We start from the raw sequence: 72,089 nt of genomic DNA on the forward strand, positions 1-72,089 counted from the left end.
CTGAGTTTGCATTACTGTGATTTGACCTCTCTGCTGGCTGAGATAAGCTCATTTTCAACGTCCAATTCAGAAAGTGATAAAAACAGATCCAGCCATAAAATGCATCATTCTTTTTTGTTTTAGACAACAATGCATGCACTGTTAAACATGTTAAAGCAAGTTGCAAGTGAAAATCTATGTCTCTGACTGAGTTTGCATTACTGTGATTTGACCTCTCTGCTGGCTGAGATAAGCTCATTTTCAACGTCCAATTCAGAAAGTGATAAAAACAGATCCAGCCATAAAATGCATCATTCTTTTTTGTTTTAGACAACAATTCATGCACTGTTAAACATGTTAAAGCAAGTTGCAAGTGAAAATCTATGTCTCTGACTGAGTTTGCATTACTGTGATTTGACCTCTCTGCTGGCTGAGATAAGCTCATTTTCAACGTTCAATTCAGAAAGTGATAAAAACAGATCCAGCCATAAAATGCATCATTCTTTTTTGTTTTAGACAACAATTCATGCACTGTTAAACATGTTAAAGCAAGTTGCAAGTGAAAATCTATGTCTCTGACTGATTTTGCATTACTGTGATTTGACCTCTCTGCTGGCTGAGATAAGCTCATTTTCAACGTCCAATTCAGAAAGTGATAAAACAGATCCAGCCATAAAATGCATCATTCTTTTTTGTTTTAGACAACATTTCATGCACTTGTAAACATGTTAAAGCAAGTTGCAGGTGAAAATCTATGTCTCTGACTGAGTTTGCATTACTGTGATTTGACCTCTCTGCTGGCTGAGATAAGCTCATTTTCAACGTCCAATTCAGAAAGTGATAAAAACAGATCCAGCCATAAAATGCATCATTCTTTTTTGTTTTAGACAACAATTCATGCACTGTTACACATGTTAAAGCAAGTGGCAAGTGAAAATCTATGTCTCTGACTGAGTTTGCATTACTGTGATTTGACCTCTCTTCTGGCTGAGATAAGCTCATTTTCAACGTCTAATTCAGAAAGTGATAAAAACAGATCCAGCCATAAAATGCATCATTCTTTTTTGTTTTAGACAACAATTCATGCACTGTTAAACATGTTAAAGCAAGTTGCAAGTGAAAATCTATGTCTCTGACTGAGTTTGCATTACTGTGATTTGACCTCTGCTGGCTCTGAAAAGCTCATTTTCAACGTTCAATTCAGAATGTGATAAAAACAGATCCAGCGACTAAAATGCATCATTCTTTTTGTTTTAGACAACATTTCATGCACTGTTAAACATGTTAAAGCAAGTTGCAAGTGAAAATCTATGTCTCTGACTGAGTTTGCATTACTGCTCATTTTGACCTCTGCTGGCTCTGAAAAGCTCATTTTCAACGTTCAATTCAGAATGAGATAAAACCAGATCCAGCCACTACAAAGCATTTTCTTTTTGTTTTAGACAACATTTCATGCACTGTTAAATATGTTTAAGAAAGTTGCAAGTGAAAATCTATGTCTCTGATTGAGTTTGCATTACTGCTTATTTTGACCTCTGCTGGCTCTGAAAAGCTCATTTTCAACATTCAATTCAGAATGTGATAAAACCAGATCCAGCTATTAAAATGCATCATTCTTTTTGTTTTAGACAACATTTTATGCACTGTTAAACATGTTAAAGCAAGTTGCAAGTGAAAATCTATGTCTATGACTGAGTTTGCATTACTGTGATTTGACCTCTCTGCTGGCTGAGATAAGCTCATTTTCAACGTCCAATTCAGAAAGTGATAAAAACAGATCCAGCCATAAAATGCATCATTCTTTTTTGTTTTAGACAACAATTCATGCACTGTTAAACATGTTAAAGCAAGTTGCAAGTGAAAATCTATGTCTCTGACTGAGTTTGCATTACTGTGATTTGACCTCTCTGCTGGCTGAGATAAGCTCATTTTCAACGTCCAATTCAGAAAGTGATAAAAACAGATCCAGCCATAAAATGCATCATTCTTTTTTGTTTTAGACAACATTTCATGCCCTGTTAAACATGTTAAAGCAAGTTGCAAGTGAAAATCTATGTCTCTGACTGAGTTTGCATTACTGTGATTTGACCTCTCTGCTGGCTGAGATAAGCTCATTTTCAACGTCCAATTCAGAAAGTGATAAAAACAGATCCAGCCATAAAATGCATTATTCTTTTTTTGTTTTAGACAACAATTCATGCACTGTTAAACATGTTAAAGCAAGTTGCAAGTGAAAATCTATGTCTCTGACTGAGTTTGCATTACTGTGATTTGACCTCTCTGCTGGCTGAGATAAGCTCATTTTCAACGTCCAATTCAGAAAGTGATAAAAACAGATCCAGCCATAAAATGCATCATTCTTTTTTGTTTTAGACAACATTTCATGCACTGTTAAACATGTTAAAGCAAGTTGCAAGTGAAAATCTATGTCTCTGACTGAGTTTGCATTACTGTGATTTGACCTCTCTGCTGGCTGAGATAAGCTCATTTTCAACGTCCAATTCAGAAAGTGATAAAAAGAGATCCAGCCATAAAATGCATCATTCTTTTTTGTTTTAGACAACAATTCATGCACTGTTAAACATGTTAAAGCAAGTTGCAAGTGAAAATCTATGTCTCTGACTGAGTTTGCATTACTGTGATTTGACCTCTCTGCTGGCTGAGATAAGCTCATTTTCAATGTCCAATTCAGAAAGTGATAAAAACAGATCCAGCCATAAAATGCATCATTCTTTTTTGTTTTAGACAACAATTCATGCACTGTTAAAAATGTTAAAGCAAGTTGCAAGTGAAAATCTATGTCTCTGACTGAGTTTGCATTACTGTGATTTGACCTCTCTGCTGGCTGAGATAAGCTCATTTTCAACGTCCAATTCAGAAAGTGATAAAAACAGATCCAGCCATAAAATGCATCATTCTTTTTTGTTTTAGACAACAATTCATGCACTGTTAAACATGTTAAAGCAAGTTGCAAGTGAAAATCTATGTCTCTGACTGAGTTTGCATTACTGTGATTTGACCTCTGCTGGCTCTGAAAAGCTCATTTTCAACGTTCAATTCAGAATGTGATAAAAACAGATCCAGCGACTAAAATGCATCATTCTTTTTGTTTTAGACAACATTTCATGCACTGTTAAACATGTTAAAGCAAGTTGCAAGTGAAAATCTATGTCTCTGACTGAGTTTGCATTACTGCTTATTTTGACCTCTGCTCGCTGAGAACAGCTCATTTTCAACGTTCAATTCAGAATGAGATAAAACCAGATCCAGCCACTAAAAAGCATTTTCTTTTTGTTTTAGACAACATTTCATGCACTGTTAAACATGTTAAAGCAAGTTGCAAGTGAAAATCTATGTCTCTGACTGAGTTTGCATTACTGTGATTTGACCTCTCTGCTGGCTGAGATAAGCTCATTTTCAACGTCCAATTCAGAAAGTGATAAAAACAGATCCAGCCAAAAATTTATCATTCTTTTTTGTTTTAGACAACAATTCATGCACTGTTAAACATGTTAAAGCAAGTTGCAGGTGAAAATCTATGTCTCTGACTGAGTTTGCATTACTGTGATTTGACCTCTCTGCTGGCTGAGATAAGCTCATTTTCAACGTCCAATTCAGAAAATGATAAAAACAGATCCAGCCATAAAATGCATCATTCTTTTTTGTTTTAGACAACAATTCATGCACTGTTAAACATGTTAAAGCAAGTTGCAGGTGAAAATCTATGTCTCTGACTGAGTTTGCATTACTGTGATTTGACCTCTCTGCTGGCTGTGATAAGCTCATTTTCAACGTCCAATTCAGAAAGTGATAAAAAGAGATCCAGCCATAAAATGCATCATTCTTTTTTGTTTTAGACAACAATTCATGCACTGTTAAACATGTTAAAGCAAGTTGCAAGTGAAAATCTATGTCTCTGACTGAGTTTGCATTACTGTGATTTGACCTCTCTGCTGGCTGAGATAAGCTCATTTTCAACGTCCAATTCAGAAAGTGATAAAAACAGATCCAGCCATAAAATGCATCATTCTTTTTTGTTTTAGACAACAATTCATGCACTGTTAAACATGTTAAAGCAAGTTGCAAGTGAAAATCTATGTCTCTGACTGAGTTTGCATTACTGTGATTTGACCTCTCTGCTGGCTGAGATAAGCTCATTTTCAACGTCCAATTCAGAAAGTGATAAAAACAGATCCAGCCATAAAATGCATCATTCTTTTTTGTTTTAGACAACAATGCATGCACTGTTAAACATGTTAAAGCAAGTTGCAAGTGAAAATCTATGTCTCTGACTGAGTTTGCATTACTGTGATTTGACCTCTCTGCTGGCTGAGATAAGCTCATTTTCAACGTCCAATTCAGAAAGTGATAAAAACAGATCCAGCCATAAAATGCATCATTCTTTTTTGTTTTAGACAACAATTCATGCACTGTTAAACATGTTAAAGCAAGTTGCAAGTGAAAATCTATGTCTCTGACTGAGTTTGCATTACTGTGATTTGACCTCTCTGCTGGCTGAGATAAGCTCATTTTCAACGTTCAATTCAGAAAGTGATAAAAACAGATCCAGCCATAAAATGCATCATTCTTTTTTGTTTTAGACAACAATTCATGCACTGTTAAACATGTTAAAGCAAGTTGCAAGTGAAAATCTATGTCTCTGACTGATTTTGCATTACTGTGATTTGACCTCTCTGCTGGCTGAGATAAGCTCATTTTCAACGTCCAATTCAGAAAGTGATAAAACAGATCCAGCCATAAAATGCATCATTCTTTTTTGTTTTAGACAACATTTCATGCACTTGTAAACATGTTAAAGCAAGTTGCAGGTGAAAATCTATGTCTCTGACTGAGTTTGCATTACTGTGATTTGACCTCTCTGCTGGCTGAGATAAGCTCATTTTCAACGTCCAATTCAGAAAGTGATAAAAACAGATCCAGCCATAAAATGCATCATTCTTTTTTGTTTTAGACAACAATTCATGCACTGTTACACATGTTAAAGCAAGTGGCAAGTGAAAATCTATGTCTCTGACTGAGTTTGCATTACTGTGATTTGACCTCTCTTCTGGCTGAGATAAGCTCATTTTCAACGTCTAATTCAGAAAGTGATAAAAACAGATCCAGCCATAAAATGCATCATTCTTTTTTGTTTTAGACAACAATTCATGCACTGTTAAACATGTTAAAGCAAGTTGCAAGTGAAAATCTATGTCTCTGACTGAGTTTGCATTACTGTGATTTGACCTCTGCTGGCTCTGAAAAGCTCATTTTCAACGTTCAATTCAGAATGTGATAAAAACAGATCCAGCGACTAAAATGCATCATTCTTTTTGTTTTAGACAACATTTCATGCACTGTTAAACATGTTAAAGCAAGTTGCAAGTGAAAATCTATGTCTCTGACTGAGTTTGCATTACTGCTCATTTTGACCTCTGCTGGCTCTGAAAAGCTCATTTTCAACGTTCAATTCAGAATGAGATAAAACCAGATCCAGCCACTACAAAGCATTTTCTTTTTGTTTTAGACAACATTTCATGCACTGTTAAATATGTTTAAGAAAGTTGCAAGTGAAAATCTATGTCTCTGATTGAGTTTGCATTACTGCTTATTTTGACCTCTGCTGGCTCTGAAAAGCTCATTTTCAACATTCAATTCAGAATGTGATAAAACCAGATCCAGCTATTAAAATGCATCATTCTTTTTGTTTTAGACAACATTTTATGCACTGTTAAACATGTTAAAGCAAGTTGCAAGTGAAAATCTATGTCTATGACTGAGTTTGCATTACTGTGATTTGACCTCTCTGCTGGCTGAGATAAGCTCATTTTCAACGTCCAATTCAGAAAGTGATAAAAACAGATCCAGCCATAAAATGCATCATTCTTTTTTGTTTTAGACAACAATTCATGCACTGTTAAACATGTTAAAGCAAGTTGCAAGTGAAAATCTATGTCTCTGACTGAGTTTGCATTACTGTGATTTGACCTCTCTGCTGGCTGAGATAAGCTCATTTTCAACGTCCAATTCAGAAAGTGATAAAAACAGATCCAGCCATAAAATGCATCATTCTTTTTTGTTTTAGACAACATTTCATGCCCTGTTAAACATGTTAAAGCAAGTTGCAAGTGAAAATCTATGTCTCTGACTGAGTTTGCATTACTGTGATTTGACCTCTCTGCTGGCTGAGATAAGCTCATTTTCAACGTCCAATTCAGAAAGTGATAAAAACAGATCCAGCCATAAAATGCATTATTCTTTTTTTGTTTTAGACAACAATTCATGCACTGTTAAACATGTTAAAGCAAGTTGCAAGTGAAAATCTATGTCTCTGACTGAGTTTGCATTACTGTGATTTGACCTCTCTGCTGGCTGAGATAAGCTCATTTTCAACGTCCAATTCAGAAAGTGATAAAAACAGATCCAGCCATAAAATGCATCATTCTTTTTTGTTTTAGACAACATTTCATGCACTGTTAAACATGTTAAAGCAAGTTGCAAGTGAAAATCTATGTCTCTGACTGAGTTTGCATTACTGTGATTTGACCTCTCTGCTGGCTGAGATAAGCTCATTTTCAACGTCCAATTCAGAAAGTGATAAAAAGAGATCCAGCCATAAAATGCATCATTCTTTTTTGTTTTAGACAACAATTCATGCACTGTTAAACATGTTAAAGCAAGTTGCAAGTGAAAATCTATGTCTCTGACTGAGTTTGCATTACTGTGATTTGACCTCTCTGCTGGCTGAGATAAGCTCATTTTCAACGTCCAATTCAGAAAGTGATAAAAACAGATCCAGCCATAAAATGCATCATTCTTTTTTGTTTTAGACAACAATTCATGCACTGTTAAAAATGTTAAAGCAAGTTGCAAGTGAAAATCTATGTCTCTGACTGAGTTTGCATTACTGTGATTTGACCTCTCTGCTGGCTAAGATTAGCTCATTTTCAACGTCCAATTCAGAAAGTGATAAAAACAGATCCAGCCATAAAATGCATCATTCTTTTTTGTTTTAGACAACAATTCATGCACTGTTAAACATGTTAAAGCAAGTTGCAAGTGAAAATCTATGTCTCTGACTGAGTTTGCATTACTGTGATTTGACCTCTCTGCTGGCTGAGATAAGCTCATTTTCAACGTCCAATTCAGAAAGTGATAAAAACAGATCCAGCCATAAAATGCATCATTCTTTTTTGTTTTAGACAACAATTCATGCACTGTTAAACATGTTAAAGCAAGTTGCAAGTGAAAATCTATGTCTCTGACTGAGTTTGCATTACTGTGATTTGACCTCTCTGCTGGCTGAGATAAGCTCATTTTCAACGTCCAATTCAGAAAGTGATAAAAACAGATCCAGCCATAAAATGCATCATTCTTTTTTGTTTTAGACAACATTTCATGCACTGTTAAACATGTTAAAGCAAGTTGCAAGTGAAAATCTATGTCTCTGACTGAGTTTGCATTACTGCTTATTTTGACCTCTGCTGGCTCTGAACAGCTCATTTTCAACGTTGAATTCAGAAAGTGATAAAACCAGATCCAGCCACTAAAATGCATCATTCTTTTTGTTTTAGACAACATTTCATGCACTGTTAAACATGTTAAAGCAAGTTGCAAGTGAAAATCTATGTCTCTGACTGAGTTTGCATTACTGCTTATTTTGACCTCTGCTGGCTCTGAACAGCTCATTTTCAACGTTGAATTCAGAATGTGATAAAACCAGATTCAGCTATTAAAATGCATCATTCTTTTTGTTTTAGACAACAATTCATGCACTGTTAAACATGTTAAAGCAAGTTGCAAGTGAAAATCTTAGTCTCTGACTGAGTTTGCATTACTGTGATTTGACCTCTCTGCTGGCTGAGATAAGCTTATTTTCAACGTCCAATTCAGAAAGTGATAAAAACAGATCCAGCCATAAAATGCATCATTCTTTTTTGTTTTAGACAACATTTCATGCACTGTTAAACATGTTAAAGCAAGTTGCAAGTGAAAATCTATGTCTCTGACTGAGTTTGCATTACTGTGATTTGACCTCTCTGCTGGCTGAGATAAGCTCATTTTCAACGTCCAATTCAGAAAGTGATAAAAACAGATCCAGCCATAAAATGCATCATTCTTTTTGTTTTAGACAACATTTCATGCACTGTTAAATATGTTAAAGCAAGTTGCAAGTGAAAATCTATGTCTCTGACTGAGTTTGCATTACTGCTTATTTTGACCTCTGCTGGCTCTGAAAAGCTCATTTTCAACGTTCAATTCAGAATGTGATAAAACCAGATCCAGCTACTAAAAAGCATTTTCTTTTTGTTTTAGACAACATTTCATGCACTGTTAAATATGTTTAAGAAAGTTGCAAGTGAAAATCTATGTCTCTGACTGAGTTTGCATTACTGCTTATTTTGACCTCTGCTGGCTCTGAAAAGCTCATTTTCAACGTTCAATTCAGAATGTGATAAAAACAGATCCAGCCACTAAAATGCATCATTCTTTTTGTTTTAGACAACATTTCATGCACTGTTAAACATGTTAAAGCAAGTTGCAAGTGAAAATCTATGTCTCTGACTGAGTTTGCTTTACTGCTTATTTTGACCTCTGCTGGCTGAGAACAGCTCATTTTCAACGTTCAATTCAGAATGTGATAAAACCAGATCCAGCCACTAAAAAGCATTTTCTTTTTGTTTTAGATAACATTTCATGCACTGTTAAACATGTTAAAGCAAGTTGCAAGTGAAAATCTATGTCTCTGACTGAGTTTGCATTACTGCTTATTTTGACCTCTGCTGGCTCTGAACAGCTCATTTTAAACGTTGAACTCAGAAAGTGATAAAACCAGATCCAGCCACTAAAATGCATCATTCTTATTGTTTTAGACAACATTTCATGCACTGTTAAACATGTTAAAGCAAGTTGCAAGTGAAAATCTATGTCTCTGACTGAGTTTGCATTACTGTGATTTGACCTCTCTGCTGGCTGAGATAAGCTCATTTTCAACGTCCAATTCAGAAAGTGATAACAACAGATCCAGCCATAAAATGCATCATTCTTTTTTGTTTTAGACAACAATTCATGCACTGTTAAACATTTTAAAGCAAGTTGCAAGTGAAAATCTATGTCTCTGACTGAGTTTGCATTACTGTGATTTGACCTCTCTGCTGGCTGAGATAAGCTCATTTTCAACGTCCAATTCAGAAAGTGATAAGAACAGATCCAGCCATAAAATGCATCTTTCTTTTTTGTTTTAGACAACATTTCATGCACTGTTAAACATGTTAAAGCAAGTTGCAAGTGAAAATCTATGTCTCTGACTGAGTTTGCATTACTGCTTATTTTGACCTCTGCTGGCTCTGAACAGCTCATTTTCAACGTTGAATTCAGAAAGTGATAAAACCAGATCCAGCCACTAAAATGCATCATTCTTTTTGTTTTAGACATTTCATGCACTGTTAAACATGTTAAAGCAAGTTGCAAGTGAAAATCTATGTCTCTGACTGAGTTTGCAATACTGCTTATTTTGACCTCTGCTGGCTCTGAACAGCTCATTTTCAACGTTGAATTCAGAATGTGATAAAACCAGATCCAGCTATTAAAATGCATCATTCTTTTTGTTTTAGACAACAATTCATGCACTGTTAAACATGTTAAAGCAAGTTGCAAGTGAAAATCTTAGTCTCTGACTGAGTTTGCATTACTGTGATTTGACCTCTCTGCTGGCTGAGATAAGCTTATTTTCAACGTCCAATTCAGAAAGTGATAAAAACAGATCCAGCCATAAAATGCATTATTATTTTTTGTTTTAGACAACATTTCATGCACTGTTAAACATGTTAAAGCAAGTTGCAAGTGAAAATCTATGTCTCTGACTGAGTTTGCATTACTGTGATTTGACCTCTCTGCTGGCTGAGATAAGCTCATTTTCAACGTCCAATTCAGAAAGTGATAAAAACAGATCCAGCCATAAAATGCATCATTCTTTTTTGTTTTAGACAACAATTCATGCACTGTTAAACATGTTAAAGCAAGTTGCAAGTGAAAATCTATGTCTATGACTGAGTTTGCATTACTGCTTATTTTGACCTCTGCTGGCTCTGAAAAGCTCATTTTCAACGTTCAATTCAGAATGTGATAAAACCAGATCCAGCTACTAAAAAGCATTTTCTTTTTGTTTTAGACAACATTTCATGCACTGTTAAATATGTTTAAGAAAGTTGCAAGTAAAAATCTATGTCTCTGACTGAGTTTGCATTACTGCTTATTTAAGACCTCTGCTGGCTCTGAAAAGCTCATTTTCAACGTTCAATTCAGAATGTGATAAAACCAGATCCAGCCACTAAAAAGCATTTTCTTTTTGTTTTAGACAACATTTTATGCACTGTTAAACATGTTAAAGCAAGTTGCAAGTGAAAATCTATGTCTCTGACTGAGTTTGCATTACTGTGATTTGACCTCTCTGCTGGCTGAGATAAGCTCATTTTCAACGTTCAATTCAGAAAGTGATAAAAACAGATCCAGCCATAAAATGCATCATTCTTTTTTGTTTTAGACAACAATTCATGCACTGTTAAACATGTTAAAGCAAGTTGCAAGTGAAAATCTATGTCTCTGACTGAGTTTGCATTACTGTGATTTGACCTCTCTGCTGGCTGTGATAAGCTCATTTTCAACGTCCAATTCAGAAAGTGATAAAAAGAGATCCAGCCATAAAATGCATCATTCTTTTTTGTTTTAGACAACAATTCATGCACTGTTAAACATGTTAAAGCAAGTTGCAAGTGAAAATCTATGTCTATGACTGAGTTTGCATTACTGCTTATTTTGACCTCTGCTGGCTGAGAACAGCTCATTTTCAACGTTCAATTCAGAATGTGATAAAACCAGATCCAGCCACTAAAAAGCATTTTCTTTTTGTTTTAGACAACATTTCATGCACTGTTAAATATGTTAAAGCAAATTGCAAGTGAAAATCTATGTCTCTGACTGAGTTTGCATTACTGCTTATTTTGACCTCTGCTGGCTCTGAACAGCTCATTTTCAACGTTGAATTCAGAAAGTGATAAAACCAGATCCAGCCACTAAAATGCATCATTCTTTTTGTTTTAGACAACATTTCATGCACTGTTAAACATGTTAAAGCACGTTGCAAGTGAAAATCTATGTCTCTGACTGAGTTTGCATTACTGCTTATTTTGACCTCTGCTGGCTCTGAACAGCTCATTTTCAACGTTGAATTCAGAATGTGATAAAACCAGATCCAGCTATTAAAATGCATCATTCTTTTTGTTTTAGACAACAATTCATGCACTGTTAAACATGTTAAAGCAAGTTGCAACTGAAAATCTTAGTCTCTGACTGAGTTTGCATTACTGTGATTTGACCTCTCTGCTGGCTGAGATAAGCTTATTTTCAACGTCCAATTCAGAAAGTGATAAAAACAGATCCAGCCATAAAATGCATCATTCTTTTTTGTTTTAGACAACATTTCATGCACTGTTACACATGTTAAAGCAAGTTGCAAGTGAAAATCTATGTCTCTGACTGAGTTTGCATTACTGTGATTTGACCTCTCTGCTGGCTGAGATAAGCTCATTTTCAACGTCCAATTCAGAAAGTGATAAAAAGAGATCCAGCCATAAAATGCATCATTCTTTTTGTTTTAGACAACATTTCATGCACTGTTAAATATGTTAAAGCAAGTTGCAAGTGAAAATCTATGTCTCTGACTGAGTTTGCATTACTGCTTATTTTGACCTCTGCTGGCTCTGAAAAGCTCATTTTCAACGTTCAATTCAGAATGTGATAAAACCAGATCCAGCTACTAAAAAGCATTTTCTTTTTGTTTTAGACAACATTTCATGCACTGTTAAATATGTTTAAGAAAGTTGCAAGTGAAAATCTATGTCTCTGACTGAGTTTGCATTACTGCTTATTTTGACCTCTGCTGGCTCTGAAAAGCTCATTTTCAACGTTCAATTCAGAATGTGATAAAACCAGTTCCAGCCACTAAAATGCATCATTCTTTTTGTTTTAGACAACATTTCATGCACTGTTAAACATGTTAAAGCAAGTTGCAAGTGAAAATCTATGTCTCTGACTGAGTTTGCTTTACTGCTTATTTTGACCTCTGCTGGCTGAGAACAGCTCATTTTCAACGTTCAATTCAGAATGTGATAAAACCAGATCCAGCCACTAAAAAGCATTTTCTTTTTGTTTTAGACAACATTTCATGCACTGTTAAACATGTTAAAGCAAGTTGCAAGTGAAAATCTATTTCTCTGACTGAGTTTGCATTACTGCTTATTTTGACCTCTGCTGGCTCTGAACAGCTCATTTTCAACGTTGAACTCAGAAAGTGATAAAACCAGATCCAGCCACTAAAATGCATCATTCTTTTTGTTTTAGACAACATTTCATGCACTGTTAAACATGTTAAAGCAAGTTGCAAGTGAAAATCTATGTCTCTGACTGAGTTTGCATTACTGTGATTTGACTTCTCTGCTGGCTGAGATAAGCTCATTTTTAACGTCTAATTCAGAAAGTGATAAAAACAGATCCAGCCATAAAATGCATCATTCTTTTTTGTTTTAGACAACAATTCATGCACTGTTAAACATGTTAAAGCAAGTTGCAAGTGAAAATCTATGTCTCTGACTGAGTTTGCATTACTGTGATTTGACCTCTCTGCTGGCTGAGATAAGCTCATTTTCAACATCCAATTCAGAAAGTGATAAAAACAGATCCAGCCATAAAATGCATCATTCTTTTTTGTTTTAGACAACAATTCATGCACTGTTAAACATGTTAAAGCAAGTTGCAAGTGAAAATCTATGTCTCTGACTGAGTTTGCATTACTGTGATTTGACCTCTCTGCTGGCTGAGATAAGCTCATTTTCAACGTCCAATTCAGAAAGTGATAAAAACAGATCCAGCCATAAAATGCATCTTTCTTTTTTGTTTTAGACAACATTTCATGCACTGTTAAACATGTTAAAGCAAGTTGCAAGTGAAAATCTATGTCTCTGACTGAGTTTGCATTACTGCTTATTTTGACCTCTGCTGGCTCTGAACAGCTCATTTTCAACGTTGAATTCAGAAAGTGATAAAACCAGATCCAGCCACTAAAATGCATCATTCTTTTTGTTTTAGACAACAATTCATGCACTGTTAAACATGTTAAAGCAAGTTGCAAGTGAAAATCTATGTCTATGACTGAGTTTGCATTACTGCTTATTTTGACCTCTGCTGGCTCTGAAAAGCTCATTTTCAACGTTCAATTCAGAATGTGATAAAACCAGATCCAGCTAATAAAAAGCATTTTCTTTTTGTTTTAGACAACATTTCATGCACTGTTAAATATGTTTAAGAAAGTTGCAAGTAAAAATCTATGTCTCTGACTGAGTTTGCATTACTGCTTATTTAAGACCTCTGCTGGCTCTGAAAAGCTCATTTTCAACGTTCAATTCAGAATGTTATAAAACCAGATCCAGCCACTAAAAAGCATTTTCTTTTTGTTTTAGACAACATTTTATGCACTGTTAAACATGTTAAAGCAAGTTGCAAGTGAAAATCTATGTCTCTGACTGAGTTTGCATTACTGTGATTTGACCTCTCTGCTGGCTGAGATAAGCTCATTTTCAACATTCAATTCAGAAAGTGATAAAAACAGATCCAGCCATAAAATGCATCATTCTTTTTTGTTTTAGACAACAATTCATGCACTGTTAAACATGTTAAAGCAAGTTGCAAGTGAAAATCTATGTCTCTGACTGAGTTTGCATTACTGTGATTTGACCTCTCTGCTGGCTGTGATAAGCTCATTTTCAACGTCCAATTCAGAAAGTGATAAAAAGAGATCCAGCCATAAAATGCATCATTCTTTTTTGTTTTAGACAACAATTCATGCACTGTTAAACATGTTAAAGCAAGTTGCAAGTGAAAATCTATGTCTCTGACTGAGTTTGCATTACTGTGATTTGACCTCTCTGCTGGCTGAGATAAGCTCATTTTCAACGTCAAATTCAGAAAGTGATAAAAACAGATCCAGCCATAAAATGCATCATTCTTTTTGTTTTAGACAACATTTCATGCACTGTTAAATATGTTAAAGCAAGTTGCAAGTGAAAATCTATGTCTATGACTGAGTTTGCATTACTGCTTATTTTGACCTCTGCTGGCTCTGAAAAGCTCATTTTCAACGTTCAATTCAGAATGTAATAAAACCAGATCCAGCTACTAAAAAGCATTTTCTTTTTGTTTTAGACAACATTTCATGCACTGTTAAATATGTTTAAGAAAGTTGCAAGTGAAAATCTATGTCTCTGACTGAGTTTGCATTACTGCTTATTTTGACCTCTGCTGGCTCTGAAAAGCTCATTTTCAACGTTCAATTCAGAATGTGATAAAAACAGATCCAGCCACTAAAATGCATCATTCTTTTTGTTTAGACAACATTTTTATGCACTGTTAAACATGTTAAAGCAAGTTGCAAGTGAAAATCTATGTCTCTGACTGAGTTTGCATTACTGCTTATTTTGACCTCTGCTGGCTGAGAACAGCTCATTTTCAACGTTGAATTCAGAAAGTGATAAAACCAGATCCAGCCACTAAAATGCATCATTCTTTTTGTTTTAGACAACATTTCATGCACTGTTAAACATGTTAAAGCAAGTTGCAAGTGAAAATCTATGTCTATGACTGAGTTTGCATTACTGTGATTTTGACCTCTGCTGGCTCTGAAAAGCTCATTTTCAACGTTCAATTCAGAATGTGATAAAACCAGATCCAGCTACTAAAAAGCATTTTCTTTTTGTTTTAGACAACATTTCATGCACTGTTAAATATGTTTAAGAAAGTTGCAAGCGAAAATCTATGTCTACGACTGAGTTTGCATTACTGCTTATTTTGACCTCTGCTGGCTCTGAAAAGCTCATTTTCAACGTTCAATTCAGAATGTGATAAAAACAGATCCAGCCACTAAAATGCATCATTCTTTTTGTTTTAGACAACATTTCATGCACTGTTAAACATGTTAAAGCAAGTTGCAAGTGAAAATATATGTCTCTGACTGAGTTTGCATTACTGTGATTTGACCTTTCTGCTGGCTGAGATAAGCTCATTTTCAACGTTCAATTCAGAAAGTGATAAAAACAGATCCAGCCATAAAATGCATCATTCTTTTTTGTTTTAGACAACAATTCATGCACTCTTAAACATGTTAAAGCAAGTTGCAAGTGAAAATCTATGTCTCTGACTGAGTTTGCATTACTGTGATTTGACCTCTCTGCTGGCTGAGATGAGCTCATTTTCAACGTTCAATTCAGAAAGTGATAAAAACAGATCCAGCCATAAAATGTATCATTCTTTTTTGTTTTAGACAACAATTCATGCACTGTTAAACATGTTAAAGCAAGTTGCAAGTGAAAATCTATGTCTCTGACTGAGTTTGCATTACTGTGATATGACCTCTCTGCTGGCTGAGATGAGCTCATTTTCAACGTCCAATTCAGAAAGTGATAAAAAGAGATCCAGCCACTAAAATGCATCATTCTTTTTGTTTTAGACAACATTTCAGGCACTGTTAAATATGTTAAAGCAAGTTGCAAGTGAAAATCTATGTCTATGACTGAGTTTGCATTACTGTGATTTTGACCTCTGCTGGCTCTGAAAAGCTCATTTTCAACGTTCAATTCAGAATGTGATAAAACCAGATCCAGCTACTAAAAAGCATTTTCTTTTTGTTTTAGACAACATTTCATGCACTGTTAAATATGTTTAAGAAAGTTGCAAGCGAAAATCTATGTCTCTGACTGAGTTTGCATTACTGCTTATTTTGACCTCTGCTGGCTCTGAAAAGCTCATTTTCAACGTTCAATTCAGAATGTGATAAAAACAGATCCAGCCACTAAAATGCATCATTCTTTTTGTTTTAGACAACATTTCATGCACTGTTAAACATGTTAAAGCAAGTTGCAAGTGAAAATCTATGTCTCTGACTGAGTTTGCATTACTGTGATTTGACCTCTCTGCTGGCTGAGATAAGCTCATTTTCAACAATCAATTCAGAAAGTGATAAAAACAGATCCAGCCATAAAATGCATCATTCTTTTTTGTTTTAGACAACAATTCATGCAGTGTTAAACATGTTAAAGCAAGTTGCAAGTGAAAATCTATGTCTCTGACTGAGTTTGCATTACTGTGATTTGACCTCTCTGCTGGCTGAGATAAGCTCATTTTCAACGTCCAATTCAGAAAGTGATAAAAACAGATCCAGCCATAAAATGCATCATTCTTTTTTGTTTTAGACAACAATTCATGCAGTGTTAAACATGTTAAAGCAAGTTGCAAGTGAAAATCTATGTCTCTGACTGAGTTTGCATTACTGTGATTTGACCTCTCTGCTGGCTGAGATAAGCTCATTTTCAACGTCCAATTCAGAAAGTGATAAAAACAGATCCAGCCATAAAATGCATCATTCTTTTTTGTTTTAGACAACAATTCATGCACTGTTAAACATGTTAAAGCAAGTTGCAAGTGAAAATCTATGTCTCTGACTGAGTTTGCATTACTGTGATTTGACGTCTCTGCTGGCTGAGATAAGCTCATTTTTAACGTTCAATTCAGAATGTGATAAAACCAGATCCAGCCACTAAAATGTATCATTTTTTTTGTTTTAGACAACATTTCATGCACTGTTAAACATGTTAAAGCAAGTTGCAAGTAAAAATCTATGTCTCTGACTGAGTTTGCATTACTGCTTATTTAAGACCTCTGCTGGCTCTGAAAAGCTCATTTTCAACGTTCAATTCAGAATGTGATAAAACCAGATCCAGCCACTAAAAAGCATTTTCTTTTTGTTTTAGACAACATTTCATGCACTGTTAAACATGTTAAAGCAAGTTGCAAGTGAAAATCTATGTCTCTGACTGAGTTTGCATTACTGTGATTTGACCTCTCTGCTGGCTGAGAACAGCTCATTTTCAACGTTGAATTCAGAAAGTGCTAAAAACAGATCCAGCCATAAAATGCATCATTCTTTTTTGTTTTAGACAACAATTCATGCACTGTTAAACATGTTAAAGCAAGTTGCAAGTGAAAATCTATGTCTCTGACTGAGTTTGCATTACTGTGATTTGACCTCTCTGCTGGCTGAAATGAGCTCATTTTCAACGTCCAATTCAGAAAGTGATAAAAAGAGATCCAGCCACTAAAATGCATCATTCTTTTTGTTTTAGACAACATTTCAGGCACTGTTAAATATGTTAAAGCAAGTTGCAAGTGAAAATCTATGTCTATGACTGAGTTTGCATTACTGCTTATTTTGACCTCTGCTGGCTCTGAAAAGCTCATTTTCAACGTTCAATTCAGAATGTGATAAAACCAGATCCAGCTACTAAAAAGCATTTTCTTTTTGTTTTAGACAACATTTCATGCACTGTTAAATATGTTTAAGAAAGTTGCAAGCGAAAATCTATGTCTCTGACTGAGTTTGCATTACTGCTTATTTTGACCTCTGCTGGCTCTGAAAAGCTCATTTTCAACGTTCAATTCAGAATGTGATAAAAACAGATCCAGCCACTAAAATGCATCATTCTTTTTGTTTTAGACAACATTTCATGCACTGTTAAACATGTTAAAGCAAGTTGCAAGTGAAAATCTATGTCTCTGACTGAGTTTGCATTACTGTGATTTGACCTCTCTGCTGGCTGAGATAAGCTCATTTTCAACGTTCAATTCAGAAAGTGATAAAAACAGATCCAGCCATAAAATGCATCATTCTTTTTTGTTTTAGACAACAATTCATGCACTGTTAAACATGTTAAAGCAAGTTGCAAGTGAAAATCTATGTCTCTGACTGAGTTTGCATTACTGTGATTTGACCTCTCTGCTGGCTGAGATAAGCTCATTTTCAACGTCCAATTCAGAAAGTGATAAAAACAGATCCAGCCATAAAATGCATCATTCTTTTTTGTTTTAGACAACAATTCATGCACTGTTAAACATGTTAAAGCAAGTTGCAAGTGAAAATCTATGTCTCTGACTGAGTTTGCATTACTGTGATTTGACCTCTCTGCTGGCTGAGATAAGCTCATTTTCAACGTCCAATTCAGAAAGTGATAAAAACAGATCCAGCCACTAAAATGCATCATTCTTTTTGTTTTAGACAACATTTCATGCACTGTTAAATATGTTTAAGAAAGTTGCAAGTGAAAATCTGTCTCTGACTGAGTTTGCATTACTGCTTATTTTGACCTCTGCTGGCTCTGAAAAGCTCATTTTCAACGTTCAATTCAGAATGTGATAAAAACAGATCCTGCCACTAAAATGCATTATTCTTTTTGTTTTAGACAACATTTCATGCACTGTTAAACATGTTAAAGCAAGTTGCAAGTGAAAATCTATGTCTCTGACTGAGTTTGCATTACTGTGATTTGACCTCTCTGCTGGCTGAGATGAGCTCATTTTCAACGTCCAATTCAGAAAGTGATAAAAAGAGATCCAGCCACTAAAATGCATCATTCTTTTTGATTAAGACAACATTTCAGGCACTGTTAAATATGTTAAAGCAAGTTGCAAGTGAAAATCTATGTCTATGACTGAGTTTGCATTACTGCTTATTTTGACTTCTGCTGGCTCTGAAAAGCTCATTTTCAACGTTCAATTCAGAATGTGATAAAACCAGATCCAGCTACTAAAAAGCATTTTCTTTTTGTTTTAGACAACATTTCATGCACTGTTAAATATGTTTAAGAAAGTTGCAAGCGAAAATCTATGTCTCTGACTGAGTTTGCATTACTGCTTATTTTGACCTCTGCTGGCTCTGAAAAGCTCATTTTCAACGTTCAATTCAGAATGTGATAAAAACAGATCCAGCCACTAAAATGCATCATTCTTTTTGTTTTAGACAACAATTCATGCACTGTTAAACATGTTAAAGCAAGTTGCAAGTGAAAATCTATGTCTCTGACTGAGTTTGCATTACTGTGATTTGACCTCTCTGCTGGCTGAGATAAGCTCATTTTCAACGTCCAATTCAGAAAGTGCTAAAAACAGATCCAGCCACTAAAAAGCATTTTCTTTTTGTTTTAGACAACATTTCATGCACTGTTAAACATGTTAAAGCAAGTTGCAAGTGAAAATCTTTGTCTCTGACTGAGTTTGCATTACTGTGATTTGACCCTTCTGCTGGCTGAGATAAGCTCATTTTCAACGTCCAATTCAGAAAGTGATAAAAACAGATCCAGCCACTAAAATGCATCATTCTTTTTGTTTTAGACAACATTTCAGGCACTGTTAAATATGTTAAAGCAAGTTGCAAGTGAAAATCTATGTCGATGACTGAGTTTGCATTACTGCTTATTTTGACCTCTGCTGGCTCTGAAAAGCTCATTTTCAACGTTCAATTCAGAATGTGATAAAACCAGATCCAGCTACTAAAAAGCATTTTCTTTTTGTTTTAGACAACATTTCATGCACTGTTAAACATGTTAAAGCAAGTTGCAAGTGAAAATCTATGTCTCTGACTGAGTTTGCATTACTGTGATTTGACCTCTCTGCTGGCTGAGATAAGCTCATTTTCAACGTCCAATTCAGAAAGTGATAAAAACAGATCCAGCCATAAAATGCATCATTCTTTTTTGTTTTAGACAACAATTCATGCACTGTTAAACATGTTAAAGCAAGTTGCAAGTGAAAATCTATGTCTCTGACTGAGTTTGCATTACTGTGATTTGACCTCTCTGCTGGCTGAGATAAGCTCATTTTCAACGTCCAATTCAGAAAGTGATAAAAACAGATCCAGCCATAAAATGCATCATTCTTTTTTGTTTTAGACAACAATTCATGCACTGTTAAACATGTTAAAGCAAGTTGCAAGTGAAAATCTATGTCTCTGACTGAGTTTGCATTACTGCTTATTTAAGACCTCTGCTGGCTCTGAAAAGCTCATTTTCAACGTTCAATTCAGAATGTGATAAAAACCAGATCCAGCCACTAAAAAGCATTTTCTTTTTGTTTTAGACAACATTTCATGCACTGTTAAACATGTTAAAGCAAGTTGCAAGTGAATATCTATGTCTCTGACTGAGTTTGCATTACTGTGATTTGACCTCTCTGCTGGCTGAGATAAGCTCATTTTCAACGTCCAATTCAGAAAGTGATAAAAACAGATCCAGCCATAAATTGCATCATTCTTTTTTGTTTTAGACAACAATTCATGCACTGTTAAACATGTTAAAGCAAGTTGCAAGTGAAAATCTATGTCTCTGACTGAGTTTGCATTATTGTGATTTGACCTCTCTGCTGGCTGAGATAAGCTCATTTTCAACGTCCAATTCAGAAAGTGATAAAAACAGATCCAGCCACTAAAATGCATCAATCTTTTTGTTTTAGACAACATTTCATGCACTGTTAAATATGTTTAAGAAAGTTGCAAGTGAAAATCTGTCTCTGACTGAGTTTGCATTACTGCTTATTTTGACCTCTGCTGGCTCTGAAAAGCTCATTTTCAACGTTCAATTCAGAATGTGATAAAAACAGATCCAGCCACTAAAATGCATTATTCTTTTTGTTTTAGACAACATTTCATGCACTGTTAAACATGTTAAAGCAAGTTGCAAGTGAAAATCTATGTCTCTGACTGAGTTTGCATTACTGTGATTTGACCCTTCTGCTGGCTGAGATAAGCTCATTTTCAACGTCCAATTCAGAAAGTGATAAAAACAGATCCAGCCATAAAATGCATCATTCTTTTTTGTTTTAGACAACAATTCATGCACTGTTAAACATGTTAAAGCAAGTTGCAAGTGAAAATCTATGTCTATGACTGAGTTTGCATTACTGTGATTTTGACCTCTGCTGGCTCTGAAAAGCTCATTTTCAACGTTCAATTCAGAATGTGATAAAACCAGATCCAGCTACTAAAAAGCATTTTCTTTTTGTTTTAGACAACATTTCATGCACTGTTAAATATGTTTAAGAAAGTTGCAAGCGAAAATCTATGTCTCTGACTGAGTTTGCATTACTGCTTATTTTGACCTCTGCTGGCTCTGAAAAGCTCATTTTCAACGTTCAATTCAGAATGTGATAAAAACAGATCCAGCCACTAAAATGCATCATTCTTTTTGTTTTAGACAACATTTCATGCACTGTTAAACATGTTAAAGCAAGTTGCAAGTGAAAATCTATGTCTCTGACTGAGTTTGCATTACTGTGATTTGACCTCTCTGCTGGCTGAGATAAGCTCATTTTCAACAATCAATTCAGAAAGTGATAAAAACAGATCCAGCCATAAAATGCATCATTCTTTTTTGTTTTAGACAACAATTCATGCAGTGTTAAACATGTTAAAGCAAGTTGCAAGTGAAAATCTATGTCTCTGACTGAGTTTGCATTACTGTGATTTGACCTCTCTGCTGGCTGAGATAAGCTCATTTTCAACGTCCAATTCAGAAAGTGATAAAAACAGATCCAGCCATAAAATGCATCATTCTTTTTTGTTTTAGACAACAATTCATGCAGTGTTAAACATGTTAAAGCAAGTTGCAAGTGAAAATCTATGTCTCTGACTGAGTTTGCATTACTGTGATTTGACCTCTCTGCTGGCTGAGATAAGCTCATTTTCAACGTCCAATTCAGAAAGTGATAAAAACAGATCCAGCCATAAAATGCATCATTCTTTTTTGTTTTAGACAACAATTCATGCACTGTTAAACATGTTAAAGCAAGTTGCAAGTGAAAATCTATGTCTCTGACTGAGTTTGCATTACTGTGATTTGACGTCTCTGCTGGCTGAGATAAGCTCATTTTCAACGTTCAATTCAGAATGTGATAAAACCAGATCCAGCCACTAAAATGCATCATTCTTTTTGTTTTAGACAACATTTCATGCACTGTTAAACATGTTAAAGCAAGTTGCAAGTAAAAATCTATGTCTCTGACTGAGTTTGCATTACTGCTTATTTAAGACCTCTGCTGGCTCTGAAAAGCTCATTTTCAACGTTCAATTCAGAATGTGATAAAACCAGATCCAGCCACTAAAAAGCATTTTCTTTTTGTTTTAGACAACATTTCATGCACTGTTAAACATGTTAAAGCAAGTTGCAAGTGAAAATCTATGTCTCTGACTGAGTTTGCATTACTGTGATTTGACCTCTCTGCTGGCTGAGAACAGCTCATTTTCAACGTTGAATTCAGAAAGTGCTAAAAACAGATCCAGCCATAAAATGCATCATTCTTTTTTGTTTTAGACAACAATTCATGCACTGTTAAACATGTTAAAGCAAGTTGCAAGTGAAAATCTATGTCTCTGACTGAGTTTGCATTACTGTGATTTGACCTCTCTGCTGGCTGAGATGAGCTCATTTTCAACGTCCAATTCAGAAAGTGATAAAAAGAGATCCAGCCACTAAAATGCATCATTCTTTTTGTTTTAGACAACATTTCAGGCACTGTTAAATATGTTAAAGCAAGTTGCAAGTGAAAATCTATGTCTATGACTGAGTTTGCATTACTGCTTATTTTGACCTCTGCTGGCTCTGAAAAGCTCATTTTCAACGTTCAATTCAGAATGTGATAAAACCAGATCCAGCTACTAAAAAGCATTTTCTTTTTGTTTTAGACAACATTTCATGCACTGTTAAATATGTTTAAGAAAGTTGCAAGCGAAAATCTATGTCTCTGACTGAGTTTGCATTACTGCTTATTTTGACCTCTGCTGGCTCTGAAAAGCTCATTTTCAACGTTCAATTCAGAATGTGATAAAAACAGATCCAGCCACTAAAATGCATCATTCTTTTTGTTTTAGACAACATTTCATGCACTGTTAAACATGTTAAAGCAAGTTGCAAGTGAAAATCTATGTCTCTGACTGAGTTTGCATTACTGTGATTTGACCTCTCTGCTGGCTGAGATAAGCTCATTTTCAACAATCAATTCAGAAAGTGATAAAAACAGATCCAGCCATAAAATGCATCATTCTTTTTTGTTTTAGACAACAATTCATGCACTGTTAAACATGTTAAAGCAAGTTGCAAGTGAAAATCTATGTCTCTGACTGAGTTTGCATTACTGTGATTTGACCTCTCTGCTGGCTGAGATAAGCTCATTTTCAACGTCCAATTCAGAAAGTGATAAAAACAGATCCAGCCATAAAATGCATCATTCTTTTTTGTTTTAGACAACAATTCATGCACTGTTAAACATGTTAAAGCAAGTTGCAAGTGAAAATCTATGTCTCTGACTGAGTTTGCATTACTGTGATTTGACCTCTCTGCTGGCTGAGATAAGCTCATTTTCAACGTCCAATTCAGAAAGTGATAAAAACAGATCCAGCCATAAAATGCATCATTCTTTTTTGTTTTAGACAACAATTCATGCACTGTTAAACATGTTAAAGCAAGTTGCAAGTGAAAATCTATGTCTCTGACTGAGTTTGCATTACTGTGATTTGACGTCTCTGCTGGCTGAGATAAGCTCATTTTCAACGTTCAATTCAGAATGTGATAAAACCAGATCCAGCCACTAAAATGCATCATTCTTTTTGTTTTAGACAACATTTCATGCACTGTTAAACATGTTAAAGCAAGTTGCAAGTAAAAATCTATGTCTCTGACTGAGTTTGCATTACTGCTTATTTAAGACCTCTGCTGGCTCTGAAAAGCTCATTTTCAACGTTCAATTCAGAATGTGATAAAACCAGATCCAGCCACTAAAAAGCATTTTCTTTTTGTTTTAGACAACATTTCATGCACTGTTAAACATGTTAAAGCAAGTTGCAAGTGAAAATCTATGTCTCTGACTGAGTTTGCATTACTGTGATTTGACCTCTCTGCTGGCTGAGAACAGCTCATTTTCAACGTTGAATTCAGAAAGTGCTAAAAACAGATCCAGCCATAAAATGCATCATTCTTTTTTGTTTTAGACAACAATTCATGCACTGTTAAACATGTTAAAGCAAGTTGCAAGTGAAAATCTATGTCTCTGACTGAGTTTGCATTACTGTGATTTGACCTCTCTGCTGGCTGAGATGAGCTCATTTTCAACGTCCAATTCAGAAAGTGATAAAAAGAGATCCAGCCACTAAAATGCATCATTCTTTTTGTTTTAGACAACATTTCAGGCACTGTTAAATATGTTAAAGCAAGTTGCAAGTGAAAATCTATGTCTATGACTGAGTTTGCATTACTGCTTATTTTGACCTCTGCTGGCTCTGAAAAGCTCATTTTCAACGTTCAATTCAGAATGTGATAAAACCAGATCCAGCTACTAAAAAGCATTTTCTTTTTGTTTTAGACAACATTTCATGCACTGTTAAATATGTTTAAGAAAGTTGCAAGCGAAAATCTATGTCTCTGACTGAGTTTGCATTACTGCTTATTTTGACCTCTGCTGGCTCTGAAAAGCTCATTTTCAACGTTCAATTCAGAATGTGATAAAAACAGATCCAGCCACTAAAATGCATCATTCTTTTTGTTTTAGACAACATTTCATGCACTGTTAAACATGTTAAAGCAAGTTGCAAGTGAAAATCTATGTCTCTGACTGAGTTTGCATTACTGTGATTTGACCTCTCTGCTGGCTGAGATAAGCTCATTTTCAACAATCAATTCAGAAAGTGATAAAAACAGATCCAGCCATAAAATGCATCATTCTTTTTTGTTTTAGACAACAATTCATGCACTGTTAAACATGTTAAAGCAAGTTGCAAGTGAAAATCTATGTCTCTGACTGAGTTTGCATTACTGTGATTTGACCTCTCTGCTGGCTGAGATAAGCTCATTTTCAACGTCCAATTCAGAAAGTGATAAAAACAGATCCAGCCATAAAATGCATCATTCTTTTTTGTTTTAGACAACAATTCATGCACTGTTAAACATGTTAAAGCAAGTTGCAAGTGAAAATCTATGTCTCTGACTGAGTTTGCATTACTGTGATTTGACCTCTCTGCTGGCTGAGATAAGCTCATTTTCAACGTCCAATTCAGAAAGTGATAAAAACAGATCCAGCCACTAAAATGCATCATTCTTTTTGTTTTAGACAACATTTCATGCACTGTTAAATATGTTTAAGAAAGTTGCAAGTGAAAATCTGTCTCTGACTGAGTTTGCATTACTGCTTATTTTGACCTCTGCTGGCTCTGAAAAGCTCATTTTCAACGTTCAATTCAGAATGTGATAAAAACAGATCCTGCCACTAAAATGCATTATTCTTTTTGTTTTAGACAACATTTCATGCACTGTAAACATGTTAAAGCAAGTTGCAAGTGAAAATCTATGTCTCTGACTGAGTTTGCATTACTGTGATTTGACCTCTCTGCTGGCTGAGATAAGCTCATTTTCAACGTTCAATTCAGAAAGTGATAAAAACAGATCCAGCCATAAAATGCATCATTCTTTTTTGTTTTAGACAACAATTCATGCACTGTTAAACATGTTAAAGCAAGTTGCAAGTGAAAATCTATGTCTCTGACTGAGTTTGCATTACTGTGATTTGACCTCTCTGCAGGCTGAGATAAGCTCATTTTCAACGTTCAATTCAGAAAGTGATAAAAACAGATCCAGCCATAAAATGAATCATTCTTTTTTGTTTTAGACAACAATTCATGCACTGTTAAACATGTTAAAGCAAGTTGCAAGTGAAAATCTATGTCTCTGACTGAGTTTGCATTACTGTGATTTGACCTCTCTGCTGGCTGAGATGAGCTCATTTTCAACGTCCAATTCAGAAAGTGATAAAAAGAGATCCAGCCACTAAAATGCATCATTCTTTTTGATTAAGACAACATTTCAGGCACTGTTAAATATGTTAAAGCAAGTTGCAAGTGAAAATCTATGTCTATGACTGAGTTTGCATTACTGCTTATTTTGACCTCTGCTGGCTCTGAAAAGCTCATTTTCAACGTTCAATTCAGAATGTGATAAAACCAGATCCAGCTACTAAAAAGCATTTTCTTTTTGTTTTAGACAACATTTCATGCACTGTTAAATATGTTTAAGAAAGTTGCAAGCGAAAATCTATGTCTCTGACTGAGTTTGCATTACTGCTTATTTTGACCTCTGCTGGCTCTGAAAAGCTCATTTTCAACGTTCAATTCAGAATGTGATAAAAACAGATCCAGCCACTAAAATGCATCATTCTTTTTGTTTTAGACAACAATTCATGCACTGTTAAACATGTTAAAGCAAGTTGCAAGTGAAAATCTATGTCTCTGACTGAGTTTGCATTACTGTGATTTGACCTCTCTGCTGGCTGAGATAAGCTCATTTTCAACGTTCAATTCAGAAAGTGATAAAAACAGATCCAGCCATAAAATGCATCATTCTTTTTTGTTTTAGACAACAATTCATGCACTGTTAAACATGTTAAAGCAAGTTGCAAGTGAAAATCTATGTCTCTGACTGAGTTTGCATTACTGTGATTTGACCTCTCTGCTGGCTGAGATAAGCTCATTTTCAACGTTCAATTCAGAAAGTGATAAAAACAGATCCAGCCATAAAATGAATCATTCTTTTTTGTTTTAGACAACAATTCATGCACTGTTAAACATGTTAAAGCAAGTTGCAAGTGAAAATCTATGTCTCTGACTGAGTTTGCATTACTGTGATTTGACCTCTCTGCTGGCTGAGATGAGCTCATTTTCAACGTCCAATTCAGAAAGTGATAAAAAGAGATCCAGCCACTAAAATGCATCATTCTTTTTGATTAAGACAACATTTCAGGCACTGTTAAATATGTTAAAGCAAGTTGCAAGTGAAAATCTATGTCTATGACTGAGTTTGCATTACTGCTTATTTTGACCTCTGCTGGCTCTGAAAAGCTCATTTTCAACGTTCAATTCAGAATGTGATAAAACCAGATCCAGCTACTAAAAAGCATTTTCTTTTTGTTTTAGACAACATTTCATGCACTGTTAAATATGTTTAAGAAAGTTGCAAGCGAAAATCTATGTCTCTGACTGAGTTTGCATTACTGCTTATTTTGACCTCTGCTGGCTCTGAAAAGCTCATTTTCAACGTTCAATTCAGAATGTGATAAAAACAGATCCAGCCACTAAAATGCATCATTCTTTTTGTTTTAGACAACAATTCATGCACTGTTAAACATGTTAAAGCAAGTTGCAAGTGAAAATCTATGTCTCTGACTGAGTTTGCATTACTGTGATTTGACCTCTCTGCTGGCTGAGATAAGCTCATTTTCAACGTCCAATTCAGAAAGTGCTAAAAACAGATCCAGCCACTAAAATGCATCATTCTTTTTGTTTTAGACAACATTTCATGCACTGTTAAATATGTTTAAGAAAGTTGCAAGTGAAAATCTGTCTCTGACTGAGTTTGCATTACTGCTTATTTTGACCTCTGCTGGCTCTGAAAAGCTCATTTTCAACGTTCAATTCAGAATGTGATAAAAACAGATCCTGCCACTAAAATGCATTATTCTTTTTGTTTTAGACAACATTTCATGCACTGTTAAACATGTTAAAGCAAGTTGCAAGTGAAACTCTATGTCTCTGACTGAGTTTGCATTACTGTGATTTGACCCTTCTGCTGGCTGAGATAAGCTCATTTTCAACGTCCAATTCAGAAAGTGATAAAAACAGATCCAGCCACTAAAATGCATCATTCTTTTTGTTTTAGACAACATTTCAGGCACTGTTAAATATGTTAAAGCAAGTTGCAAGTGAAAATCTATGTCTATGACTGAGTTTGCATTACTGCTTATTTTGACCTCTGCTGGCTCTGAAAAGCTCATTTTCAACGTTCAATTCAGAATGTGATAAAACCAGATCCAGCTACTAAAAAGCATTTTCTTTTTGTTTTAGACAACATTTCATGCACTGTTAAATATGTTAAAGCAAGTTGCAAGTGAAAATCTATGTCTATGACTGAGTTTGCATTACTGCTTATTTTGACCTCTGCTGGCTCTGAAAAGCTCATTTTCAACGTTCAATTCAGAATGTGATAAAACCAGATCCAGCTACTAAAAAGCATTTTCTTTTTGTTTTAGACAACATTTCATGCACTGTTAAATATGTTTAAGAAAGTTGCAAGCGAAAATCTATGTCTCTGACTGAGTTTGCATTACTGCTTATTTTGACCTCTGCTGGCTCTGAAAAGCTCATTTTCAACGTTCAATTCAGAATGTGATAAAAACAGATCCAGCCACTAAAATGCATCATTCTTTTTGTTTTAGACAACATTTCATGCACTGTTAAACATGTTAAAGCAAGTTGCAAGTGAAAATCTATGTCTCTGACTGAGTTTGCATTACTGTGATTTGACCTCTCTGCTGGCTGAGATAAGCTCATTTTCAACAATCAATTCAGAAAGTGATAAAAACAGATCCAGCCATAAAATGCATCATTCTTTTTTGTTTTAGACAACAATTCATGCACTGTTAAACATGTTAAAGCAAGTTGCAAGTGAAAATCTATGTCTCTGACTGAGTTTGCATTACTGTGATTTGACCTCTCTGCTGGCTGAGATAAGCTCATTTTCAACGTCCAATTCAGAAAGTGATAAAAACAGATCCAGCCATAAAATGCATCATTCTTTTTTGTTTTAGACAACAATTCATGCACTGTTAAACATGTTAAAGCAAGTTGCAAGTGAAAATCTATGTCTCTGACTGAGTTTGCATTACTGTGATTTGACCTCTCTGCTGGCTGAGATAAGCTCATTTTCAACGTCCAATTCAGAAAGTGATAAAAACAGATCCAGCCATAAAATGCATCATTCTTTTTTGTTTTAGACAACAATTCATGCACTGTTAAACATGTTAAAGCAAGTTGCAAGTGAAAATCTATGTCTCTGACTGAGTTTGCATTACTGTGATTTGACGTCTCTGCTGGCTGAGATAAGCTCATTTTCAACGTTCAATTCAGAATGTGATAAAACCAGATCCAGCCACTAAAATGCATCATTCTTTTTGTTTTAGACAACATTTCATGCACTGTTAAACATGTTAAAGCAAGTTGCAAGTAAAAATCTATGTCTCTGACTGAGTTTGCATTACTGCTTATTTAAGACCTCTGCTGGCTCTGAAAAGCTCATTTTCAACGTTCAATTCAGAATGTGATAAAACCAGATCCAGCCACTAAAAAGCATTTTCTTTTTGTTTTAGACAACATTTCATGCACTGTTAAACATGTTAAAGCAAGTTGCAAGTGAAAATCTATGTCTCTGACTGAGTTTGCATTACTGTGATTTGACCTCTCTGCTGGCTGAGAACAGCTCATTTTCAACGTTGAATTCAGAAAGTGCTAAAAACAGATCCAGCCATAAAATGCATCATTCTTTTTTGTTTTAGACAACAATTCATGCACTGTTAAACATGTTAAAGCAAGTTGCAAGTGAAAATCTATGTCTCTGACTGAGTTTGCATTACTGTGATTTGACCTCTCTGCTGGCTGAGATGAGCTCATTTTCAACGTCCAATTCAGAAAGTGATAAAAAGAGATCCAGCCACTAAAATGCATCATTCTTTTTGTTTTAGACAACATTTCAGGCACTGTTAAATATGTTAAAGCAAGTTGCAAGTGAAAATCTATGTCTATGACTGAGTTTGCATTACTGCTTATTTTGACCTCTGCTGGCTCTGAAAAGCTCATTTTCAACGTTCAATTCAGAATGTGATAAAACCAGATCCAGCTACTAAAAAGCATTTTCTTTTTGTTTTAGACAACATTTCATGCACTGTTAAATATGTTTAAGAAAGTTGCAAGCGAAAATCTATGTCTCTGACTGAGTTTGCATTACTGCTTATTTTGACCTCTGCTGGCTCTGAAAAGCTCATTTTCAACGTTCAATTCAGAATGTGATAAAAACAGATCCAGCCACTAAAATGCATCATTCTTTTTGTTTTAGACAACATTTCATGCACTGTTAAACATGTTAAAGCAAGTTGCAAGTGAAAATCTATGTCTCTGACTGAGTTTGCATTACTGTGATTTGACCTCTCTGCTGGCTGAGATAAGCTCATTTTCAACAATCAATTCAGAAAGTGATAAAAACAGATCCAGCCATAAAATGCATCATTCTTTTTTGTTTTAGACAACAATTCATGCACTGTTAAACATGTTAAAGCAAGTTGCAAGTGAAAATCTATGTCTCTGACTGAGTTTGCATTACTGTGATTTGACCTCTCTGCTGGCTGAGATAAGCTCATTTTCAACGTCCAATTCAGAAAGTGATAAAAACAGATCCAGCCATAAAATGCATCATTCTTTTTTGTTTTAGACAACAATTCATGCACTGTTAAACATGTTAAAGCAAGTTGCAAGTGAAAATCTATGTCTCTGACTGAGTTTGCATTACTGTGATTTGACCTCTCTGCTGGCTGAGATAAGCTCATTTTCAACGTCCAATTCAGAAAGTGATAAAAACAGATCCAGCCACTAAAATGCATCATTCTTTTTGTTTTAGACAACATTTCATGCACTGTTAAATATGTTTAAGAAAGTTGCAAGTGAAAATCTGTCTCTGACTGAGTTTGCATTACTGCTTATTTTGACCTCTGCTGGCTCTGAAAAGCTCATTTTCAACGTTCAATTCAGAATGTGATAAAAACAGATCCTGCCACTAAAATGCATTATTCTTTTTGTTTTAGACAACATTTCATGCACTGTAAACATGTTAAAGCAAGTTGCAAGTGAAAATCTATGTCTCTGACTGAGTTTGCATTACTGTGATTTGACCTCTCTGCTGGCTGAGATAAGCTCATTTTCAACGTTCAATTCAGAAAGTGATAAAAACAGATCCAGCCATAAAATGCATCATTCTTTTTTGTTTTAGACAACAATTCATGCACTGTTAAACATGTTAAAGCAAGTTGCAAGTGAAAATCTATGTCTCTGACTGAGTTTGCATTACTGTGATTTGACCTCTCTGCAGGCTGAGATAAGCTCATTTTCAACGTTCAATTCAGAAAGTGATAAAAACAGATCCAGCCATAAAATGAATCATTCTTTTTTGTTTTAGACAACAATTCATGCACTGTTAAACATGTTAAAGCAAGTTGCAAGTGAAAATCTATGTCTCTGACTGAGTTTGCATTACTGTGATTTGACCTCTCTGCTGGCTGAGATGAGCTCATTTTCAACGTCCAATTCAGAAAGTGATAAAAAGAGATCCAGCCACTAAAATGCATCATTCTTTTTGATTAAGACAACATTTCAGGCACTGTTAAATATGTTAAAGCAAGTTGCAAGTGAAAATCTATGTCTATGACTGAGTTTGCATTACTGCTTATTTTGACCTCTGCTGGCTCTGAAAAGCTCATTTTCAACGTTCAATTCAGAATGTGATAAAACCAGATCCAGCTACTAAAAAGCATTTTCTTTTTGTTTTAGACAACATTTCATGCACTGTTAAATATGTTTAAGAAAGTTGCAAGCGAAAATCTATGTCTCTGACTGAGTTTGCATTACTGCTTATTTTGACCTCTGCTGGCTCTGAAAAGCTCATTTTCAACGTTCAATTCAGAATGTGATAAAAACAGATCCAGCCACTAAAATGCATCATTCTTTTTGTTTTAGACAACAATTCATGCACTGTTAAACATGTTAAAGCAAGTTGCAAGTGAAAATCTATGTCTCTGACTGAGTTTGCATTACTGTGATTTGACCTCTCTGCTGGCTGAGATAAGCTCATTTTCAACGTTCAATTCAGAAAGTGATAAAAACAGATCCAGCCATAAAATGCATCATTCTTTTTTGTTTTAGACAACAATTCATGCACTGTTAAACATGTTAAAGCAAGTTGCAAGTGAAAATCTATGTCTCTGACTGAGTTTGCATTACTGTGATTTGACCTCTCTGCTGGCTGAGATAAGCTCATTTTCAACGTTCAATTCAGAAAGTGATAAAAACAGATCCAGCCATAAAATGAATCATTCTTTTTTGTTTTAGACAACAATTCATGCACTGTTAAACATGTTAAAGCAAGTTGCAAGTGAAAATCTATGTCTCTGACTGAGTTTGCATTACTGTGATTTGACCTCTCTGCTGGCTGAGATGAGCTCATTTTCAACGTCCAATTCAGAAAGTGATAAAAAGAGATCCAGCCACTAAAATGCATCATTCTTTTTGATTAAGACAACATTTCAGGCACTGTTAAATATGTTAAAGCAAGTTGCAAGTGAAAATCTATGTCTATGACTGAGTTTGCATTACTGCTTATTTTGACCTCTGCTGGCTCTGAAAAGCTCATTTTCAACGTTCAATTCAGAATGTGATAAAACCAGATCCAGCTACTAAAAAGCATTTTCTTTTTGTTTTAGACAACATTTCATGCACTGTTAAATATGTTTAAGAAAGTTGCAAGCGAAAATCTATGTCTCTGACTGAGTTTGCATTACTGCTTATTTTGACCTCTGCTGGCTCTGAAAAGCTCATTTTCAACGTTCAATTCAGAATGTGATAAAAACAGATCCAGCCACTAAAATGCATCATTCTTTTTGTTTTAGACAACAATTCATGCACTGTTAAACATGTTAAAGCAAGTTGCAAGTGAAAATCTATGTCTCTGACTGAGTTTGCATTACTGTGATTTGACCTCTCTGCTGGCTGAGATAAGCTCATTTTCAACGTCCAATTCAGAAAGTGCTAAAAACAGATCCAGCCACTAAAATGCATCATTCTTTTTGTTTTAGACAACATTTCATGCACTGTTAAATATGTTTAAGAAAGTTGCAAGTGAAAATCTGTCTCTGACTGAGTTTGCATTACTGCTTATTTTGACCTCTGCTGGCTCTGAAAAGCTCATTTTCAACGTTCAATTCAGAATGTGATAAAAACAGATCCTGCCACTAAAATGCATTATTCTTTTTGTTTTAGACAACATTTCATGCACTGTTAAACATGTTAAAGCAAGTTGCAAGTGAAACTCTATGTCTCTGACTGAGTTTGCATTACTGTGATTTGACCCTTCTGCTGGCTGAGATAAGCTCATTTTCAACGTCCAATTCAGAAAGTGATAAAAACAGATCCAGCCACTAAAATGCATCATTCTTTTTGTTTTAGACAACATTTCAGGCACTGTTAAATATGTTAAAGCAAGTTGCAAGTGAAAATCTATGTCTATGACTGAGTTTGCATTACTGCTTATTTTGACCTCTGCTGGCTCTGAAAAGCTCATTTTCAACGTTCAATTCAGAATGTGATAAAACCAGATCCAGCTACTAAAAAGCATTTTCTTTTTGTTTTAGACAACATTTCATGCACTGTTAAACATGTTAAAGCAAGTTGCAAGTGAAAATCTATGTCTCTGACTGAGTTTGCATTACTGTGATTTGACCTCTCTGCTGGCTGAGATAAGCTCATTTTCAACGTCCAATTCAGAAAGTGATAAAAACAGATCCAGCCATAAAATGCATCATTCTTTTTTGTTTTAGACAACAATTCATGCACTGTTAAACATGTTAAAGCAAGTTGCAAGTAAAAATCTATGTCTCTGACTAAGTTTGCATTACTGTGATTTGACCTCTCTGCTGGCTGAGATAAGCTCATTTTCAACGTCCAATTCAGAAAGTGATAAAAAGAGATCCAGCCATAAAATGCATCATTCTTTTTTGTTTTAGACAACAATTCATGCACTGTTAAACATGTTAAAGCAAGTTGCAAGTGAAAATCTATGTCTATGACTGAGTTTGCATTACTGCTTATTTTGACCTCTGCTGGCTCTGAAAAGCTCATTTTCAACGTTCAATTCAGAATGTGATAAAACTAGATCCAGCCATAAAATGCATCATTCTTTTTTGTTTTAGACAACAATTCATGCACTGTTAAACATGTTAAAGCAAGTTGCAAGTGATAATCTATGTCTCTGACTGAGTTTGCATTACTATGATTTGACCTCTCTGCTGGCTGAGATAAGCTCATTTTCAACGTCCAATTCAGAAAGTGATAAAAACAGATCCAGCCATAAAATGCATCATTCTTTTTTGTTTTAGACAACAATTCATGCACTGTTAAACATGTTAAAGCAAGTTGCAAGTGAACATCTATGTCTCTGACTGAGTTTGCATTACTGTGATTTGACCTCTCTGCTGGCTGAGATAAGCTCATTTTCAACGTCCAATTCAGAAAGTGATAAAAACAGATCCAGCCATAAAATGCATCATTCTTTTTTGTTTTAGACAACAATTCATGCACTGTTAAACATGTTAAAGCAAGTTGCAAGTGAAAATCTATGTCTCTGACTGAGTTTGCATTACTGTGATTTGACCCTTCTGCTGGCTGAGATAAGCTCATTTTCAACGTTCAATTTAGAATGTGATAAAACCAGTTCCAGCCACTAAAAAGCATCATTCTTTTTGATTAAGACAACATTTCAGGCACTGTTAAATATGTTAAAGCAAGTTGCAAGTGAAAATCTATGTCTCTGACTGAGTTTGCATTACTGTGATTTGACCTCTCTGCTGGCTGAGATAAGCTCATTTTCAACGTCCAATTCAGAAAGTGCTAAAAACAGATCCAGCCACTAAAATGCATCATTCTTTTTGTTTTAGACAACATTTCATGCACTGTTAAATATGTTTAAGAAAGTTGCAAGTGAAAATCTGTCTCTGACTGAGTTTGCATTACTGCTTATTTTGACCTCTGCTGGCTCTGAAAAGCTCATTTTCAACGTTCAATTCAGAATGTGATAAAAACAGATCCTGCCACTAAAATGCATTATTCTTTTTGTTTTAGACAACATTTCATGCACTGTTAAACATGTTAAAGCAAGTTGCAAGTGAAAATCTATGTCTCTGACTGAGTTTGCATTACTGTGATTTGACCCTTCTGCTGGCTGAGATAAGCTCATTTTCAACGTCCAATTCAGAAAGTGATAAAAACAGATCCAGCCACTAAAATGCATCATTCTTTTTGTTTTAGACAACATTTCAGGCACTGTTAAATATGTTAAAGCAAGTTGCAAGTGAAAATCTATGTCTATGACTGAGTTTGCATTACTGCTTATTTTGACCTCTGCTGGCTCTGAAAAGCTCATTTTCAACGTTCAATTCAGAATGTGATAAAACCAGATCCAGCTACTAAAAAGCATTTTCTTTTTGTTTTAGACAACATTTCATGCACTGTTAAACATGTTAAAGCAAGTTGCGAGTGAAAATCTATGTCTCTGACTGAGTTTGCATTACTGTGATTTGACCTCTCTGCTGGCTGAGATAAGCTCATTTTCAACGTCCAATTCAGAAAGTGATAAAAACAGATCCAGCCATAAAATGCATCATTCTTTTTTGTTTTAGACAACAATTCATGCACTGTTAAACATGTTAAAGCAAGTTGCAAGTAAAAATCTATGTCTCTGACTAAGTTTGCATTACTGTGATTTGACCTCTCTGCTGGCTGAGATAAGCTCATTTTCAACGTCCAATTCAGAAAGTGATAAAAACAGATCCAGCCATAAAATGCATCATTCTTTTTTGTTTTAGACAACAATTCATGCACTGTTAAACATGTTAAAGCAAGTTGCAAGTGAAAATCTATGTCTATGACTGAGTTTGCATTACTGCTTATTTTGACCTCTGCTGGCTCTGAAAAGCTCATTTTCAACGTTCAATTCAGAATGTGATAAAACTAGATCCAGCCATAAAATGCATCATTCTTTTTTGTTTTAGACAACAATTCATGCACTGTTAAACATGTTAAAGCAAGTTGCAAGTGATAATCTATGTCTCTGACTGAGTTTGCATTACTATGATTTGACCTCTCTGCTGGCTGAGATAAGCTCATTTTCAACGTCCAATTCAGAAAGTGATAAAAACAGATCCAGCCATAAAAAGCATCATTCTTTTTTGTTTTAGACAACAATTCATGCACTGTTAAACATGTTAAAGCAAGTTGCAAGTGAACATCTATGTCTCTGACTGAGTTTGCATTACTGTGATTTGACCTCTCTGCTGGCTGAGATAAGCTCATTTTCAACGTCCAATTCAGAAAGTGATAAAAACAGATCCAGCCATAAAATGCATCATTCTTTTTTGTTTTAGACAACAATTCATGCACTGTTAAACATGTTAAAGCAAGTTGCAAGTGAAAATCTATGTCTCTGACTGAGTTTGCATTACTGTGATTTGACCTCTCTGCTGGCTGAGATAAGCTCATTTTCAACGTCCAATTCAGAAAGTGATAAAAACAGATCCAGCCATAAAATGCATCATTCTTTTTTGTTTTAGACAACAATTCATGCACTGTTAAACATGTTAAAGCAAGTTGCAAGTGAAAATCTATGTCTCTGACTGAGTTTGCATTACTGTGATTTGACCTCTCTGCTGGCTGAGATAAGCTCATTTTCAACTTTAATTCAGAAAGTGACAAAAACAGATCCAGCCATAAAATGCATCATTCTTTTTTGTTTTAGACAACAATTCATGCACTGTTAAACATGTTAAAGCAAGTTGCAAGTGAAAATCTATGTCTCTGACTGAGTTTGCATTACTGTGATTTGACGTCTCTGCTGGCTGAGATAAGCTCATTTTCAACGTTCAATTCAGAATGTGATAAAACCAGATCCAGCCACTAAAATGCATCATTCTTTTTGTTTTAGACAACATTTCATGCACTGTTAAACATGTTAAAGCAAGTTGCAAGTAAAAATCTATGTCTCTGACTGAGTTTGCATTACTGCTTATTTAAGACCTCTGCTGGCTCTGAAAAGCTCATTTTCAACGTTCAATTCAGAATGTGATAAAACCAGATCCAGCCACTAAAAAGCATTTTCTTTTTGTTTTAGACAACATTTCTTGCACTGTTAAACATGTTAAAGCAAGTTGCAAGTGAAAATCTATGTCTATGACTGAGTTTGCATTACTGTGATTTGACCTCTCTGCTGGCTGAGATAAGCTCATTTTCAACGTTCAATTCAGAAAGTGATAAAAACAGATCCAGCCATAAAATGCATCATTCTTTTTTGTTTTAGACAACAATTCATGCACTGTTAAACATGTTAAAGCAAGTTGCAAGTGAAAATCTATGTCTCTGACTGAGTTTGCATTACTGTGATTTGACCTCTCTGCTGGCTGAGATAAGCTCATTTTCAACGTCCAATTCAGAAAGTGATAAAAAGAGATCCAGCCATAAAATGCATCATTCTTTTTTGTTTTAGACAACAATTCATGCACTGTTAAACATGTTAAAGCAAGTTGCAAGTGAAAATCTATGTCTCTGACTGAGTTTGCATTACTGTGATTTGACCTCTCTGCTGGCTGAGATGAGCTCATTTTCAACGTCCAATTCAGAAAGTGATAAAAAGAGATCCAGCCACTAAAATTCATCATTCTTTTTGTTTTAGACAACATTTCAGGCACTGTTAAATATGTTAAAGCAAGTTGCAAGTGAAAATCTATGTCTATGACTGAGTTTGCATTACTGCTTATTTTGACCTCTGCTGGCTCTGAAAAGCTCATTTTCAACGTTCAATTCAGAATGTGATAAAACCAGATCCAGCTACTAAAAAGCATTTTCTTTTTGTTTTAGACAACATTTCATGCACTGTTAAATATGTTTAAGAAAGTTGCAAGCGAAAATCTATGTCTCTGACTGAGTTTGCATTACTGCTTATTTTGACCTCTGCTGGTTCTGAAAAGCTCATTTTCAACGTTCAATTCAGAATGTGATAAAAACAGATCCTGCCACTAAAATGCATTATTCTTTTTGTTTTAGACAACATTTCATGCACTGTTAAACATGTTAAAGCAAGTTGCAAGTGAAAATCTATGTCTCTGACTGAGTTTGCATTACTGTGATTTGACCTTTCTGCTGGCTGAGATAAGCTCATTTTCAACGTCCAATTCAGAAAGTGATAAAAACAGATCCAGCCACTAAAATGCATCATTCTTTTTGTTTTAGACAACATTTCAGGCACTGTTAAATATGTTAAAGCAAGTTGCAAGTGAAAATCTATGTCTATGACTGAGTTTGCATTACTGCTTATTTTGACCTCTGCTGGCTTTGAAAAGCTCATTTTCAACGTTCAATTCAGAATGTGATAAAACTAGATCCAGCTACTAAAAAGCATTTTCTTTATGTTTTAGACAACATTTCATGCACTGTTAAATATGTTTAAGAAAGTTGCAAGCGAAAATCTATTACTCTGACTGAGTTTGCATTACTGCTTATTTTGACCTCTGCTGGCTCTGAAAAGCTCATTTTCAACGTTCAATTCAGAATGTGATAAAAACAGATCCAGCCACTAAAATGCATCATTCTTTTTGTTTTAGACAACATTTCATGCACTGTTAAACATGTTAAAGCAAGTTGCAAGTGAAAATCTATGTCTCTGACTGAGTTTGCATTACTGTGATTTGACTTCTCTGCTGGCTGAGATAAGCTCATTTTCAACGTCCAATTCAGAAAGTGATAAAAAGAGATCCAGCCACTAAAATGCATCATTCTTTTTGTTTTAGACAACATTTCAGGCACTGTTAAATATGTTAAAGCAAGTTGCAAGTGAAAATCTATGTCTATGACTGAGTTTGCATTACTGCTTATTTTGACCTCTGCTGGCTCTGAAAAGCTCATTTTCAACGTTCAATTCAGAATGTGATAAAACCAGATCCAGCTACTAAAAAGCATTTTCTTTTTGTTTTAGACAACATTTCATGCACTGTTAAATATGTTTAAGAAAGTTGCAAGCGAAAATCTATGTCTCTGACTGAGTTTGCATTACTGCTTATTTTGACCTCTGCTGGCTCTGAAAAGCTCATTTTCAACGTTCAATTCAGAATGTGATAAAAACAGATCCTGCCACTAAAATGCATTATTCTTTTTGTTTTAGACAACATTTCATGCACTGTTAAACATGTTAAAGCAAGTTGCAAGTGAAAATCTATGTCTCTGACTGAGTTTGCATTACTGTGATTTGACCTTTCTGCTGGCTGAGATAAGCTCATTTTCAACGTCCAATTCAGAAAGTGATAAAAAGAGATCCAGCCACTAAAATGCATCATTCTTTTTGTTTTAGACAACATTTCAGGCACTGTTAAATATGTTAAAGCAAGTTGCAAGTGAAAATCTATGTCTATGACTGAGTTTGCATTACTGCTTATTTTGACCTCTGCTGGCTCTGAAAAGCTCATTTTCAACGTTCAATTCAGAATGTGATAAAACCAGATCCAGCTACTAAAAAGCATTTTCTTTTTGTTTTAGACAACATTTCATGCACTGTTAAATATGTTTAAGAAAGTTGCAAGCGAAAATCTATGTCTCTGACTGAGTTTGCATTACTGCTTATTTTGACCTCTGCTGGCTCTGAAAAGCTCATTTTCAACGTTCAATTCAGAATGTGATAAAAACAGATCCTGCCACTAAAATGCATTATTCTTTTTGTTTTAGACAACATTTCATGCACTGTTAAACATGTTAAAGCAAGTTGCAAGTGAAAATCTATGTCTCTGACTGAGTTTGCATTACTGTGATTTGACCTTTCTGCTGGCTGAGATAAGCTCATTTTCAACGTCCAATTCAGAAAGTGATAAAAACAGATCCAGCCACTAAAATGCATCATTCTTTTTGTTTTAGACAACATTTCAGGCACTGTTAAATATGTTAAAGCAAGTTGCAAGTGAAAATCTATGTCTATGACTGAGTTTGCATTACTGCTTATTTTGACCTCTGCTGGCTTTGAAAAGCTCATTTTCAACGTTCAATTCAGAATGTGATAAAACCAGATCCAGCTACTAAAAAGCATTTTCTTTATGTTTTAGACAACATTTCATGCACTGTTAAATATGTTTAAGAAAGTTACAAGCGAAAATCTATGTCTCTGACTGAGTTTGCATTACTGCTTATTTTGACCTCTGCTGGCTCTGAAAAGCTCATTTTCAACGTTCAATTCAGAATGTGATAAAAACAGATCCAGCCACTAAAATGCATCATTCTTTTTGTTTTAGACAACATTTCATGCACTGTTAAACATGTTAAAGCAAGTTGCAAGTGAAAATCTATGTCTCTGACTGAGTTTGCATTACTGTGATTTGACCTTTCTGCTGGCTGAGATAAGCTCATTTTCAACGTCCAATTCAGAAAGTGATAAAAACAGATCCAGCCACTAAAATGCATCATTCTTTTTGTTTTAGACAACATTTCAGGCACTGTTAAATATGTTAAAGCAAGTTGCAAGTGAAAATCTATGTCTATGACTGAGTTTGCATTACTGCTTATTTTGACCTCTGCTGGCTTTGAAAAGCTCATTTTCAACGTTCAATTCAGAATGTGATAAAACCAGATCCAGCTACTAAAAAGCATTTTCTTTATGTTTTAGACAACATTTCATGCACTGTTAAATATGTTTAAGAAAGTTACAAGCGAAAATCTATGTCTCTGACTGAGTTTGCATTACTGCTTATTTTGACCTCTGCTGGCTCTGAAAAGCTCATTTTCAACGTTCAATTCAGAATGTGATAAAAACAGATCCAGCCACTAAAATGCATCATTCTTTTTGTTTTAGACAACATTTCATGCACTGTTAAACATGTTAAAGCAAGTTGCAAGTGAAAATCTATGTCTCTGACTGAGTTTGCATTACTGTGATTTGACCTCTCTGCTGGCTGAGATAAGCTCATTTTCAACGTCCAATTCAGAAAGTGATAAAAACAGATCCAGCCATAAAATGCATCATTCTTTTTTGTTTTAGACAACAATTCATCCACTGTTAAACATGTTAAAGCAAGTTGCAAGTGAAAATCTATGTCTCTGACTGAGTTTGCATTACTGTGATTTGACCTCTCTGCTGGCTGAGATAAGCTCATTTTCAACGTCCAATTCAGAAAGTGATAAAAACAGATCCAGCCATAAAATGCATCATTCTTTTTTGTTTTAGACAACAATTCATGCACTGTTAAACATGTTAAAGCAAGTTGCAAGTGAAAATCTATGTCTCTGACTGAGTTTGCATTACTGTGATTTGACCTCTCTGCTGGCTGAGATAAGCTCATTTTCAACGTCCAATTCAGAAAGTGATAAAAACAGATCCAGCCATAAAATGCATCATTCTTTTTTGTTTTAGACAACAATTCATGCACTGTTAAACATGTTAAAGCAAGTTGCAAGTGAAAATCTATGTCTATGACTGAGTTTGCATTACTGCTTATTTTGACCTCTGCTGGCTCTGAAAAGCTCATTTTCAACGTTCAATTCAGAATGTGATAAAACCAGTTCCAGCCATAAAATGCATCATTCTTTTTTGTTTTAGACAACAATTCATGCACTGATAAAAATTTTAAAGCAAGTTGCAAGTGATAATCTATGTCTCTGACTGAGTTTGCATTACTGTGATTTGACTTCTCTGCTGGCTGAGATAAGCTCATTTTCAACGTCCAATTCAGAAAGTGATAAAAACAGATCCAGCCATAAAATGCATCATTCTTTTTTTGTTTTAGACAACATTTCATGCACTTGTAAACATGTTAAAGCAAGTTGCAGGTAAAAATCTTTGTCTCTGACTGAGTTTGCATTACTGTGATTTGACCTCTCTTCTGGCTGAGATAAGCTCATTTTCAACGTCCAATTCAGAAAGTGATAAAAACAGATCCAGCCATAAAATGCATCATTCTTTTTTGTTTTAGACAACAATTCATGCACTGTTAAACATGTTAAAGCAAGTTGCAAGTGAACATCTATGTCTCTGACTGAGTTTGCATTACTGTGATTTGACCTCTCTGCTGGCTGAGATAAGCTCATTTTCAACGTCCAATTCAGAAAGTGATAAAAACAGATCCAGCCATAAAATGCATCATTCTTTTTTGTTTTAGACAACAATTCATGCACTGTTAAACATGTTAAAGCAAGTTGCAAGTGAAAATCTATGTCTCTGACTGAGTTTGCATTACTGTGATTTGACCTCTCTGCTGGCTGAGATAAGCTCATTTTCAACGTCCAATTCAGAAAGTGATAAAAACAGATCCAGCCATAAAATGCATCATTCTTTTTTGTTTTAGACAACAATTCATGCATTGTTAAACATGTTAAAGCAAGTTGCAAGTGAAAATCTATGTCTCTGACTGAGTTTGCATTACTGTGATTTGACCTCTCTGCTGGCTGAGATAAGCTCATTTTCAACGTCCAATTCAGAATGTGATAAAACCAGATCCAGCTACTAAAAAGCATTTTCTTTTTGTTTTAGACAACATTTCATGCACTGTTAAATATGTTTAAGAAAGTTGCAAGTAAAAATCTATGTCTATGACTGAGTTTGCATTACTGCTTATTTAAGACCTCTGCTGGCTCTGAAAAGCTCATTTTCAACGTTCAATTCAGAATGTGATAAAACCAGATCCAGCCACTAAAATGCATCATTCTTTTTTGTTTTAGAAAACAATTCATGCACTGTTAAACATGTTAAAGCAAGTTGCAAGTGAAAATCTATGTCTCTGACTGAGTTTGCATTACTGCTTATTTTGACCTCTGCTGGCTCTGAACAGCTCATTTTCAACGTTGAATTCAGAAAGTGATAAAACCAGATCCAGCCACTAAAATGCATCATTCTTTTTGTTTTAGACAACATTTCATGCACTGTTAAACATGTTAAAGCAAGTTGCAAGTGAAAATCTATGTCTCTGACTGAGTTTGCATTACTGTGATTTGACCTCTCTGCTGGCTGAGCAAAGCTCATTTTCAACGTCCAATTCAGAAAGTGATAAAAACAGATCCAGCCACTAAAATGCATCATTCTTTTTGTTTTAGACAACATTTCAGGCACTGTTAAATATGTTAAAGCAAGTTGCAAGTGAAAATCTATGTCTATGACTGAGTTTGCATTACTGCTTATTTTGACCTCTGCTGGCTTTGAAAAGCTCATTTTCAACGTTCAATTCAGAATGTGATAAAACCAGATCCAGCTACTAAAAAGCATTTTCTTTATGTTTTAGACAACATTTCATGCACTGTTAAATATGTTTAAGAAAGTTACAAGCGAAAATCTATGTCTCTGACTGAGTTTGCATTACTGCTTATTTTGACCTCTGCTGGCTCTGAAAAGCTCATTTTCAACGTTCAATTCAGAATGTGATAAAAACAGATCCAGCCACTAAAATGCATCATTCTTTTTGTTTTAGACAACATTTCATGCACTGTTAAACATGTTAAAGCAAGTTGCAAGTGAAAATCTATGTCTCTGACTGAGTTTGCATTACTGTGATTTGACCTCTCTGCTGGCTGAGATAAGCTCATTTTCAACGTCCAATTCAGAAAGTGATAAAAACAGATCCAGCCATAAAATGCATCATTCTTTTTTGTTTTAGACAACAATTCATCCACTGTTAAACATGTTAAAGCAAGTTGCAAGTGAAAATCTATGTCTCTGACTGAGTTTGCATTACTGTGATTTGACCTCTCTGCTGGCTGAGATAAGCTCATTTTCAACGTCCAATTCAGAAAGTGATAAAAACAGATCCAGCCATAAAATGCATCATTCTTTTTTGTTTTAGACAACAATTCATGCACTGTTAAACATGTTAAAGCAAGTTGCAAGTGAAAATCTATGTCTCTGACTGAGTTTGCATTACTGTGATTTGACCTCTCTGCTGGCTGAGATAAGCTCATTTTCAACGTCCAATTCAGAAAGTGATAAAAACAGATCCAGCCATAAAATGCATCATTCTTTTTTGTTTTAGACAACAATTCATGCACTGTTAAACATGTTAAAGCAAGTTGCAAGTGAAAATCTATGTCTATGACTGAGTTTGCATTACTGCTTATTTTGACCTCTGCTGGCTCTGAAAAGCTCATTTTCAACGTTCAATTCAGAATGTGATAAAACCAGTTCCAGCCATAAAATGCATCATTCTTTTTTGTTTTAGACAACAATTCATGCACTGATAAAAATTTTAAAGCAAGTTGCAAGTGATAATCTATGTCTCTGACTGAGTTTGCATTACTGTGATTTGACTTCTCTGCTGGCTGAGATAAGCTCATTTTCAACGTCCAATTCAGAAAGTGATAAAAACAGATCCAGCCATAAAATGCATCATTCTTTTTTTGTTTTAGACAACATTTCATGCACTTGTAAACATGTTAAAGCAAGTTGCAGGTAAAAATCTTTGTCTCTGACTGAGTTTGCATTACTGTGATTTGACCTCTCTTCTGGCTGAGATAAGCTCATTTTCAACGTCCAATTCAGAAAGTGATAAAAACAGATCCAGCCATAAAATGCATCATTCTTTTTTGTTTTAGACAACAATTCATGCACTGTTAAACATGTTAAAGCAAGTTGCAAGTGAACATCTATGTCTCTGACTGAGTTTGCATTACTGTGATTTGACCTCTCTGCTGGCTGAGATAAGCTCATTTTCAACGTCCAATTCAGAAAGTGATAAAAACAGATCCAGCCATAAAATGCATCATTCTTTTTTGTTTTAGACAACAATTCATGCACTGTTAAACATGTTAAAGCAAGTTGCAAGTGAAAATCTATGTCTCTGACTGAGTTTGCATTACTGTGATTTGACCTCTCTGCTGGCTGAGATAAGCTCATTTTCAACGTCCAATTCAGAAAGTGATAAAAACAGATCCAGCCATAAAATGCATCATTCTTTTTTGTTTTAGACAACAATTCATGCATTGTTAAACATGTTAAAGCAAGTTGCAAGTGAAAATCTATGTCTCTGACTGAGTTTGCATTACTGTGATTTGACCTCTCTGCTGGCTGAGATAAGCTCATTTTCAACGTCCAATTCAGAATGTGATAAAACCAGATCCAGCTACTAAAAAGCATTTTCTTTTTGTTTTAGACAACATTTCATGCACTGTTAAATATGTTTAAGAAAGTTGCAAGTAAAAATCTATGTCTATGACTGAGTTTGCATTACTGCTTATTTAAGACCTCTGCTGGCTCTGAAAAGCTCATTTTCAACGTTCAATTCAGAATGTGATAAAACCAGATCCAGCCACTAAAATGCATCATTCTTTTTTGTTTTAGAAAACAATTCATGCACTGTTAAACATGTTAAAGCAAGTTGCAAGTGAAAATCTATGTCTCTGACTGAGTTTGCATTACTGCTTATTTTGACCTCTGCTGGCTCTGAACAGCTCATTTTCAACGTTGAATTCAGAAAGTGATAAAACCAGATCCAGCCACTAAAATGCATCATTCTTTTTGTTTTAGACAACATTTCATGCACTGTTAAACATGTTAAAGCAAGTTGCAAGTGAAAATCTATGTCTCTGACTGAGTTTGCATTACTGTGATTTGACCTCTCTGCTGGCTGAGCAAAGCTCATTTTCAACGTCCAATTCAGAAAGTGATAAAAACAGATCCAGCCACTAAAATGCATCATTCTTTTTGTTTTAGACAACATTTCAGGCACTGTTAAATATGTTAAAGCAAGTTGCAAGTGAAAATCTATGTCTATGACTGAGTTTGCATTACTGCTTATTTTGACCTCTGCTGGCTTTGAAAAGCTCATTTTCAACGTTCAATTCAGAATGTGATAAAACCAGATCCAGCTACTAAAAAGCATTTTCTTTATGTTTTAGACAACATTTCATGCACTGTTAAATATGTTTAAGAAAGTTGCAAGCGAAAATCTATGTCTCTGACTGAGTTTGCATTACTGCTTATTTTGACCTCTGCTGGCTCTGAAAAGCTCATTTTTAACGTTCAATTCAGAATGTGATAAAAACAGATCCAGCCACTAAAATGCATCATTCTTTTTGTTTTAGACAACATTTCATGCACTGTTAAACATGTTAAAGCAAGTTGCAAGTGAAAATCTATGTCTCTGACTGAGTTTGCATTACTGTGATTTGACCTCTCTGCTGGCTGAGATAAGCTCATTTTCAACGTCCAATTCAGAAAGTGATAAAAACAGATCCAGCCATAAAATGCATCATTCTTTTTTGTTTTAGACAACAATTCATGCACTGTTAAACATGTTAAAGCAAGTTGCAAGTGAAAATCTATGTCTCTGACTGAGTTTGCATTACTGTGATTTGACCTCTCTGCTGGCTGAGATAAGCTCATTTTCAACGTCCAATTCAGAAAGTGATAAAAACAGATCCAGCCATAAAATGCATCATTCTTTTTTGTTTTAGACAACAATTCATGCACTGTTAAACATGTTAAAGCAAGTTGCAAGTGAAAATCTATGTCTATGACTGAGTTTGCATTACTGCTTATTTTGACCTCTGCTGGCTCTGAAAAGCTCATTTTCAACGTTCAATTCAGAATGTGATAAAACCAGTTCCAGCCATAAAATGCATCATTCTTTTTTGTTTTAGACAACAATTCATGCACTGTTAAACATGTTAAAGCAAGTTGCAAGTGATAATCTATGTCTCTGACTGAGTTTGCATTACTGTGATTTGACCTCTCTGCTGGCTGAGATAAGCTCATTTTCAACGTCCAATTCAGAAAGTGATAAAAACAGATCCAGCCATAAAATGCATCATTCTTTTTTTGTTTTAGACAACATTTCATGCACTTGTAAACATGTTAAAGCAAGTTGCAGGTAAAAATCTTTGTCTCTGACTGAGTTTGCATTACTGTGATTTGACCTCTCTTCTGGCTGAGATAAGCTCTTTTTCAACGTCCAATTCAGAAAGTGATAAAAACAGATCCAGCCATAAAATGCATCATTCTTTTTTGTTTTAGACAACAATTCATGCACTGTTAAACATGTTAAAGCAAGTTGCAAGTGAACATCTATGTCTCTGACTGAGTTTGCATTACTGTGATTTGACCTCTCTGCTGGCTGAGATAAGCTCATTTTCAACGTCCAATTCAGAAAGTGATAAAAACAGATCCAGCCATAAAATGCATCATTCTTTTTTGTTTTAGACAACAATTCATGCACTGTTAAACATGTTAAAGCAAGTTGCAAGTGAAAATCTATGTCTCTGACTGAGTTTGCATTACTGTGATTTGACCTCTCTGCTGGCTGAGATAAGCTCATTTTCAACGTCCAATTCAGAAAGTGATAAAAACAGATCCAGCCATAAAATGCATCATTCTTTTTTGTTTTAGACAACAATTCATGCATTGTTAAACATGTTAAAGCAAGTTGCAAGTGAAAATCTATGTCTCTGACTGAGTTTGCATTACTGTGATTTGACCTCTCTGCTGGCTGAGATAAGCTCATTTTCAACGTCCAATTCAGAATGTGATAAAACCAGATCCAGCTACTAAAAAGCATTTTCTTTTTGTTTTAGACAACATTTCATGCACTGTTAAATATGTTTAAGAAAGTTGCAAGTAAAAATCTATGTCTATGACTGAGTTTGCATTACTGCTTATTTAAGACCTCTGCTGGCTCTGAAAAGCTCATTTTCAACGTTCATTTCAGAATGTGATAAAACCAGATCCAGCCACTAAAATGCATCATTCTTTTTTGTTTTAGAAAACAATTCATGCACTGTTAAACATGTTAAAGCAAGTTGCAAGTGAAAATCTATGTCTCTGACTGAGTTTGCATTACTGCTTATTTTGACCTCTGCTGGCTCTGAACAGCTCATTTTCAACGTTGAATTCAGAAAGTGATAAAACCAGATCCAGCCACTAAAATGCATCATTCTTTTTGTTTTAGACAACATTTCATGCACTGTTAAACATGTTAAAGCAAGTTGCAAGTGAAAATCTATGTCTCTGACTGAGTTTGCATTACTGTGATTTGACCTCTCTGCTGGCTGAGCAAAGCTCATTTTCAACGTCCAATTCAGAAAGTGATAAAACAGATCCAGCCATAAAATGCATCATTCTTTTTTGTTTTAGACAACAATTCATGCACTGTTAAACATGTTAAAGCAAGTTGCAAGTGAAAATCTATGTCTCTGACTGAGTTTGCATTACTGTGATTTGACCTCTCTGCTGGCTGAGATAAGCTCATTTTCAACGTCCAATTCAGAAAGTGATAAAAACAGATCCAGCCATAAAATGCATCATTCTTTTTTGTTTTAGACAACAATTCATGCACTGTTAAACATGTTAAAGCAAGTTGCAAGTGAAAATCTATGTCTCTGACTGAGTTTGCATTACTGTGATTTGACCTCTCTGCTGGCTGAGATAAGCTCATTTTCAACGTCCAATTCAGAAAGTGATAAAAACAGATCCAGCCATAAAATGCATCATTCTTTTTTGTTTTAGACAACAATTCATGCACTGTTAAACATGTTAAAGCAAGTTGCAAGTGAAAATCTATGTCTCTGACTGAGTTTGCATTACTGTGATTTGACCTCTCTGCTGGCTGAGATAAGCTCATTTTCAACGTCCAATTCAGAAAGTGATAAAACAGATCCAGCCATAAAATGCATCATTCTTTTTTGTTTTAGACAACAATTCATGCACTGTTAAACATGTTAAAGCAAGTTGCAAGTGAAAATCTATGTCTCTGACTGAGTTTGCATTACTGTGATTTGACATCTCTGCTGGCTGAGATAAGCTCATTTTCAACGTTCAATTCAGAAAGTGATAAAAACAGATCCAGCCATAAAATGCATCATTCTTTTTTGTTTTAGACAACAATTCATGCACTGTTAAACATGTTAAAGCAAGTTGCAAGTGAAAATCTATGTCTCTGACTGAGTTTGCATTACTGTGATTTGACCTCTCTGCTGGCTGAGATAAGCTCATTTTCAACGTCCAATTCAGAAAGTGATAAAACAGATCCAGCCATAAAATGCATCATTCTTTTTTGTTTTAGACAACAATTCATGCACTGTTAAACATGTTAAAGCAAGTTGCAAGTGAAAATCTATGTCTCTGACTGAGTTTGCATTACTGTGATTTGACATCTCTGCTGGCTGAGATAAGCTCATTTTCAACGTTCAATTCAGAAAGTGATAAAAACAGATCCAGCCATAAAGTGCATCATTCTTTTTTGTTTTAGACAACAATTCATGCACTGTTAAACATGTTAAAGCAAGTTGCAAGTGAAAATCTATGTCTCTGACTGAGTTTGCATTACTGTGATTTGACCTCTCTGCTGGCTGAGATAAGCTCATTTTCAACGTCCAATTCAGAAAGTGATAAAACAGATCCAGCCATAAAATTCATCATTCTTTTTTGTTTTAGACAACATTTCATGCACTTGTAAACATGTTAAAGCAAGTTGCAGGTGAAAATCTATGTCTCTGACTGAGTTTGCATTACTGTGATTTGACCTCTCTGCTGGCTGAGATAAGCTCATTTTCAATGTCCAATTCAAAAAATGATAAAAACAGATCCAGCCATAAAATGCATCATTCTTTTTTGTTTTAGACAACAATTCATGCACTGTTAAACATGTTAAAGCAAGTTGCAAGTGAACATCTATGTCTCTGATTGAGTTTGCATTACTGTGATTTGACCTCTCTGCTGGCTGAGATAAGCTCATTTTCAACGTCCAATTCAGAAAGTGATAAAAACAGATCCAGCCATAAAATGCATCATTCTTTTTTGTTTTAGACAACAATTCATGCACTGTTAAACATGTTAAAGCAAGTTGCAAGTGAAAATCTATGTCTCTGACTGAGTTTGCATTACTGTGATTTGACCTCTCTGCTGGCTGAGATAAGCTCATTTTCAACGTCCAATTCAGAAAGTGATAAAAACAGATCCAGCCATAAAATGCATCATTCTTTTTTGTTTTAGACAACAATTCATGCATTGTTAAACATGTTAAAGCAAGTTGCAAGTGAAAATCTATGTCTCTGACTGAGTTTGCATTACTGTGATTTGACCTCTCTGCTGGCTGAGATAAGCTCATTTTCAACGTCCAATTCAGAATGTGATAAAACCAGATCCAGCTACTAAAAAGCATTTTCTTTTTGTTTTAGACAACATTTCATGCACTGTTAAATATGTTTAAGAAAGTTGCAAGTAAAAATCTATGTCTATGACTGAGTTTGCATTACTGCTTATTTAAGACCTCTGCTGGCTGAGAACAGCTCATTTTCAACGTTGAATTCAGAATGTGATAAAACCAGATCCAGCCACTAAAATGCATCATTCTTTTTTGTTTTAGAAAACAATTCATGCACTGTTAAACATGTTAAAGCAAGTTGCAAGTGAAAATCTATGTCTCTGACTGAGTTTGCATTACTGCTTATTTTGACCTCTGCTGGCTCTGAACAGCTCATTTTCAACGTTGAATTCAGAAAGTGATAAAACCAGATCCAGCCACTAAAATGCATCATTCTTTTTGTTTTAGACAACATTTCATGCACTGTTAAACATGTTAAAGCAAGTTGCAAGTGAAAATCTATGTCTCTGACTGAGTTTGCATTACTGTGATTTGACCTCTCTGCTGGCTGAGCAAAGCTCATTTTCAACGTCCAATTCAGAAAGTGATAAAACAGATCCAGCCATAAAATGCATCATTCTTTTTTGTTGTAGACAACAATTCATGCACTGTTAAACATGTTAAAGCAAGTTGCAAGTGAAAATCTATGTCTCTGACTGAGTTTGCATTACTGTGATTTGACCTCTCTGCTGGCTGAGATAAGCTCATTTTCAACGTCCAATTCAGAAAGTGATAAAAACAGATCCAGCCATAAAATGCATCATTCTTTTTTGTTTTAGACAACAATTCATGCACTGTTAAACATGTTAAAGCAAGTTGCAAGTGAAAATCTATGTCTCTGACTGAGTTTGCATTACTGTGATTTGACCTCTCTGCTGGCTGAGATAAGCTCATTTTCAACGTCCAATTCAGAAAGTGATAAAAACAGATCCAGCCATAAAATGCATCATTCTTTTTTGTTTTAGACAACAATTCATGCACTGTTAAACATGTTAAAGCAAGTTGCAAGTGAAAATCTATGTCTCTGACTGAGTTTGCATTACTGTGATTTGACCTCTCTGCTGGCTGAGATAAGCTCATTTTCAACGTCCAATTCAGAAAGTGATAAAACAGATCCAGCCATAAAATGCATCATTCTTTTTTGTTTTAGACAACAATTCATGCACTGTTAAACATGTTAAAGCAAGTTGCAAGTGAAAATCTATGTCTCTGACTGAGTTTGCATTACTGTGATTTGACATCTCTGCTGGCTGAGATAAGCTCATTTTCAACGTTCAATTCAGAAAGTGATAAAAACAGATCCAGCCATAAAATGCATCATTCTTTTTTGTTTTAGACAACAATTCATGCACTGTTAAACATGTTAAAGCAAGTTGCAAGTGAAAATCTATGTCTCTGACTGAGTTTGCATTACTGTGATTTGACCTCTCTGCTGGCTGAGATAAGCTCATTTTCAACGTCCAATTCAGAAAGTGATAAAACAGATCCAGCCATAAAATGCATCATTCTTTTTTGTTTTAGACAACATTTCATGCACTTGTAAACATGTTAAAGCAAGTTGCAGGTGAAAATCTATGTCTCTGACTGAGTTTGCATTACTGTGATTTGACCTCTCTGCTGGCTGAGATAAGCTCATTTTCAACGTCCAATTCAGAAAGTGATAAAACAGATCCAGCCATAAAATGCATCATTCTTTTTTGTTTTAGTCAACAATTCATGCACTGTTAAACATGTTAAAGCAAGTTGCAAGTGAAAATCTATGTCTCTGACTGAGTTTGCATTACTGTGATTTGACATCTCTGCTGGCTGAGATAAGCTCATTTTCAACGTTCAATTCAGAAAGTGATAAAAACAGATCCAGCCATAAAATGCATCATTCTTTTTTGTTTTAGACAACAATTCATGCACTGTTAAACATGTTAAAGCAAGTTGCAAGTGAAAATCTATGTCTCTGACTGAGTTTGCATTACTGTGATTTGACCTCTCTGCTGGCTGAGATAAGCTCATTTTCAACGTCCAATTCAGAAAGTGATAAAACAGATCCAGCCATAAAATGCATCATTCTTTTTTGTTTTAGACAACATTTCATGCACTTGTAAACATGTTAAAGCAAGTTGCAGGTGAAAATCTATGTCTCTGACTGAGTTTGCATTACTGTGATTTGACCTCTCTGCTGGCTGAGATAAGCTCATTTTCAATGTCCAATTCAGAAAGTGATAAAAACAGATCCAGCCATAAAATGCATCATTCTTTTTTGTTTTAGACAACAATTCATGCACTGTTAAACATGTTAAAGCAAGTTGCAAGTGAAAATCTATGTCTCTGACTGAGTTTGCATTACTGTGATTTGACCTCTCTGCTGGCTGAGATAAGCTCATTTTCAACGTCCAATTCAGAAAGTGATAAAAACAGATCCAGCCATAAAATGCATCATTCTTTTTTGTTTTAGACAACAATTCATGCATTGTTAAACATGTTAAAGCAAGTTGCAAGTGAAAATCTATGTCTCTGACTGAGTTTGCATTACTGTGATTTGACCTCTCTGCTGGCTGAGATAAGCTCATTTTCAACGTCCAATTCAGAAAGTGATAAAACCAGATCCAGCTACTAAAAAGCATTTTCTTTTTGTTTTAGACAACATTTCATGCACTGTTAAATATGTTTAAGAAAGTTGCAAGTAAAAATCTATGTCTATGACTGAGTTTGCATTACTGCTTATTTAAGACCTCTGCTGGCTCTGAAAAGCTCATTTTCAACGTTCAATTCAGAATGTGATAAAACCAGATCCAGCCACTAAAATGCATCATTCTTTTTTGTTTTAGAAAACAATTCATGCACTGTTAAACATGTTAAAGCAAGTTGCAAGTGAAAATCTATGTCTCTGACTGAGTTTGCATTACTGCTTATTTTGACCTCTGCTGGCTCTGAACAGCTCATTTTCAACGTTGAATTCAGAAAGTGATAAAACCAGATCCAGCCACTAAAATGCATCTTTCTTTTTGTTTTAGACAACATTTCATGCACTGTTAAACATGTTAAAGCAAGTTGCAAGTGAAAATCTATGTCTCTGACTGAGTTTGCATTACTGTGATTTGACCTCTCTGCTGGCTGAGCAAAGCTCATTTTCAACGTCCAATTCAGAAAGTGATAAAAACAGATCCAGCCATAAAATGCATCATTCTTTTTTGTTTTAGACAACAATTCATGCACTGTTAAACATGTTAAAGCAAGTTGCAAGTGAAAATCTATGTCTCTGACTGAGTTTGCATTACTGTGATTTGACCTCTCTGCTGGCTGAGATAAGCTCATTTTCAACGTCCAATTCAGAAAGTGATAAAAACAGATCCAGCCATAAAATGCATCATTCTTTTTTGTTTTAGACAACAATTCATGCACTGTTAAACATGTTAAAGCAAGTTGCAAGTGAAAATCTATGTCTCTGACTGAGTTTGCATTACTGTGATTTGACCTCTCTGCTGGCTGAGATAAGCTCATTTTCAACGTCCAATTCAGAAAGTGATAAAAACAGATCCAGCCATAAAATGCATCATTCTTTTTTGTTTTAGACAACAATTCATGCACTGTTAAACATGTTAAAGCAAGTTGCAAGTGAAAATCTATGTCTCTGACTGAGTTTGCATTACTGTGATTTGACCTCTCTGCTGGCTGAGATAAGCTCATTTTCAACGTCCAATTCAGAAAGTGATAAAACAGATCCAGCCATAAAATGCATCATTCTTTTTTGTTTTAGACAACAATTCATGCACTGTTAAACATGTTAAAGCAAGTTGCAAGTGAAAATCTATGTCTCTGACTGAGTTTGCATTACTGTGATTTGACATCTCTGCTGGCTGAGATAAGCTCATTTTCAACGTTCAATTCAGAAAGTGATAAAAACAGATCCAGCCATAAAATGCATCATTCTTTTTTGTTTTAGACAACAATTCATGCACTGTTAAACATGTTAAAGCAAGTTGCAAGTGAAAATCTATGTCTCTGACTGAGTTTGCATTACTGTGATTTGACCTCTCTGCTGGCTGAGATAAGCTCATTTTCAACGTCCAATTCAGAAAGTGATAAAACAGATCCAGCCATAAAATGCATCATTCTTTTTTGTTTTAGAGAACATTTCATGCACTTGTAAACATGTTAAAGCAAGTTGCAGGTGAAAATCTATGTCTCTGACTGAGTTTGCATTACTGTGATTTGACCTCTCTGCTGGCTGAGATAAGCTCATTTTCAACGTCCAATTCAGAAAGTGATAAAAACAGATCCAGCCATAAAATGCATCATTCTTTTTTGTTTTAGACAACAATTCATGCACTGTTAAACATGTTAAAGCAAGTGGCAAGTGAAAATCTATGTCTCTGACTGAGTTTGCATTACTGTGATTTGACCTCTCTGCTGGCTGAGATAAGCTAATTTTCAACGTCCAATTCAGAAAGTGATAAAAACAGATCCAGCCATAAAATGCATCATTCTTTTTTGTTTTAGACAACAATTCATGCACTGTTAAACATGTTAAAGCAAGTTGCAAGTGAAAATCTATGTCTCTGACTGAGTTTGCATTACTGTGATTTGACCTCTCTGCTGGCTGAGATAAGCTCATTTTCAACGTCCAATTCAGAAAGTGATAAAAACAGATCCAGCCATAAAATGCATCATTCTTTTTTGTTTTAGACAACAATTCATGCACTGTTAAACATGTTAAAGCAAGTTGCAAGTGAAAATCTATGTCTCTGACTGAGTTTGCATTACTGTGATTTGACCTCTCTGCTGGCTGAGATAAGCTCATTTTCAACGTCCAATTCAGAAAGTGATAAAACAGATCCAGCCATAAAATGCATCATTCTTTTTTGTTTTAGACAACAATTCATGCACTGTTAAACATGTTAAAGCAAGTTGCAAGTGAAAATCTATGTCTCTGACTGAGTTTGCATTACTGTGATTTGACCTCTCTGCTGGCTGAGATAAGCTCATTTTCAACGTCCAATTCAGAAAGTGATAAAACAGATCCAGCCATAAAATGCATCATTCTTTTTTGTTTTAGACAACATTTCATGCACTTGTAAACATGTTAAAGCAAGTTGCAGGTGAAAATCTATGTCTCTGACTGAGTTTGCATTACTGTGATTTGACCTCTCTGCTGGCTGAGATAAGCTCATTTTCAACGTCCAATTCAGAAAGTGATAAAAACAGATCCAGCCATAAAATGCATCATTCTTTTTTGTTTTAGACAACAATTCATGCACTGTTAAACATGTTAAAGCAAGTGGCAAGTGAAAATCTATGTCTCTGACTGAGTTTGCATTACTGTGATTTGACCTCTCTGCTGGCTGAGATAAGCTCATTTTCAACGTCCAATTCAGAAAGTGATAAAAACAGATCCAGCCATAAAATGCATCATTCTTTTTTGTTTTAGACAACAATTCATGCACTGTTAAACATGTTAAAGCAAGTTGCAAGTGAAAATCTATGTCTCTGACTGAGTTTGCATTACTGTGATTTGACCTCTCTGCTGGCTGAGATAAGCTCATTTTCAACATCCAATTCAGAAAGTGATAAAAACAGATCCAGCCATAAAATGCATCATTCTTTTTTGTTTTAGACAACAATTCATTCACTGTTAAACATGTTAAAGCAAGTTGCAAGTGAAAATCTATGTCTATGACTGAGTTTGCATTACTGCTTATTTTGACCTCTGCTGGCTCTGAAAAGCTCATTTTCAACGTTCAATTCAGAATGTGATAAAACCAGATCCAGCTACTAAAAAGCATTTTCTTTTTGTTTTAGACAACATTTCATGCACTGTTAAATATGTTAAAGCAAGTTGCAAGTGAAAATCTATGTCTATGACTGAGTTTGCATTACTGCTTATTTTGACCTCTGCTGGCTGAGAACAGCTCATTTTCAACGTTGAATTCAGAAAGTGATAAAACCAGATCCAGCCACTAAAATGCATTATTCTTTTTGTTTTAGATAACATTTCATGCACTGTTAAACATGTTAAAGCAAGTTGCAAGTGAAAATCTATGTCTATGACTGAGTTTGCATTACTGCTTATTTTGACCTCTGCTGGCTCTGAAAAGCTCATTTTCAACGTTCAATTCAGAATGTGATAAAACCAGATCCAGCCACTAAAAAGCATTTTCTTTTTGTTTTAGACAACATTTCATGCACTGTTAAACATGTTAAAGCAAGTTGCAAGTGAAAATCTTTGTCTCTGACTGAGTTTGCATTACTGCTTATTTTGACCTCTGCTGGCTCTGAAAAGCTCATTTTCAACGTTCAATTCAGAATGTGATAAAACCAGTTCCAGCCACTAAAAAGCATTTTCTTTTTGTTTTAGACAACATTTCATGCACTGTTAAACATGTTAAAGCAAGTTGCAAGTGAAAATCTATGTCTATGACTGAGTTTGCATTACTGCTTATTTTGACCTCTGCTGGCTCTGAAAAGCTCATTTTCAACGTTCAATTCAGAATGTGATAAAACCAGTTCCAGCCACTAAAAAGCATTTTCTTTTTGTTTTAGACAACATTTCATGCACTGTTAAATATGTTTAAGAATGTTGCAAGTGAAAATCTATGTCTATGACTGAGTTTGCATCACTGCTTATTTTGACCTCTGCTGGCTCTGAAAAGCTCATTTTCAACGTTCAATTCAGAATGTGATAAAACCAGTTCCAGCCACTAAAAAGCATTTTCTTTTTGTTTTAGACAACATTTCATGCACTGTTAAATATGTTTAAGAAAGTTGCAAGTGAAAATCTATGTCTATGACTGAGTTTGCATCACTGCTTATTTTGACCTCTGCTGGCTCTGAAAAGCTCATTTTCAACGTTCAATTCAGAATGTGATAAAACCAGTTCCAGCCACTAAAATGCATTATTCTTTTTGTTTTAGATAACATTTCATGCACTGTTAAACATGTTAAAGCAAGTTGCAAGTGAACATCTATGTCTATGACTGAGTTTGCATTACTGCTTATTTTGACCTCTGCTGGCTCTGAAAAGCTCATTTTCAACGTTCAATTCAGAATGTGATAAAACCAGATCCAGCCACTAAAAAGCATTTTCTTTTTGTTTTAGACAACATTTCATGCACTGTTAAACATGTTAAAGCAAGTTGCAAGTGAAAATCTTTGTCTCTGACTGAGTTTGCATTACTGCTTATTTTGACCTCTGCTGGCTCTGAAAAGCTCATTTTCAACGTTCAATTCAGAATGTGATAAAACCAGTTCCAGCCACTAAAAAGCATTTTCTTTTTGTTTTAGACAACATTTCATGCACTGTTAAACATGTTAAAGCAAGTTGCAAGTGAAAATCTATGTCTATGACTGAGTTTGCATTACTGCTTATTTTGACCTCTGCTGGCTCTGAAAAGCTCATTTTCAACGTTCAATTCAGAATGTGATAAAACCAGTTCCAGCCACTAAAAAGCATTATCTTTTTGTTTTAGACAACATTTCATGCACTGTTAAACATGTTAAAGCAAGTTGCAAGTGAAAATCTATGTCTCTGACTGAGTTTGCATTACTGCTTATTTTGACCTCTGCTGGCTCTGAAAAGCTCATTTTCAACGTTCAATTCAGAATGTGATAAAACCAGTTCCAGCCACTAAAAAGCATTTTCTTTTTCTTTTAGACAACATTTCATGCACTGTTAAATATGTTTAAGAAAGTTGCAAGTGAAAATCTATGTCTATGACTGAGTTTGCATTACTGCTTATTTTGATCTCTGCTGGCTCTGAAAAGCTCATTTTCAACGTCCATCACAGAATGTGATAAAACCAGATCCAGCTACTAAAATGCATCATTCTTTTTGTTTTAGACAACATTTCATGCACTGTTAAACATGTTAAAGCAAGTTGCAAGTGAAAATCTATGTCTCTGACTGAGTTTGCATTACTGTGATTTGACCCTTCTGCTGGCTGAGATAAGCTCATTTTCAACGTTCAATTTAGAATGTGATAAAACCAGTTCCAGCCACTAAAAAGCATTATCTTTTTGTTTTAGACAACATTTCATGCACTGTTAAACATGTTAAAGCAAGTTGCAAGTGAAAATCTATGTCTCTGACTGAGTTTGCATTACTGCTTATTTTGACCTCTGCTGGCTCTGAAAAGCTCATTTTCAACGTTCAATTCAGAATGTGATAAAACCAGTTCCAGCCACTAAAAAGCATTTTCTTTTTGTTTTAGACAACATTTCATGCACTGTTAAATATGTTTAAGAATGTTGCAAGTGAAAATCTATGTCTATGACTGAGTTTGCATTACTGCTTATTTTGACCTCTGCTGGCTCTGAAAAGCTCATTTTCAACGTTCAATTCAGAATGTGATAAAACCAGATCCAGCCACTAAAAAGCATTTTCTTTTTGTTTTAGACAACATTTCATGCACTGTTAAACATGTTAAAGCAAGTTGCAAGTGAAAATCTTTGTCTCTGACTGAGTTTGCATTACTGCTTATTTTGACCTCTGCTGGCTCCTAAAAGCTCATTTTCAACGTTCAATTCAGAATGTTATAAAACCAGTTCCAGCCACTAAAAAGCATTATCTTTTTGTTTTAGACAACATTTCATGCACTGTTAAACATGTTAAAGCAAGTTGCAAGTGAAAATCTATGTCTCTGACTGAGTTTGCATTACTGCTTATTTTGACCTCTGCTGGCTCTGAAAAGCTCATTTTCAACGTTCAATTCAGAATGTGATAAAACCAGTTCCAGCCACTAAAAAGCATTTTCTTTTTGTTTTAGACAACATTTCATGCACTGTTAAATATGTTTAAGAAAGTTGCAAGTGAAAATCTATGTCTATGACTGAGTTTGCATCACTGCTTATTTTGACCTCTGCTGGCTCTGAAAAGCTCATTTTCAACGTTCAATTCAGAATGTGATAAAACCAGTTCCAGCCACTAAAAAGCATTATCTTTTTGTTTTAGACAACATTTCATGCACTGTTAAACATGTTAAAGCAAGTTGCAAGTGAAAATCTATGTCTCTGACTGAGTTTGCATTACTGCTTATTTTGACCTCTGCTGGCTCTGAAAAGCTCATTTTCAACGTTCAATTCAGAATGTGATAAAACCAGTTCCAGCCACTAAAAAGCATTTTCTTTTTGTTTTAGACAACATTTCATGCACTGTTAAATATGTTTAAGAAAGTTGCAAGTGAAAATCTATGTCTATGACTGAGTTTGCATTACTGCTTATTTTGATCTCTGCTGGCTCTGAAAAGCTCATTTTCAACGTCCATCACAGAATGTGATAAAACCAGATCCAGCTACTAAAATGCATCATTCTTTTTGTTTTAGACAACATTTCATGCACTGTTAAACATGTTAAAGCAAGTTGCAAGTGAAAATCTATGTCTCTGACTGAGTTTGCATTACTGTGATTTGACCCTTCTGCTGGCTGAGATAAGCTCATTTTCAACGTTCAATTTAGAATGTGATAAAACCAGTTCCAGCCACTAAAAAGCATTATCTTTTTGTTTTAGACAACATTTCATGCACTGTTAAACATGTTAAAGCAAGTTGCAAGTGAAAATCTATGTCTCTGACTGAGTTTGCATTACTGCTTATTTTGACCTCTGCTGGCTCTGAAAAGCTCATTTTCAACGTTCAATTCAGAATGTGATAAAACCAGTTCCAGCCACTAAAAAGCATTTTCTTTTTGTTTTAGACAACATTTCATGCACTGTTAAATATGTTTAAGAATGTTGCAAGTGAAAATCTATGTCTATGACTGAGTTTGCATCACTGCTTATTTTGACCTCTGCTGGCTCTGAAAAGCTCATTTTCAACGTTCAATTCAGAATGTGATAAAACCAGTTCCAGCCACTAAAAAGCATTTTCTTTTTGTTTTAGACAACATTTCATGCACTGTTAAATATGTTTAAGAAAGTTGCAAGTGAAAATCTATGTCTATGACTGAGTTTGCATCACTGCTTATTTTGACCTCTGCTGGCTCTGAAAAGCTAAATTTCAACGTTCAATTCAGAATGTGATAAAACCAGTTCCAGCCACTAAAAAGCATTTTCTTTTTGTTTTAGACAACAATTCATGCACTGTTAAACATGTTAAAGCAAGTTGCAAGTGAAAATCTATGTCTCTGACTGAGTTTGCATTACTGCTTATTTTGACCTCTGCTGGCTGAGAACAGCTCATTTTCAACGTTGAATTCAGAAAGTGATAAAACCAGATCCAGCCACTAAAATGCATTATTCTTTTTGTTTTAGATAACATTTCATGCACTGTTAAACATGTTAAAGCAAGTTGCAAGTGAAAATCTATGTCTATGACTGAGTTTGCATTACTGCTTATTTTGACCTCTGCTGGCTCTGAAAAGCTCATTTTCAACGTTCAATTCAGAATGTGATAAAACCAGATCCAGCCACTAAAAAGCATTTTCTTTTTGTTTTAGACAACATTTCATGCACTGTTAAATATGTTAAAGCAAGTTGCAAGTGAAAATCTATGTCTATGACTGAGTTTGCATTACTGCTTATTTTGACCTCTGCTGGCTGAGAACAGCTCATTTTCAACGTTGAATTCAGAAAGTGATAAAACCAGATCCAGCCACTAAAATGCATTATTCTTTTTGTTTTAGATAACATTTCATGCACTGTTAAACATGTTAAAGCAAGTTGCAAGTGAAAATCTATGTCTATGACTGAGTTTGCATTACTGCTTATTTTGACCTCTGCTGGCTCTGAAAAGGTCATTTTCAACGTTCAATTCAGAATGTGATAAAACCAGATCCAGCCACTAAAAAGCATTTTCTTTTTGTTTTAGACAACATTTCATGCACTGTTAAACATGTTAAAGCAAGTTGCAAGTGAAAATCTTTGTCTCTGACTGAGTTTGCATTACTGCTTATTTTGACCTCTGCTGGCTCTGAAAAGCTCATTTTCAACGTTCAATTCAGAATGTGATAAAACCAGTTCCAGCCACTAAAAAGCATTTTCTTTTTGTTTTAGACAACATTTCATGCACTGTTAAACATGTTAAAGCAAGTTGCAAGTGAAAATCTATGTCTATGACTGAGTTTGCATTACTGCTTAGTGTGGTTTATTCATAAACTAATTTCGAGAGGATCACGTGCTTATAATCAACATGGCTGGCTCCTTATTAGCTCCGTAATCAGCCCCATTAGAATATTACGGAAGCATTATAAATAACCTGAGTTTATCACTCCAGTTATCTTCGTCTTGAAGAAGCTCAGTCCGCCTCGCTATAAGCAACAGCCTGACTAAGCAACAAGCAACAAGCAACAAACAACAAACAACAAGCAACAAACAACAAACGAACCATCAACATCTTCAATATTCCTACAATACTATACAAACCAACGGAACACCAGCTATCAACATGGAAAACAACGGCAACAATAACACCAACAACAACCAAGAAAATATCCACCAAGAACACCCCGCTCCACCCGAGACGCCCGCGGCGCTCCACTCTCACTCAGCCCCGCGAGGCAACATACTAGAAGCCGAAGCCTCTACCAGAGGCCGGAGGATGACTCGCTCCACTTCAGCCCGCACATACCAAACCGGATCCGTTTCTCCAGCAGCACAAAGACAACAAATAAGCTCACCTACCTCATCATATGCATCGGCCTCCTCCTTCATTCACCCGACGAAAAGAATTACAGTCAACGAACTCCGAAAACTTCTTGCAGACCTCGGCATCCACGCTCCCCGTTCACTCAATAAACCGGAACTTCTGAAACTCTACTCTAACGCCACATCGGACTCTCACCCTTCCCATACATCACCTACAAGAGGAAACAATAGACAATCCAGCGATCGCCCCACTCCGTATCCAACGCAAGGAAAGAGAAAGGAAAAATCAAAACATGCACCTCGCCGCACTCCCGCCAGACCACGCCCCCAGGAACCACAAGCACAACACATGACGTCACACCTCACCGACCAGGACTACAACCAGACGAACTACAATCCCCAATCTGTTCCTCCTCAACCCTACTCTACCTCTCTTTCCTGGCCTCCAGCCCCCATCTCCAGTTCTTCTAATAGCCCTAATTTCCCCTCTACTTCAGCTACTCATTTCCTCCCTTCTAACACTGTTCCTCCAGCTATTTCTCAACCTCAATCTTTTCCCCCTCTCTCCAACCCCCCGCTTCATGCTCCATCCCCTTTCAACCTGCTACTCATCCTTCCTGCTTCCCCTCTTCATCACTCCCCCCCATACTTACAAACACAAACCCCACTCAGCAAATACCTACCCCCGCACCAGTTTCTGCCTCACGCCCCCCTTTCACACTCTCTTCAGCCACGCCCCTTCCTCCACCTAACAACGCCCTGGCAATGGAACCACCCCAAGTCTCCAATGCAGCACGAAACCAGATCCTCTCAGGTGCCGACGTTGACCTCATCACTCTCCTATCACCCATCACACCCCCCACGGCGGAACGCCAGGTAGATTGCGGCGAATATTCTCTCACACTCAAACAGCCCCATAGCTCTCATTCACGCATCCTATCTTTAGCCGAATTTAACATAGCCTTCTCCCGATACACAGACATCATCTGCTCCGTTTTCCCCCATAGGAGACGCGAGCTAAATGACTACATGGCCATCATCGCCGAGCTCGCGCTCTCGTATGGGGGAACACATTTTTATACTTACCACAAACTATTCTCCGCTAAATGCGCAATTAGAGTGACTCAGTGGAATCAGTGTCCTTATTGGGGGGCTTTGGACACTGACCTCCACAACCGAGTCTTCCTAGGTTGCCGCAACCTGTCCTGCGCGGTCTGCCGTTCTAACCTGCACCCTACTACTTCCTGTCCCTTCATTATTCCTTCTTCCGACACTCAGACAGCAGTCAAATCTTCCAGCTACACCCCTCGCCCCCCCAACCATCACATTCCCCCTCTTCTCTCCTCCTCTTCTTTCCATCCCCCTCCCAACCGTGACACCTGCCAAAACTTTAACATTGGCAGGTGTCACAAAAACCCATGCAAATATTTACATATTTGCTCCTATTGTGGCGGCGCCCACACCAAAATCGTCTGCTCTGTTTGGAAATCCCTCAATAAAAGATCAAAAAATTACCTGTCGACTCTAATTAATGTTCCTCACCTGGCTCATGAATTACATTCTCACCCTGATACTAACTTTTCTGCTTTTCTCATTTCAGGTCTAACTCACGGATTCCACCCTGGCGTTTCAGCACTTCCTTCCTATAATCTCTTTTGTCCCAACCTACAATCAGCAAACACAGAACCAGAAACTGTCGATTTGCTGATTAAAAAAGAAATTGAAAACAAATTTATGATTGGGCCATTCTCTGCTCCTCCATTTACCGTTTCACGCATTAGCCCAATTGGCATCGCTACACGAAAATTCTCAGATAAAAAACGTCTAATCATTGATCTATCTGCCCCACATAACTCCGTCTTCCCTAGCATCAATAGCACCATCGAGCCAGACGAATTCTCACTCCACTATCACGACATAGATCAAGCTATCTCCCTTATCAAAATAGCTGGACGCAACGCGTGGCTCGCTAAAGTCGACATCACATCCGCTTTCAAAATTATGCCTATTCACCCCGATTTCTGGCACCTGTTCGGTATCCAATGGCGATCAAAATTTTACTTCTCAGTCCGACTTACCTTCGGGTGCAGAAGTAGCCCCAAAATTTTCGATACGCTCTCAGAAGCACTATGTTGGATTCTCTCCAATAACTACGGCGTTCCGTATCTGATTCATCTCCTAGATGACTTCCTAATCATTTCCCCGCCGTCTTCACCGCCAGCCAAACACTTAGCGATCACCCAAAAGGTTTTCGCTGATCTCGGTATTCCTCTCGCTGAAGAGAAAACTTCCGGACCCAGCACTTCCATCGAATTTCTGGGTGTAAAATTAGACTCTAACAAATTCGAAGCATCCCTCCCCCAAGAGAAAATCGATCGCATCATATCTCTTTCTCTAATCTTCTTAGAGAAACAAATATGTACCAAGCGCGAACTCCTATCTATCCTCGGGCACCTAAATTTCGCCATGCGAATTATCCCCCAAGGCCGCCCGTTCATTTCTCACCTCCTCCAGCTAGCAGCTTCAGTTAACAGTTTAGAAGAATCCATTCTTCTTAACAAACCCAGTCGCGAAGAACTCAGCTTATGGATCTCATTCCTTAAGCAATGGAACGGCTGTTCCTTTTTCTATAGCGACCTAATCACATCCCCAGTCGACATCAGTCTATTTACCGACGCTGCCCCCTCAGTTGGCTTTGGAGGCTTTTATCAAGGGCATTGGTTCGCCTCCCCATGGCCACACCAAATGCTCAATATCCCTCAAAATCAATACTCATCAGCTCTCTTTGAACTATATCCCATAGTCGTCGCAGCCATTCTATGGGGTCATCAATGGTCTGCCTCTTGCATCCTCATCCACTGCGATAATGAAGCCACTGTACAGTGCGTAAATAAAGGGCGTTCCCATTCCCCGCCTCTCATGCCTCTACTAAGACGCCTAGTATGGACATCAGCTAACAAACAATTTATTGTGGTTGCTAAACATGTACCAGGATGCAAAAATCAAATTGCTGACTCTCTCTCTCGTTTCTCTTTTCAGAAATTTCAAGAATTGGCTCCAGAAGCGGACCCCCATCCGACACCTGTCCCTCCCTATTCAGAAATGATCTTGCCATAGATCACCCTCTACATAACCTCCGACATATTTCTGTATCTCTCATCCTACAAGGAATAGCTCCCAGAACCCTCCAGTCATATCTCACAGCCTGGAATTCATTCAAACACTTCCATTCAGTATACAAAGCACCCTTCCCCGACTTTTCCCTCCTCTCAATTACCTCCTTCATATCCCACCTTCACATTTCCAAAAATATGCAATCCGGCTCCATCAGAAGTTACCTAAGCGGGATCCAGTTTTTCCATAAATTAATTCACGGATCTCCCTCTGATGCCATACTCAATTCTCAAACTTCCCTCCTCATCAAAGGCATACAGAAAACCCACCCTCACCCCCCTGATCCTAGGCTACCCATAACACTCAACATTCTCACTAAATGCATCCACACACTTCGCAAAGGTTATCAATCCATCAACACAGCTCGCACCCTCGATACCATGTTTACCCTAGCATTTTTGGCTTCCTTAGATGCTCAGAAATCACAACCACTTCTAAATTCAACCCCTCCATTCACCCTACCATCTCCGATTTGACTGTGCTTGACAAAGAAACCATTTCCTTCTTCGTCAAACAGAGCAAAACAGATCAAATTCGCAAAGGTCACCATATATACATATTTGACATACCATCCCCCACCCACCACTTTCAAACCCTTCTAGCATTCCTACAGTTTAGGAAGCTCCAAGACCCCAACCCCCTGTCTCCACTTTTCACAGACGACTACAACCGCCCTGTAACCAGATTCTGGTTCCAAAAACACCTCAAAGAAATACTACGGCTATCAGGTCTCTCCCCCGACTCATTCTCAAACCATTCTTTCAGAATCGGGGCCGCCACTACAGCAGCCCACAATGGGCTCTCCCAAAGTCAGATCCAAGCCCTCGGCCGCTGGTCCTCAGATGCCTTCAATTCCTACATTCGATTCAGCCGACCACCTCTCAAAGAAGCCCAGTCGTCTCTCACCAGACGACTTTCACCATCCTGAAATTACAGCAACTATCTGTCCCCCCCCCCCCCCCCAACTGCTTTCTAGAGCCCTCATCCCAGCCAATAGCCCCAAGCTACCAGTAGGGAACCTTCTAAGTCTTCACTTCCTTCTTGCGTTGAGTTCCTCCGCACCCCCTTCTCTTCCTTCAAGCGTTGAATGCTTCCGCTCTTCTCTCCATCCCCTCCCTCTTTGAACCTCCCCCCAACATCCTTACTCCCTACCCCCTTCCAGCGTCGAGTTTCTCCGCTACTTTTCTTTTTTCAGCGTCGAGTTGCTCCGCTACTATCCCTCCTTTCTAGCTTCAAGTTCTTCTACTACTCTTATCTCTTCAGCTTAATTAACACATCTAAAGCCCGACTCCCCCGGAGTCAATTAACCCCTTAATTACATCCCTCAACAATTGACATTTTTCTTCTTTTCTAGCGTTGAGTTCCTCCGCATCTCCTATCCTAATTTCTATAGCGTTGAGTTTCTCCGCATCTCCTTTCCTTCCTTCCAGCGTCGAATGCCTCCGCTCTTTCCTCCATCCCCTCCCTCTCTCTCCCCCCCCCAACATCTCCACTCCCTACCCCTTTCCAGCGTCGAGTTTCTCCGCTTCTTTTCTTTTTTCAGCGTCGAGTTGCTCCGCTACTATCACTTCCTTCTAGCGTTGAGTATTCCGCTACTCTTTTCAGCCTAAGCTTTGACTCCCCCGGAGTCCTGCTCAGCCCACCTCCTATAGGAGTCTCCACCTCCCCCTCCCTATTTAGACTCCTGTAGGAGTATAATCTTTCAGCTCTAACTCCCACGGAGTCGCCCCAAGAGCTACGACTCCCACGGAGTCCTCCCCCTCCCCCTCTCTCCTGCCCCGGCCAAATACGCATCTTTCCTGCCTTCTTGCGTTGAGTTCCTCCGCATCTCCTGTCCTATATTCCCTGGCGTTGAGTTCCTCCGCATCTCCTTTTCTTCCTTCCAGCGTAGAATGCTTCCGCTCTTTTCTCTCTCCCCTCTTATAACCCCTCTCCTCTCCCCCACCCTTAACTCCCAATCCCCCTTCCAGCGTTGAGTTCCTCCGCTACTTTTCTTTCTTCAGCGTCGAGTTTCTCCGCTACCTTACTATATTCAGCGTCGAGTTCCTCCGCTACTCTTTCTATATTTCAAAGCATCACTCACCCACGCTCAGACTCCCCCGGAGTCCCCGCCCAGCCCACCATCTACAGGAGTCTCCACCTCCCCCTCCCTTCCCAGACTCCTGTAGTAGTCCAATTCTACAGCTCTAACTCCCCCGGAGTTGACCACAGAGCTCTGATTCCCATAGATTTCTTTTCTTTACCTTTCCAGCGTCGAGTTCCTCCGCATCTCATGTTCTCTCCTTCCTAGCGTTGAGTTCCTCCGCATCCTCTTTACTTCCTTCCAGCGTCGAATGCTTCCGCTCTTCTCTCCACCCCCTCTACAACCCCTCTCCCCTTCCCACTCCACACCCCTTTTCCCAGCGTTGAGTTCCTCCGCTACTTTTCTTCTTTCAGCGTTGAATTACTCCGCTACTTCCTATTTCTAGCATCAAATCTCTTTGCTACTCTCCTTCCTTCCGTTAGGCACCCTCCCCAACCCTGCCGCCCCAAACCCGACTCCCACGGAGTCCCCAACCCTCCTAGAATCAGTTACAACTTCTCCCACAGTAACCTATCTCACTTTAACTGACATTTCAGCAGCCGGATATGGCACTGACCTCCTGCTTTTGGGGGGCACTTCAATACGCGGCTGCTGTCCCGAGCGGAAAACGTTTGCCTTTTTGGGGAGTTTTCGAGACCTACCTGACCTCGAACTCCCCTCTCGCCCTTCTAACGGGAGGGAGCCCCGGGCTCGAGGATATTACGAGCTCAGGGCTCTCTCCCGGGACAGCATGCCAAATACGCTTTATTGATTATCAGCTAAGTGTGAACTCTTGAAGTGTGGTTTATTCATAAACTAATTTCGAGAGGATCACGTGTTTATAATCAACATGGCTGGCTCCTTATTAGCTCCGTAATCAGCCCCATTAGATGATTACGGAAGCATTATAAATAACCTGAGTTTATCACTCCAGTTATCTTCGTCTTGAAGCTCCCCCCTTTCCACCCCTTCATCCTCCTCCTTTCCTGATGGGCGACACGGTGGCCCAGTGGCTAGCACTGTTGCCTCACAGCAAGAACACCGCCGGTTCAACTTTTCGGGCCGGTCGGTGTTTCTGTGCGGAGTTTGCATGATCTCCCCCTGTTCGCGTGGGTTTCCCCCGGGTTCCCCGGTTTCCTCCCACCGTCCAAAACATGAACCATAGCCAAATTGACTAAAACAAATTATCACCCAATACAACCTCAGTTCACACTTCTCACGGTGACAAGCAGGGGAGTTTTCGAGACCTACCTGACCTCGAACTCCCCTCTCGCCCTTCTAACGGGAGGGAGCCCCGGGCTCGAGGATATTACGAGCTCAGGGCTCTCTCCCGGGACAGCATGCCAAATACGCTTTATTGATTATCAGCTAAGTGTGAACTCTTGAATTTTGACCTCTGCTGGCTCTGAAAAGCTCATTTTCAACGTTCAATTTAGAATGTGATAAAACCAGTTCCAGCCACTAAAAAGCATTATCTTTTTGTTTTAGACAACATTTCATGCACTGTTAAACATGTTAAAGCAAGTTGCAAGTGAAAATCTATGTCTCTGACTGAGTTTGCATTACTGCTTATTTTGACCTCTGCTGGCTCTGAAAAGCTCATTTTCAACGTTCAATTCAGAATGTGATAAAACCAGTTCCAGCCACTAAAAAGCATTTTCTTTTTGTTTTAGACAACATTTCATGCACTGTAAAATATGTTTAAGAAAGTTGCAAGTGAAAATCTATGTCTATGACTGAGTTTGCATCACTGCTTATTTTGACCTCTGCTGGCTCTGAAAAGCTCATTTTCAACGTTCAATTCAGAATGTGATAAAACCAGTTCCAGCCACTAAAAAGCATTATCTTTTTGTTTTAGACAACAATTCATGCACTGTTAAACATGTTAAAGCAAGTTGCAAGTGAACATCTATGTCTATGACTGAGTTTGCATTACTGCTTATTTTGACCTCTGCTGGCTCTGAAAAGCTCATTTTCAACGTTCAATTCAGAATGTGATAAAACCAGTTCCAGCCACTAAAAAGCATTATCTTTTTGTTTTAGACAACATTTCATGCACTGTTAAACATGTTAAAGCAAGTTGCAAGTGAAAATCTATGTCTCTGACTGAGTTTGCATTACTGCTTATTTTGACCTCTGCTGGCTCTGAAAAGCTCATTTTCAACGTTCAATTCAGAATGTGATAAAATCAGTTCCAGCCACTAAAAAGAATTTTTTTTTTCTTTTAGACAACATTTCATGCACTGTTAAATATGTTTAAGAAAGTTGCAAGTGAAAATCTATGTCTATGACTGAGTTTGCATTACTGCTTATTTTGATCTCTGCTGGCTCTGAAAAGCTAATTTTCAACGTCCATCACAGAATGTGATAAAACCAGATCCAGCTACTAAAATGCATCATTCTTTTTGTTTTAGACAACATTTCATGCACTGTTAAACATGTTAAAGCAAGTTGCAAGTGAAAATCTATGTCTCTGACTGAGTTTGCATTACTGTGATTTGACCCTTCTGCTGGCTGAGATAAGCTCATTTTCAACGTTCAATTTAGAATGTGATAAAACCAGTTCCAGCCACTAAAAAGAATTATCTTTTTGTTTTAGACAACATGTCATGCACTGTTAAACATGTTAAAGCAAGTTGCAAGTGAAAATCTATGTCTCTGACTGAGTTTGCATTACTGCTTATTTTGACCTCTGCTGGCTGAGAACAGCTCATTTTCAACGTTGAATTCAGAAAGTGATAAAACCAGATCCAGCCACTAAAATGCATTATTCTTTTTGTTTTAGATAACATTTCATGCACTGTTAAACATGTTAAAGCAAGATGCAAGTGAAAATCTATGTCTATGACTGAGTTTGCATTACTGCTTATTTTGACCTCTGCTGGCTCTGAAAAGCTCATTTTCAACGTTCAATTCAGAATGTGATAAAACCAGATCCAGCCACTAAAAAGCATTTTCTTTTTGTTTTAGACAACATTTCATGCACTGTTAAACATGTTAAAGCAAGTTGCAAGTGAAAATCTTTGTCTCTGACTGAGTTTGCATTACTGCTTATTTTGACCTCTGCTGGCTCCTAAAAGCTCATTTTCAACGTTCAATTCAGAATGTGATAAAACCAGTTCCAGCCACTAAAAAGCATTATCTTTTTGTTTTAGACAACATTTCATGCACTGTTAAACATGTTAAAGCAAGTTGCAAGTGAAAATCTATGTCTCTGACTGAGTTTGCATTACTGCTTATTTTGACCTCTGCTGGCTCTGAAAAGCTCATTTTCAACGTTCAATTCAGAATGTGATAAAACCAGTTCCAGCCACTAAAAAGCATTTTCTTTTTGTTTTAGACAACATTTCATGCACTGTTAAATATGTTTAAGAAAGTTGCAAGTGAAAATCTATGTCTATGACTGAGTTTGCATTACTGCTTATTTTGATCTCTGCTGGCTCTGAAAAGCTCATTTTCAACGTCCATCACAGAATGTGATAAAACCAGATCCAGCTACTAAAATGCATCATTCTTTTTGTTTTAGACAACATTTCATGCACTGTTAAACATGTTAAAGCAAGTTGCAAGTGAAAATCTATGTCTCTGACTGAGTTTGCATTACTGTGATTTGACCCTTCTGCTGGCTGAGATAAGCTCATTTTCAACGTTCAATTTAGAATGTGATAAAACCAGTTCCAGCCACTAAAAAGCATTATCTTTTTGTTTTAGACAACATTTCATGCACTGTTAAACATGTTAAAGCAAGTTGCAAGTGAAAATCTATGTCTCTGACTGAGTTTGCATTACTGCTTATTTTGACCTCTGCTGGCTCTGAAAAGCTCATTTTCAACGTTCAATTCAGAATGTGATAAAACCAGTTCCAGCCACTAAAAAGCATTTTCTTTTTGTTTTAGACAACATTTCATGCACTGTTAAATATGTTTAAGAAAGTTGCAAGTGAAAATCTATGTCTATGACTGAGTTTGCATCACTGCTTATTTTGACCTCTGCTGGCTCTGAAAAGCTCATTTTCAACGTTCAATTCAGAATGTGATAAAACCAGTTCCAGCCACTAAAAAGCATTTTCTTTTTGTTTTAGACAACATTTCATGCACTGTTAAACATGTTAAAGCAAGTTGCAAGTGAAAATCTTTGTCTCTGACTGAGTTTGCATTACTGCTTATTTTGACCTCTGCTGGCTCTGAAAAGCTCATTTTCAACGTTCAATTCAGAATGTGATAAAACCAGATCCAGCCACTAAAAAGCATTATCTTTTTGTTTTAGACAACATTTCATGCACTGTTAAACATGTTAAAGCAAGTTGCAAGTGAAAATCTATGTCTCTGACTGAGTTTGCATTACTGCTTATTTTGACCTCTGCTGGCTCTGAAAAGCTCATTTTCAACGTTCAATTCAGAATGTGATAAAACCAGTTCCAGCCACTAAAAAGCATTATCTTTTTGTTTTAGACAACATTTCATGCACTGTTAAACATGTTAAAGCAAGTTGCAAGTGAAAATCTATGTCTCTGACTGAGTTTGCATTACTGCTTATTTTGACCTCTGCTGGCTCTGAAAAGCTCATTTTCAACGTTCAATTCAGAATGTGATAAAACCAGTTCCAGCCACTAAAAAGCATTTTCTTTTTGTTTTAGACAACATTTCATGCACTGTTAAATATGTTTAAGAAAGTTGCAAGTGAAAATCTATGTCTATGACTGAGTTTGCATCACTGCTTATTTTGACCTCTGCTGGCTCTGAAAAGCTAATTTTCAACGTTCAATTCAGATTGTGATAAAACCAGTTCCAGCCACTAAAAAGCATTTTCTTTTTGTTTTAGACGACAATTCATGCACTGTTAAACATGTTAAAGCAAGTTGCAAGTGAAAATCTATGTCTATGACTGAGTTTGCATTACTGCTTATTTTGACCTCTGCTGGCTGAGAACAGCTCATTTTCAACGTTGAATTCAGAAAGTGATAAAACCAGATCCAGCCACTAAAATGCATTATTCTTTTTGTTTTAGATAACATTTCATGCACTGTTAAACATGTTAAAGCAAGTTGCAAGTGAAAATCTATGTCTATGACTGAGTTTGCATTACTGCTTATTTTGACCTCTGCTGGCTCTGAAAAGCTCATTTTCAACGTTCAATTCAGAATGTGATAAAACCAGATCCAGCCACTAAAAAGCATTTTCTTTTTGTTTTAGACAACATTTCATGCACTGTTAAACATGTTAAAGCAAGTTGCAAGTGAAAATCTTTGTCTCTGACTGAGTTTGCATTACTGCTTATTTTGACCTCTGCTGGCTCTGAAAAGCTCATTTTCAACATTCAATTCAGAATGTGATAAAACCAGTTCCAGCCACTAAAAAGCATTTTCTTTTTGTTTTAGACAACATTTCATGCACTGTTAAACATGTTAAAGCAAGTTGCAAGTGAAAATCTATGTCTCTGACTGAGTTTGCATTACAGCTTATTTTGACCTCTGCTGGCTCTGTAAAAGCTCATTTTCAACGTTCAATTCAGAATGTGATAAAACCAGTTCCAGCCACTAAAAAGCATTTTCTTTTTGTTTTAGACAACATTTCATGCACTGTTAAATATGTTTAAGAAAG

This window comes from Danio rerio, chromosome 16 (assembly GCF_052040795.2).
Source record: "Danio rerio strain M-AB ecotype USA chromosome 16, GRCz13ab, whole genome shotgun sequence".
Lineage (NCBI taxonomy): Eukaryota > Metazoa > Chordata > Actinopteri > Cypriniformes > Danionidae > Danio > Danio rerio.